The sequence below is a fragment of the Hirundo rustica genome, chromosome 1, assembly GCF_015227805.2.
Source record: "Hirundo rustica isolate bHirRus1 chromosome 1, bHirRus1.pri.v3, whole genome shotgun sequence".
In the NCBI taxonomy this organism is placed as follows: Eukaryota; Metazoa; Chordata; class Aves; order Passeriformes; family Hirundinidae; genus Hirundo; species Hirundo rustica.
The window spans coordinates 39,090,424-39,162,130 of record NC_053450.1 but is presented as its reverse complement, the minus strand read 5'-3'; the positions used below and the strand labels follow the sequence as shown (position 1 = coordinate 39,162,130).

The following is a 71,707-nucleotide window of genomic DNA, read 5'->3' as shown; positions in this document are numbered from 1 at the left end:
CTTGCATTGGGATTGTGTTCAGTTACTTTTATGCATCCAGAATACTCTGTAAGAGGAATTATCATTCTCTGGATTTAAATGTGAATTTGGTGTGTATATTATTTGACTGTGTGTTTAAACATAGACATATATGCACACAATGATACAGAATTTGCAGCTGAATGCCATAATGCAAGGAATCATTTTTGTGATTTATTTGTACCACACTGTAATTCAAGAAATTACAAGTAATTAGGAAAAAAAGGAGACATTTTTAGACTACCCATTAAAAAAAAAAAAAAAAGCCAGGAAACTTCAAAGCAATAATTTATTTTTGAGGACTTTTTAAAAATTATTTTTTAATTTGTTTTACACTTAAATCTATTGAGAAAACTAGTTTTTAGAGAGGAAAGAAATTAGATCTGCTCCATAATAACATATCGCTTCTTAAGAAAAAAAGAAAATTAATTCCTCATTTAATTATAGTCTTCTTTGTATTCAAATATTTTCATGGCCTATAATTTGAAGGCAGTTGTCTAACACTCTTCACAGCCCCATATGTCATCAAATTGAAGGTTAGAAATGACATGCAACAAATTCCCAACTATTTACTGATGAATAAAAACACAGTTTACAGAGTTTACAACAGATAGTAATGAAAAATAATCTTGTGTGAAAGATTATTACTTCCTTTTATGCTTTATCTGCAATGTGTAAATATATGCTAAAATAACTTATTTTCTTTTACTATTTTTTAAGAAAGATGATTGTCAAGCTAGATTTATTGTGAAACTCAATGTGTTATGTGCTTTTTAAAAAGCAATGAACAGAACTGCATGTGTGAAGAAGAAAGGGCAATTTTCACAAAATCTTTTTGTTTGAACAAATATTAAGAATAACATCCTGAAAAATCTTCAGTGTCATACAGAAAAGATGGCCTAAAGAAAGATTAAACATAAGCAATTTATTAATTTGCAAGTTACTAAAGAAGTTTTATTCACTAGTAGCAATATTTTAAAGCTGTCTACTTTCCATAACAATGACGTTATTTAGGCAGTTGAAAATCCTAAAGTAATTAAAAGGAAATATTATTGTTTTCCCTGGTGTAAAAGTGAGGTGGCAAATACAGACTTCCTCTTAGCCCAAGAAGATAAATCTTCTTCTTCCTCATCCCAAATTAATCAATCTAAAATGAATGTGGTTAAGTCATGGCCCGTGGTATTTCTTTAAGTCTCTGTGGATTTTTTTATTAATGTTGTATTTGCAAAGTTGCTCAAGAGACAACAAAAGTAAAAGAACCCATATGGCCAAGAACACGGGGTAAATGCAGTAGTAGAAAATGTTAAATTGCTGGCATTTAAGATCTTCAGAGCCATTTTCTTTCATAATTTCTTTTTCATCACATGAGCCTTCAACAAACTGAGAAATTTCACTCACAAGATTGTGAGGTAAATTAACAATGTGAGCATCACATTGGAGTTTTGGAGGTGCCAAACCAAGCAGACATTTCTAGTTAGGCCTGAAAATATTGTATGTTGCCCCCACTAATGATAACCGAAACCCCCTCATTATATCTACAACCTGCCCTCCATTAAATTCCCAACATTTATGTTTATATGTATTTATTACAACACTTTGTTTAACTATTACAGAAATACAAACTTGCATTGACATTTCCAATGTCATTCTTTGTGACCTGGCTGACCTTCTCGGGCTGCAGACAAAGAGGGACCCTTACTTAAATTGTCCTCTGTGGTTGAGAGAATAGTCAGTAACAGAGGCTTCAGAAACAGAATTGTTGATTCCTCCTGCAGAGGGCATTTTGTCAAAGCATTCTGCTTTGGACTAATGGAAATTCTTGGACTAAATATATGCATGCATAGGACTGGAAAAATACATCTGAAACATGTGTCTCTATAGGAATCCAATTCATCTAAGGCATAAAATTTGAGAACATATTTTCTTTGTGACTCAGATTGAAAATGACCATGAGCATGACGGTCTATTTTATTGCACAGTTTTACCAGGTTTGTAGTAATGGATATTTGCTAATCAGTATTTGGCAAAGAGAAAAAAGAGACCATAAAGAGGAAAGACACATCCTTAAGTGCTTAAGTAAGAATGTGCTTGGGTTTTTCCACTTGAACGTCAAGCCTGATCTTTCTTACAGGGTACCCTATGTCTAAGTAGAAAATGAAAATGGGTACCTGATAAAATAAGAAATAGGGATTTTAAAAAAGTATAAAGTTTCACTTTCGGCTCTTCTTATTTTAAAGCAAATTATTTCAGTATCGATTCTCCAGTCTCACAGAGTTACCTCTCAATAAAATCTGTAAGAACAGCTGCAGACATTGTGAGATTTTAACAATGAATAAATAACACTTCTTCCAGAGCTTGGTGAAATTTATAGGACTTTTTCCCACAGTAACTGACTTGTTCAAATGTTTACTAACTCGTGCTATGTATAAATATTCAGGGTTCTGTGCCTGTAAATGCATACCTAATTGGGGCCAGCTGAAGGCGACTGCAGCTTCCTGCAGTGATATGAACCCTTTTCTGGGAAGACATGCACAAAGTGGGCTCAAAATCTCTGTGGTATTTCAGACCACTTACCTGCCTTCAGTCTCCTTTTCTTGGTCTTTTCACTGGCTGCAAGGGGAATATGCGCCAGCAATTCTGGTTACAATTCTCAGAAAATTCACTAAATAGAATGTGTTAAAAGCTGAAGTTCATTGCTGATGAGCTGTACTGCTAGGACGAATCTTATCAACATTTCTTGGGGTATCATCTGTCTAGGTAACTAAAAAGGATGCCAGCGTTTCTGGGAAAGTAAGCTTTTCTTTCTTGTGCTCTGTTACACTTCAAGAGCTATAACATACTGTGAAATATTTGTGCTTTCCAATGGAAACCGAAGGAAAAGCATGAAGGATTGCAATGTCATTTGATGGGGCGTTCAAACTGAATATAAACTTGATGGAGAGAAAGCATTTATTTTTCAAAACTGAAGCATATCGAGAGGATTCAAAGAATTTATCACAAATGTGTGATGCAGTGGGTGTCTCTTTGTGCCTCAGAGAGTGACAGGTTATCTGTGTGGTCACTCTGGTTTGGATGTGCCAGTAAAGCATATCCACATGATATGCAGGTTTTGCAGAGCCAGCAAGAGACCTCGTGATTTTACAGTTTTTACACTGTTCATCTGCACTAGGACAAAATTTTTTTGTTTGTTTCTGATGATAGTTGCTGAGTACCTGTTCTCCAGGAGGAACTTGATCTGCTTCATGAGAAGGAGGACTAGGTCTTCCTGAGTGCCAGACCTGTATGACAGGGACATCACTCTTTTTTGACACTGCTCCTCATCCTGGATGTCCTCACGTTTACAGCAAGTGAAAAACCTCCATGAAAGATATCTCAGCCTTGTAATGCCAAAGGAAATCTTCACTGGAATGTGAAGGAGGGCAACTGTCTCCTGCAGTAACCTGCAAATACATGACTTTTCATTGTAAATTAGACCAGTGATTTATTTGCTTCTTTATCAGGTCCTGGAGGACCCTATTGCTGTTCTGAAGGACACATGCTCACAGCTGTATCTTCACTACTTCTGGCGTACCCCATGTGCAGGGAGCACTCCATCCCCAACTTTTTTGGCATTTTGTAGCGTTCATCCTTCTCTTTCCCCATAAACATTGGGCAACATCACTGGCTTCTTTTATTTCAGGTTACGAAGGGTTTCCGAATTTGGCTCTGTCTCATGTCTGGTCTTTTGGATCCAGCAGTCTTCTGCACATCTCTTTTAAATAGCATGCTGTGCTTCCATTAAAAAAATGCTGTGCAAATTTCACTCTTCCGCCCTGTCTTTTCTAGTTGCCAGGCTTTCAATTATTAGGGTATTATAAATGCTCTTGTCAAAAACCATAAAGAAGTGCCTCTGGCATATGAATGACTACAAGATGTTTTAGAAGGTGTATATAGATTTTCTCATACATGGGACAGTTTTCTAAAGAAAAGGCAAAAATTACTTGCAGTTCAAAACCATGACAATTTCTCTTAACTTCTAAATGTTCATGGCAAATTATTGCTTTCAATATACAGATATTCAGTATCCTGTGTGCACAAAGCTTATACGGCACAGCACAGTCAGGCAAGATCAGCTGGATTTAGGATCTTGCGCTTCTGTAACAGTGTTATGTGAGCCACGTTTCTTTCTTGATGTACTATTCTATTGTGTCAGTGAAAGGTGAACTTTTCATTCTGGGATCTTCTGAAGGCCGGAGATAGAAGAAGGGAATGAAAAGGGGGACCCTCAGTCTTCTCCAGTGGTGAATGCTCTCCCCGAAAATCATACACCCGAGTGTGAGCAGGAAATTTAGATCGCCATCTGGAAAAAGGTAAAGAAATAAGCACAAGTACCCTTCTGCCTTTCAAGTTTTGCCGACAGGGTTCGAGGGGTAAGGGAAGAGTCCGTGGAATTGCCTCTGAGAGAGGCAGGGCAGAGCTGCCGATGCTCGTCCCTGGCCGGAGGGCTCCCATCAGGACGGCAACTGCGGGGCGTCCGTCCCGCCTGCATCCCTCTGCTCTCAGAGGACCAGCCCTCCTCTTCCTCCAGGGAACCAGTGCTACCGCCGAGGGCTGTGCACTTGTGGTTTGACGAACATCGAAGGTTTTTCCTATTCTTTCCAAATAGCCGACGCGTATTAAAAGTTACATGTTCGGGGGAAAGAAAAAAAAAAAAAAAAAAAAAAAAAAAAAAAAAAAAAAAAAAAAAAAGTTCTTTTACGGTGTTTCATCAATAGGTGAAGTTCCTGGTATGGAAGATGCCAGTTAGTTGAACAGAACTTACTAGCCATGAATGTACCATGAGTGCGTGGGTCGGTAATACAAAGCGCGCCGCGGTGCTGAAAGCAGGGAGCGCTGGCGCGGCAGCTCGGGCACGGAGGCGCTCGGGGCAGGTGGAGGGGAGCAGCAGGAGGAGACGGGGGTGCCGGGGGTGCCGGGGGTGCCGGGGGTACCGGGGATGCCGGGGGTGCCGGGAGCCCCGCAGTGCCCACTGCCGCCCGCGGGCATGGGACACGGGCGGCCGCCCGGTCTGGGGCGTCCCGACCCCGCGAGGAACGGGAGGAGGGAGCAGGTTTAGGGCAGGTTTGTCTTCCTGCAGGACGGTGGTCTCTCCTGCCCTCCCTGACCTCGGGAGCAGCTGATGAGCTGAAGGAAAATTCAGCGAGAAGTGGACTGTATGGGAGATAAGCCAGGGACAAGAGGAAATTGGAAGAGGGCCAAAAATTGTACCAGCGGAGGTTTAGACTGGAGATTAAGGAAAAAAAAAATCTTCTCTCAGTAGTCAAGCATTGGATCAGGCATCACAGAGAAGTGGTGGAAACACCATTCCTGGAGGTATTTAAGATTTGTACATGAGGCCCTTGGGGTTTAGTGGTGGACTTGGCTGTGCTGGGTTAACAGCTGGACTCAATAATCTTATGGATCTTATAGATCTTTTCCAAAAGAAAGGAAAAGATCTATATGTGTGTGATGGAATGCCATTGTGCCAGGGTGTTCTCTGAAGTGTGGTGTTCCTGTTGGTATGTAAAGCTGTTACGGCTATGCCCAAATGCCAGGCTCGCAGGGACCATGACACCTACCTGCCTTGCTCATGTACCACTCTTTCAGACTTTTAATGGATCATTTGGTTCCTCCTTTCTCCTATATTCTGGCCATAGTGCAGTTCACCGTCCCCACAGAGTCATGCCTTCTGTGAACTAACCTAAAAACGTTGACTAGTTTTCATTTGGGGGGAAAATGAAACAGGTTTGCTTTAGCTGGTAGCAAGCTATCTGCTTTAGCGATGCCTGGGACACAAAGGTGCCCACTGAGGAAGGGAGTGAAACAAATAATTCAATGTCCTTAATATCATCAGATGATTTTGCTACTTCATCCTCTATTCTGTATCAGTAACAAATGCATGAAATGAGCGCAGCCTGTAGCACAAACTTCCCAAACAGCCCACCTCCACTCTGGAAAAATCAGCTCTTCACTCAGGTTCCTAGTTGTCCTTCCATATTACTCCTACCTTGTTTACCTATACAAGATAGGCTTAATTTTCTGGTTTATAGCAGCTTAGTTTTCATAAGTGAAAACCAGCTTTTCTAATTAACATAAACCCTTAAAAGGCACCCTGGAAATTTGGATTATAATAAATAAATAATTTTAAAAAATTAGAACTTGAGCTCAAACTTCATGTCTACATCAGTGCATTTCAGGACATGGTTTCCTTTCTAAAGCTGTGAATAAGAAAAGGCATGCAAACCATTTAACCAAGACCACATTCACCAAAGATGCTTTAGAAATGGGAAGTACTAATTCCTAACCTCAGCAGCATTTTTTTTGAGGATAATATCCTCTAAAGTGTAAAAACCTTTCACTCCACTTTGGTCATCATGGGGGAATGAGTGATGAGAGCCAAATTTTAGCAGAAGAAGGTTTTTACCTAAAATACCAGTTTGAACACCTATTGCTAATTTAATAGCCATGGGGAAGACATCTGGTGTTTCAATTGCCTGCTGCACTCAACTCAGAATCCATTACTTTCAGCTTGCCCAATCAGTACAAGTTTATTGGTTATAAGTAATAGCTAATCTATGAAGTGAAAAAAGAAGGAATAATCCAACATATCAACGGCATGGTGATGTTTTGGCATTACGTGTAGTTATAGTATAAGCATTATTCTTAATATGTTTAAACTTGGATATAAATTAGCTATATCCTTCCTGTCTGTTTTGTGATGCATACAAAATGTTCAAATATTTGAGCTGGTATCACAAAGAATATAGGTTGAAATTCCTTTACCACATTTGTAAACAATTAAGTGGACATCTCAGGACAGGAAATCCATCCAAACTTCCTCATTTGCTGGTGGAAATAAATTGCTGCTCCAGAAAGCAATAAGGCAGTGAAATGAGTAGTTTGGGTCTGCCACCTCACCCCCAGATAACTAAAATTAAATGAGACAGATCACTTACTTACAGCTGCAGGATCATTCAGGTGAGCAAATACATTTTAGTTTAAATAAGCAAGTGCTGCACAGTTCAATCTCAAGTTTAAAGTATGCTGCAATTCTATGTAATGTACTTTGAATTCAAACTAGCACCATCAGAAATAGTAATTCTGCTGTTTAGGCTCTGGAGGGACCTTACATGATAGTTTGTGATTAAAAGGAAGATGTTCATGCAAATGCCATCATGTTATTAAGAAGTGAAAAATAGGAAAGATTCAAATAGATTTAATTAGCATTGTTTATTCTGTGGGTTTTTTATAAGGAAAAAACAGGACATCTAGAAAAATACTGTAAATGCAGTAATTTATTAATGAAATCTGTTTCACAGTGATTGGTTAAAAAAAAAAAAAATACCAATTCCCTCTGTTTTTATCTCCCTCTGTATTTTTAGTTCAGTCAGAGAATTTTACTGTCAGGGAAGACAGCTTTTCTGCCTTTCTTAGTATTGTGAAGCAGCATTTTTTTCCAGAGAAATTGTCCTTACTTCCAAGCACAAGCCTGTCCTGCTTGTGCTGAGAATGGTGGCGGCCAACTTCGAACACACTTCCTTTTCCTGAGACACCTACTCTTTCCTTGGTTCCTTTTTTCAGGATGGGAAAAGTTAAGCTGCGGACTAGCAGTCAGCTAGGCGTTTAACAAACTTGTAGGAACAGTTATTGCTTAAATGTAAATGTGTATTATTAGTGAAGTAGCCCTTTTTTTTTTTTTACAGAATATTTCTGCCGAGCATTACATTGTTTGGAGACACTTTGTTATCAAGTACCTTTCTGATACATGTCTCTCAAAATGACTGCAAACTTCTGTGGTCCTCCCCCACCTCCATATTTGTGTGGAAGCAGGAGGTCACTAATATCACAGATATAATTTGTTCTTAATTTGTTCTGCCAATATCTACTCAGGATAAAGTCCCTTTCTGACAAATATGTAGCTAATTCCTTGCTGTCCTTTGCTTAAAAGCATATTCTAGGGAAGCAAACAGAAATGCTCTCCCACGCCCGAGATTTTGTGCACTGATTTGGCAAAGGTGCTAAAAATATTTTTCCATTTGGCTTTCTATTTTGTTGTTTTTCATTGGTCTTGTTGTGACTTACGCTTTTAGGCAAAGTGGTTAGTTCTTTCTATCACAGGCTGAAAAAATATATCTGGAGATAAGTATTCCTCATAAGAAAGAGTCTTTGAAGTTTTTATTTCTTGCAAATGGGCATCATTTACAAGCTATGAGAGTTTGAAAAGGTTTTTTTTTCGTTTTTGCAATCAGTGGAATATTGTTTGGCTGTTAGATTTTAGCAACATTTCAGTGCCAGACAACAAAGCTGGTAAGAAGTGTGGTAGAAGAGCCAAGTGAAGGCAGAGCATGCTGGATCTTTGTGCTGTAGCTCTGGTGAGCACCACAAGCAGAGCTTTACCCTTCTTGTGCCACCCAGGCAGAAGGCAGCAGTAAGACTGAGGGTCTGTGAGAAACTAGCAATGTCCTGGATCCTAGACCAACCCTGAAACCACAGTATACCAGGCTCTGCTGCTCATACACATTTGACTAGACATAAAGGGCAAAAAAAGAGATTTCCTGCTCCTTTTCCTTTCTTGACACTCTTTGGAAACTCCGAGTCTCAGCCAAAGGAAAACCTTCAATTTTTACAGCTAATTCTGATCTTTGACCAAAGCAGATAATATGTTTTATGGGAAAGCTTAAGTGGAGTAGGTTGCAAGGCTATTTATTACAGGCACAGTTTTAAGGGTTTTTACAACTTCCTTGTTGAATTAGAAAAAGATCACAGACCTGTTTGTTTAATCCCCTTTCCCAAATGTCACAATTTAATAAATATGATTTTGGAAGATTTACTCCTTTAATGAATAACAACAAAGAAGATAGAAATCCTGCCCTTTCTTTGTGGCTTTCCTCCTTATTCCTGCAGCCCTGTTAATAGGCAGGCATTCCTTACACAGAATTTTCCTCAGATAACCTAAGTTCCTCTTTTTGCTTTCTCTGTCATTGACCTGGAGTAACAGGGCAGCTCCAACTGTGTCTCAGTTTAAGGCAAACTGCTTTTTATATAATCTGAAGTTCTGACTTTTTTTTTTTTTTTTTGGGGGGGGGGGGGGGGGGGTGTGGAAATAAGAATGATACAAAAGCTTCAAAGAAGATTCCCAGTGACTGAATTGTTTCTGAGACTATTTCAAAGCTGTACATGAAAAATACTAAGGATAATTTTCTAACAACAAAATGAAGAGACCAGAAGCAAAAAGCTGGAAACATAAAAATACTAGGACAAAAAGAAGGCTTGGGAACTTAAGAATTAAAAATGTATAGCCTTTCTTGAATGCAGTATCTAATGTTAAATGCTTCTTTTTCATATTTCCCCAGAAAAACATTTCCTATTAATAGTAAGAAAAACGCAGTGCTGCAAGTGTAGTATTATCAAATTCTTCTAATGGCAGACTTTTGCACTTCCCTTTCATTCAGATATTTTATCAGGTTATTTTAAGAAGTATTCTGAATGCATCTGTGTTGCAGTACTACAGAAGGAATTATTTTAAAGGTATTTTGCATGTGGTGGAATACAAACCACTAAAACTAGTTGTTACCATCAACGCCACTAGATATGATGCCGTCTCCAAGATGGAGATACCTTTCATTTACAGACCACACGTGACAAGAATTTATCCCAACAATGCATCAGTTGCTATTGTGTGTGGTTGAAATAATTTGAATTTTCCATTTTGTGACAAGCTTAGCATGATTCTCAAATTATGGCGCGTGTTCCTTATTGTAGGAATTCTGTGTGTTTCCTCTGCTGATTTATAAAAAAACCTTGTTCCTTAGATAAAAGAATTGGTATTTATTTTTCTGATTCTTGCTTTAGTTATGGCAGTGGCTTCTGACTTTTGTGTAAAAGTATGTTCCTTCCTTGGAAAGCAGATTGTAACAATGCAAATGGAAGGAAATGACTGATTAGAAAGTCATAGTAAAACCTTTGAAAAACAGGAAAGAAGCTGCCATGAAATTGTATAATAAAGAAGTATGTATATTGAATAAACACAACCAGTTTACCAGGTAGCGATCAGATGTGTGTAAGGCAAGGAGAGTCCTGTGTAACATGGCTTAAACATTGAAGAGGAACGATTTCTTTCTGATTTCCTTTCCTGCATGGTCCCACATTGTGGTCTCTCCTGCTTTTGCAGCCGTAGTTAGAACCATGGGTCTCCTCCTAATCTGTGTGGGGACTCTCAGATTTGCCAGTTTAGCAGTCAGGGCACTGATATTCCTTCAGCTTCCAGGGAAATCCAAGCTATAGAGAATGAAGAGCTTTAGACAAAGTAGACATCAGGTCTAGACTGATTTTCTATTTTTAATTTGTTTGCTGTCACACTCTAACTTTCAAACATCTTTTCAAGACTCTCATACTCTCTGGCTTCTTTTCTTGTTCTGTAGAGTATCTAATTCCTTATTTCCTGTTACCTCCTAGCATATCTTCCCAGGCAGACAGGCAACACGACAGACTCTCGAGGCCAGCTCTACTCAGCCCATTCAGCTGCTGAAAAGAAAGTATCCCTTTAAGTGTGTAAATGCACTCAAAATGGATATTGGAACTAATAATGTTTCATTTGTTGACCACGTTTCTGAGAAAGAAGCAGAGGAGGAAGCAACACAGCAACTGCTAGAATGCCCCTTCCACCAACACAGTGCACTCGATGAGTGAACACTGGGGAAGTGTGGAGTTTATGAAAGCATTGAGCAATGCCTCGTGACTTCAAATCACTCCTACCTCAGGCACTGCTGCCAGCTGAGATTAGTTAATGAAGTGGAAGGCAGCCTGACCATTTATTTGGCTTCAGCAACAATTCTGTGCGGTGGTAGAAGGCAATTAGAGGTGTATTAATTCTTTTTTAAATTACACAGTCATTCTTCATTAGCAGTCTGTATCATCCTGAAGAATCTGATGTATTGAACCGAGGCGTTGTACGGACTGCAAAAAGAAACTAGAAAAATCCATAATAGTAATCAATGTAGAATTTTGATCTGTTAATAACTGGGCTCTTTGGATTGATTCAGATCTTTCTTCCTCATGAAATTATATGAAATATTGAAAATCATGAGGCAATATAGAAAGTAATAACATTTCTCTAGGTGCAAAAGTAAAGAGATGAAAATTCTTTTTTCTAGTTACCATGAAAAATTGTATAAGATTGAAGCCTTCTTTTCCTAGGACAGGTAATTATGACAGAGAGCGACAGTACACTTACACATAGTTTATGCAGTTTTCACTATATTTTGTGTTTCTCAGGGTACAAGTCAAAGACAAAGGTAGTGACAGAGAAACAGGGAATTTCTTGACTTCCAGTGCCAAATCTATCTCTCCACAATTGTCCCCTAACCTGTGGGAGCTGTGAACTAAACATCTTTCCAGAGAGAGGCTGAGAAAATGCAACTTACTCATGAAAAAGACTCCAAACATTGCAGGATTTGGAAATACTTTTTTAAAATTATTATTATTATTATTTTTAATTTTAGTACATGGAACTAGCCTCAAATTAGCTTTGAGTATTCTTAGAGTGTCATCTATAAAAGCCATCCTTCTAAAATAACAGAGGGTGATCAAGCCTTTACAAAGACGGGGGGGTTTGGGGAATGTTTTCAAATTTTATGGGACAATGCCAATTCATAAAGCAGAACAGGCTATGAAAATTTCTGGGAAAGTCCAGTTCTTTCTATGATTTGCTGCAAGTTGCATCTCAGCGTCTCTGGGCTTTTATTACATGCTTACATATATAAATGAAGAACGTGAGCATCTGTGAAAACCTGTAATAAAGACTTACAGGGAACACATAATGAATTTGGGTGGAAACATTAAACTCTGAAGTAAAAGAGGAATTAAGTAATGCAGAAAAATGAAATTAATGAGAAATCAGAGTTGCATATCATTGCCTCTAAGGTTTATTCAAAGGTTTAGATTACAAACCAGATCCAGAATAATTCAAACCTTTCTTTCTCAAAATGCTTATAATTTGAATATGATTAACGCTCTTCATAAGATACTCAATACTACAACTTCCTATATATGAAAAATGTGCTCTGAAGAGCTATGCTGTACCAATGGGCATAAAAGAAGAGCGAGAAAATGATATTGGTGCAGCAACACAGGCCTTTCTTCATCAGTTTTGCAGAGAACAAGGAGTGAGAGAAAAAGAGAAAAAATTAAGATAAACTGCATTTCAGTCTCATTTGCAGCTTCTATAGTAACAGAATTTCTCCTGTGAAAATGTTGTTGTCATGGAGGAATTACAAATAAGATGAAAGCCTCAGAGAAAGACCAGACACAGTTCTCAGGAGTTGTTGATAATGGAGATGTTTCTTAAGTGGCACACTATATTTCAAAAAATGAAGATAATTTTCTGTTAAAGAACAGGAACACCATTCAAATGCACTTTCTGAGCTTTAATAGGAAGGTTTTGGTTTACAGTTTTAGAATTGTATTATTGGATCTTGCACACTTTTTTTTTTTTTCTATATGAAAACAAGAAACTACTCCCCCCAAACATCACCACCACCAACCAACCCCAAACCCTGAAACTATTTTCCTGATGTTTTCACAGAAAAGAGTGAGTTACTGATTTCTAGGACTGATAAGAAGATCTAACAGAACACTGTGAGACTTAGAAAGTGTAAGCTTTACAGATTCCTTCTTGAGACAAGCAGATTAGACTGAAAAGAATGGTGCCCTTGGTTGAGGTTGCAGCAATACAGAATAAAGTTTTGTAGGATGGCTGTGCAGAATAGGTGAAATATAGCCTAGAAAATAGGTTATTATTTCCTTTACATTATTCTTAACCTACTCATATCCTGCCTATATGGCTGGTGAACTTAAAACTGCAGATGTAGGTGGTAAGATTGATATACTTTAGTTAAAAAACTGAAAACAAGAAAGACATCCTGAAAAGTGAGCCCTTACAAAGAGCTCCTTGCCTGAAAATATTTTATTCTCAAATATTTAACATTTGAATGCTGGAAAGTCCACCATATATTAATGTCACTAGCATGAAACTACTTCAAGTGGGAGTCTTGTTGCACAAATAATTTTTAAATATGTTTTTCTCACCTCATGAGCCCTGCTCTTAAACTCAGCAGCACCAACAACGAAATTATGCATTAAGATGTTCAGACTGACAATATATTCACAAACATAATGTCATGTCAATTTGCATTGACTCCTGTAATCATACTTAAAAAGGATCATGGATCTAGAGCCAGATTGTAACATTCATGCAGAATGAGGGAATCCCAATACTCAACGTATTTGCCTGCAATTGAGAAAATGATTAGTATTTGCAGGAAGCAATTTAGACTTTGCTGTCTCATTAATAAAAAGAAAAATAATATTTAATTACTCGTCACCGACAGAGTGTTGAACAATAAAAATCAATAAACCTTGCTTTTCAAAGTGCCAAACTTCAGATAGATTTTCCCTTCTCTTAGAGAAAAATTTCCCAGTAATATCTACAGGTACATGAAAGAATTTATTGAATGCATGCATACTTTGGAAACACAGGGATTTCAATAGTGTGTACTCTTATAACTATTTGTATATGGGAGCTTGTGAGTTAAGTACAATGAAATTATGATGCCAAATGTGGTCAATAGATGACTGTTAAATGTTCTCTGTAAAGGGTTTTATAAACTAGACTTTGTAGATTCATTATTCTGCTATGCAGTTTATTTATTTGTTTTTAAATTAAGCCAATTATGAACATTTTATTTTAGCATTTTCTGAAAATTTACATGACGATTGATTTTTATCAATTAAGTAGCAACACATATTTTGTGTAACTAATCTCCAAACTTCTGCTATTGGAGAAATTTTTTGTTCTTTAGGACCTTTAGGTTGTAATTTCATTTTAAGACAGTTGAATAACATGGGTGAGACTTCTCTCCAAATACAAGAAGACATTTCATCCATAATTTTCCAAGAATACATAAGGTATTCCTCCTGTCTTCATTTTCCCATGATTTACAACAGAATTATGTCCCACACTAACAGGTTACTTCACTTAAGTTTCAGCCTGAACACAGTACAGTGCATGCAAAGTTGTTGCTTGGTCACTCAACATAATACCTAATTAATTTTAAATTTTAGTGATTTTTCAAGCGTTTCTCCAAACACTGCCGAACATGAAGACTTAAAAGACAGTTGTGAAGAATTAAATGGCATGCTGACCCATGTAAAATAGCATAAAAGAAGTAATTTTTTTGTCAAGGAATAAATAAGATTTAGAATTCTTTTTTTTACTGAAAATGTTCAATTGGATGGCACTTCAGGTCTTCAGAATACTTTTGGTTTCAATCCTTTTTCTTCCGACCGAAGGCTTCTTCCATGCTCTCAGTGATCTTAACGTAAGACTCGAGGAATAGCACTGCTTTTCTAGGAACGAAACTGATGAGACAAACCTTGAATTAGCCTAATATTTTTTTCCAAAAAAAGGTACTATATAAATAAAGAAATGAATAATACATTATATGTGCTCAGTACTTCTAACATCTGGCAGTAACACATTGGGCACTTCAATGTTGTAAATCAGGAAAACGAATGACAGACCAGAGGTTTTGTTGAAAGCCCAGCCTGCCGTGGTGGCAGAGACTGGAAGCAGACAATGCTAGACCAGACATTGCTCCCAGTGTACCCTCTCAGGAAAACTTTTGAAGTTTCTATACCCAACTGCAACTTAAAACATTTCTTAGAGACAGAAGAGGCCAGAGGAATGCTATTCACCTAGATTATTAAAAATCAAAGCCACTGTTTCTTTAAAATTGGGTACATATAACTGGATTGACTGCAGGAATACTAACTAAAGGACTGTTTTGGTGAAACTTTCCTGCTGATTTTACAGGCATATGGCAAAGGAAAAAAGGTAATGCTAGAAGACAAGTCACATGCTTACATTTTGAAACCAAGTAAGCGTACGGCTGGAGGCATGATCAGATAAAGTTTTTCCTTTTTAATTGCATCCACAATCCTGCTGGCTACATACTCTGGATCATAAACAGGAAACAAACAGGGTTTTCTGTAAAACAAGAAAAATGGGTTGTGGAATTATAAAACTTTACTTTTGAGATAAATACATGCACATAATTAAATAATTTATGCATTTCCCCCCTTCCCCTCCAGTAGTCTTGAAAATGAATCTCCAAACCATTTTGTTCCTGCCACCATCAAAATAAATTGAAAACATTTTGATGTTGTTGTGAATTTAATGACTTTTTTTGTAAGCTGACCACAATGAAGTTGATGCCCACATCGATTTCAGCTTTGGAAACTTCCAAGCTTAGCCATACTATGTGCTGTTCATGTCCAGCAGTCCTTTTCTGCTGTAAATGCTGAGGTGACAGCTGAATAGACCAGGTTTGTCACCAGCCAGGAGAAGGGCTCTGCTCTGCATGCATACGCTTGCATCATTCATTCACGATGATGAATGGTGCAAGCAGAAGCAGAGCACTGAAAAACCAAGAGCACTGGGGCTGCACTCCTGCAATGGCTCATTCAGTGCTTGCAGGCTCTCCCATCACTGCAGCCACACAGCCACGCACCAGATCCCATCACCACAGCTGCTCTCACTCACAAGTACAGTACCTGCCAGCACAGACAGTGGGGCACAGTTAATAAGGACAGCTCAGGGTTATCCTCACAGCCATAACTGTAATTACGCTGCCCAAATTACTTGGGGCAGAGAACATAAACACTCTCCTGACAAATAAGGTTCTCTCAGCCATTAAATACTGCTGTGTATCCCCAACTGTTCCTTGGCTGTGAGGTTATTTCACAGTCCTTGTTATTGACTGTACGCAAGACTTGCATTTCTTTATGTCAAAAGACATAGCTGTCTGTGCCAATAGGGCAAAAATACTGAACTGAAAATCAAATCAACCAATCAAAAACTGAATATGATATATCCGGTGAGTGGCAATTATTTTTTACATAAGAAACAGGACAAATCTAAGTTTTACTTACGTGCTTTTGAAGCCTTTGATGAACCTAGTATTAATAAAACAAGGGCAAATTATTGTGGTTTTAATGCCATGTTTTCCTCCATGATACAGTTCTGAATTTATGGCTTCCATCATTCCAATGACTGCACTCTTACTTGCACAATAATCTAGGAAGTGAAGAAGAGAAATATCCAAAATTTTAAAAGCACCACACTAAAAGCTATATACAGAACTGAATTCTTTGTAATACTATTTAAGCCACAATATTACTTAGTTCTATCATTAGCAGTCTTGTAATTAGTACTTTAAGCATATTGGTGATCCTAACTTTGTAGATTAATGGCTCTTCCCATGAATAATGCATAGTTGCCTAAGGATAAAATGAATCCTTTTCAGAGGAGTATTTTTTTCAGTGCACTATAGAAAGATATAGACGAATTAGCTTATTCAGCATTTTCTGTAAATTTCTAGATACTCATATACCAATCAGGCATTCTTTCAGTTCAGAATGTCTTCAACTTTTATTATCACAGGTTACATTCCAGAAGGAACTATTTCTAGTGGTAAAATAAAAATACCCTACTTATAAATGCTGCTTCAGCCTATTATTTCTGATTTGCTCTGCAACTACAATACCATTTTGCTTGCCCAGAAAGACTGAAACTCATCTGATTTTTATTGTTTGATAAATGTATGGAACTCCATCCCTGGAGATAATCAAAACTTGCCCTCACACAGCCCTGTGCAACGTGACCTAAACTGGGCCTGTTTTTGTCTGGGGATATGGAGCAAGTGACCTTCAGAAATTACTTCTTGCACAAATTATTCTACAGTTTTCCAGTTGTTAGAAACTAATTTAATCTAGTGCCTTACATGTCATTTCCTAAATCTTTTTCTAATGTGTGTGAAAATAGTTCTTAGATAAAATGAAATCAAATTTTGCTAAAAGAATGACTCCAAAGACTGGCATCAGAAGTAGTCTGCTATTCTTCAGGAGTTCACTCACAGTCAATGATGGAACCACACTTAAAAATACATATCTAAGGTGTAAAATGTTATAATGCATGGATGGGCAGGCCCACTCCCACAAACCTTATGGTTATATGAGGAAAGCTGAACGTGACTTATATTATCAATACAGGTAACCCCTAGGTAACAGGTGGCAAATAAACACTATGGTAATGCCATCAATCAGCAGAAGAAACAAGAGATCCTTATTACGCTGAAGTTCAAGTTCTCATAGGGTGACCTCAAAGATACAATCAACATGTAAGAGAGGCTTGAGGAGAGACTGGGCAGCAGACCCAGACTGATGAAACAGGCTAGACTAGCAGACTGCTCCCCTGAGGAAACCACTAAGAATACTGAGCTTTAAATAGCTTAAGCCACACTTCATTCAAATTCATTTTATTGAAAATTCTGCCAGAATGCCTTCTGCACTTGAAAAACCATATTCCAACTGAGTGTGTAGTTCCAGGTATAACCCTTGTGTCTCAGGTCTCTGAACACTCTCCTGCAGAAAAGCTGCCATGAGAAAGCATTAGACAATGCCCTGTATGCCGGGCTCCCTCCCACTGCACGTGTACGAGCTGAATTGTCCTTCCTACGTGGAGTAAACACAGTCTGTAACCAGAGCGTAAAATCTGCAGAGAGCTCCCTGTGCAGCTCAGGCACAGACACCATCACACTGCAGTAGTGTCCCAGCAGCTTTGTCTTAGCCATCACCTTTGGCACCCATGGGTTCTTGTCAGTACAGGCTGCTTAAGCCAAGAATTTATGAGGTGTCCAAGAAAAGTGATCAGTATGTAGAGCTAATTTTTAATGGTAGTTGACAATAATTACCTGATGACCTGTAGAGTCCCAGCAATCCAGCTGCACTGGCTGTGCTAACCAGGTGCCCACGGTTACAGGCCACCATGGCTGGAAGAAAGGCCTTGCAAGTCTAAAAGAATAGAAATATATTTATTTAAAAATCTCTTTTATAAATAGGCATAACAAAAATGTTTCATGCCAAAATCAGGCGACACAACCTGACTTGCTTTCTGGGTTTTCAACGTACAGGAAGCCCAAACAACATTTTATCTCTGTAACAACTTTTACATGAGAGACATTTCCTTGAATGACTGCCCTCTGTCTGATGATCAAACAGCATTAAAATCATCTTACTAAAAGCGGCAAAGTTTGTATTTTCTCTGCTTTCCTGGTTCCTCACAGTATGTCTATTGCCAAAGGTTTGGTACACAAGAGGGAGCTAGAAGTCAACACATTAAGGAGAGTTCAGCTGTTTGTGGGCCCTTTTTGTTACAAGCAGAGCTGCCTGGCAATTCCAGCACTCCAGGACACCGCTGTGGGTGATACTAACTGGGGAGAATGCTAGTGTTTTACAAAGGGGGAGATAAGAAAAAGACACCAGAGCAGTAACAGCCTTTTTCTTCAGTTGCTGAAGAATCCTATTAGACTCCAGATGTGAGTGCCTAGTACATCACTGTCCTCCTGCCCTGGGTTTTTTGAGACCTGTCAGGGGGAACACCTCTCCCAGCCTATTCTCATCAAGTATTTGGAAGAATGATGCAGTGTGGCTGGGGAACACTTAGAGGACTTCTATTTGCAATGATTTTCCATTGAGAACTGCCTTTTAACAAAGGAGTCACAATGCTATATTGTTCCCCAATGCAGGCTGTTCACTCAGGCATATAAACAAAAAGTGCAAGAGGGGGCAATAGTAACACTCTCTGACAAAAAACCCCTCCTAAGTCTACTGAGACCCCAAATGACTGCAAATTCCTTCAGAGATAACCTCAAATTCTTACTAGCCAGATTAGTTTTCTATATACTTCAATCAGATGGTGACTAGGGATGAAACCACAGCCTGAAAACCAACACATGCAGCATAAAATCATGGAATCACTTAGGCTGGAAGAGACCTTTAAAATCATTTGAGTCCAACTCTAAATGCAACACTGCTAAGCCTACCAGTAAATCATGGTTATGTCTCCCTGAATGCTGCAAGTCTCTTAGGCAAAGTTTTCAGACGCCAGGAAACTTCAGGAGCAGGACATGCCATCATGTCAGCACTCCCTTCAACCACAGCTGTTACAGGTAGGGCGTGTTTCATGATACAGCTGCACAAACTTTGATTTACCAGAGTGCCCAGGCAGGTTTGTGTTAACATCACTGAGACATACTGGGGAGACTGTCTTCAGTTACAGGGTGATCATGAAAAGGTAAGATATATTCCCCTAATCAAGGTCTCTATTCCAAGCTGAGTTTCTAAGGTAGATGCCATCATGGTGGTTCTCACACCAAAATGCTTGTCTGTACCTTTCAGTCACTCAGGAGTAAAAAAATCCCATAAAAACTTTACCCAGACTTGAGAAAAGAAGTTGATTCTGATGGTCTTTTCAAAATCTTCATCTGTAAGCTCACAGAACTTTTTCCCAACAAATATGCCAGCATTATTGATTAGAATAGTAACATCCCCAACTTCTTTTCTAACCTGAATTTAAAAAAAAAAAAAAAAAAAAAAAAGCAAGCTTTAGAAAGTATCCTTTCCTCTCGTGCTTCATTTATGAAAATGTTTAGAAATAGTTGCAATAATTGATATGTATGCATAGTATGCAAGAACTGTTGTATTGCATCGGATCAAAGGTCCATCTAAGCCTCCCAGGCCTTGTCTCATGGTGGAAAGCAACGAAAAAAGGAACTGGGCTCTAAGGCCTCCTGTGTGCTCAGCTTTTCACATTCTGCAACTTATAATCTTTTGAGAGGTGTGAGATACCTATATCATTGTCTTTAATATGTCCCAGTGATTCTCCACCCTGCCCTCCTCCCCAGATTTCTCTAACTGCTCCCCGAACTCCAGAAAACACAAAAAATGAAAGTAAATGTTACAAAGCTTTAGTGTGCACTGTGAGCACACTTTAACTGCAATCAGAACATTTCCAGTCCTCTATTTTTGGTGTTGTGAGAACCTGCATTCCTCTGCCAAGCCCACTCAACCCTTTTGCCATATAATTTCTACTGAACTAGGAAGAATTCAGCTCAGATAACTGGGGGGATACCAATCCTCTGAGCACAATAGCATCTACCACAAAATAGATGGATAAAATCATCATTAGCTCAATTTGGGTTTATTTTCAAAAGATTTTGTGCTGTGATTTGGATTTATATCAAAGCAGATGGCTAGGATTTACTTATAGTATGAAGAATCAGTCTCACAGATTTCTCTGCTAAAAGTGGATGATTATCTGGGGTCTCAAAAATCATATTATGACTACAAAAATGTTAAAATCCCACATGTGTTGCTGTCTGGCAATTTGGAAACAGGTGATTGGACCTGGTGCTCCAACACCTGACCTTCCTTTGGCTCTCTCAGGGAACCTTAGCATTCAGTGAAGATTTGTTTGGTATTTCTCCAGCTGTGTCAGGTTTAGGCCTTCTCAATGACAAACAGGACTCAGACACTTGCACCTTTCCACCTGCATAAACGAATGCAAATCTAGACACTGTTCAGTATGGCAGTAATACTCAATTCTTCCTTTGAGCAACACATCTGTACTTTCTCCCCACTTTTTTAACTGCTGTGTCAGTCCATGTGATGATCCTCTTTTTCTTAACATAGCAACATATCTTCACCAAGGGCAGCATTTTATTTACCATGGCATCGGTTGTCCCATTTACTCACTACTTCAAAATGTGTGTGAAGCTTGGCTTGCATTTAGAAAAAGTCAAGCTGATTATTCTACTTTATGTATTCTTTTAGGTGCATGTTAATTCTTCCATTAACATAATTTCTACTAGTTTTCTGTAAGACAGGTTTACAGTGTGTTCATGTCTTCTCAAGTTCCCTTTAAGACTGACATATTTCCTGTGCTTTGCTCTTTGACCATCGGTTGTAGCAAAACACACACTCTGCGTTTCTAGCCACCAGATCCATGTCTGAGTCCCTTCAGAATTCCCAGGTGGACACCACTCATTCCTGTTGTTGTTCACTTGACCAGTTTGTTCTAAAACCTCTTCTCTAGAGACTTCAGTGGTCTCTTTTGTTTCCTAGGAACAAAACTTAGATTATGGGAAAATACTTATGCTTTTCGGCAGTGAGTATACCAAATAAACCCAATTAATTTAACTTTCTTTGCTATTCTGCATCCAAGCTCAAGGCTTTTCATATTACCAATCAAAAATCTGCAGGTATTCCCAAGAGTAGAGGAGGCCCATAGTTGGAAAACTCTCCATCTAAGAAAATTTCTGTCTCCATCAGGACTGAACAATACATGCAAATATTTGTGAATACATTGGTGCTGTTAACAATAATTTGACACCTTAACAGCAATTTTTAAACTCTGAATTGCTCCTTAAGTTTCTGTTGGCAGGTCAGTCTGTACACTTCAGAGCAGCGTTTGCTGATTTGGGCACAGCAAATTCTGCAGGCTGGAGGCCTGTGGCTGATTGGAAATTACTGGGGGGGGGCACAAAACAAATCTTCCAAGACTCTGATAAAATAAGAGCAAACAAATAATTTCAAGATGTTAATTTTTTTTCTCTACAGTGTGAGTGAGCTGTGGCCCACATCTACTTATGATTATGGGTAAAAGAAACCCTTGTTGATTCGCAAGCATGAGAATTGCAGTTCTAGATACTTACAGATCCTGAATCCATCTTACTTTTTGGAAGTACTTTTCCTCAATAGCATTTCTCGAGCAAAAAAGGCCTTTCAAACTTTCATAACCTTGCTCAGAAAGACTTAATCTGCTTTGGTTAAAATTAAAAAAACCACAAAGAGCTAAGCCCCCACCCCCCCCATGTCTCCATCTTTCCACCCACAACTCATAGAAAATTTATATTACATTTCAAATCTATTCTGACAAAATCTATCAACATTCGCATCAAAAATAATTTAGCTAATTTCTCTGATGTGTGCCTTCAGACACAGAATGTCAAAGATGTGACTTAAGCATCATGTATATAAGCACATATGTTGAGAATTCAACATAAGTTTACACTTGGATGAAGTTGCAGAGTGGCTACCTGTATTTTAAGTGAAGTTACACTGAGAAGCATTTTCAGGCAGTTTAAGGAAAAGTAAAAATTAAACATATTAAATCGATGTCAAATTTCTGAACTCTGACAATAATAATAATAATAAGGTAATAGTTTACAAAGCGTAGGTCAGCACAGCAGAAGAGTTTCATTGAAAATGGAGCTCTCCTTTACATTATTTTACACCTGTACTGACCAAAGAAGGAACTGAAGCGGAATCATCAGCTTGACTGGAGACCAGCCACATCCTAATGATGTGTCTGAAAACATTACATCCCACATCACCCTTGAAGAGCTATAGATTCCTTAAACAAATAGGAAAAGGAAAGGATCTCCCTTTTACAATTTCCATTGCTTGTTCTTTTCTTTTAAAATTATTTACTGATATCTTGAAGAAATTGTAAAGCCTAAATAGGTCAATTTATGGAGATAATCTCTGCTGCATGTTTTACCATACTCTTAATCTAAATATTCCCATCTCACAATGAAGAATAGAAATGGATAAAGCTCAACAAAACTGATTAAAACCCAGTCACTTTGTTGTAACCATAGTTTGAGTTCCGTCTAGAAACTACTCAAAAGGAGAGAGAAATTTCCCTACATGATTACTTCCCTAGGGAATAGTACGGTTCCTAAAAAACCAATAAATTCAATACGATATTCTGTTAAAAAGAAGCAAAAATGCAGATCTTACCTTGTCTGCCTGTTCATAGACATCCTCCCTACTGCCGCAGTCACAGTGGTAGACAAACACCCGGCTGGCTCCATTTTGTTGAGCCAATCTGCTTGTTTCTTTGTTACCTTCATCATCGATGTCCCAAAGAACCAAGGTTACCCCCAAAGGAGCCAGTTTTAAGGCAACCTGCCTTCCAATCCCATTTGCAGAGCCAGTAATAAGTACTATTTCACCCGCAAAACTTTTTTTGCGTAGAGTAAATATGCAGAAGGCGTTCTCGATCAGTAAAAAAAAAAGGAATTTCAGGTACTGTAGTACATTCTGGATGCATCTGAAGTTGAACATGATTCCTCAGGTACAAGCACCACTCTTCTGCTGTGCAAACCCAGAAACACAATACATTACAACAGTGGGATATTGACTGAAAGAAAGAAAAGGTTGACCTTCAAACAGCAAGTTCTTTTGCAGTGTTCTTCTGTGAAGATACAAAATACTTTTTTTTTTTTGTGAAAGCTGCCTTATTAGTAGGATTAAAGCAAATGTTTTCCTCTAGATCCTACGGACCTGTTTCATCCAGGGTTCCTCAGCTTCTAATTCTTTTTAAAAACATCGTTTTAGTAACATAGGCTGTAGGCAGGTATGTCGCGGCAGTGGCTGCAGAGCACTTTGTTTTCACAGCAAAGCGATGCTAGCTGAACAATAAAGTACAGAGCACGCTGGTGCGGTATCACCCTTAGGAGGGAAGGTGTCCTCCTCAGCAGGAAACGCGACCTGTTTCGGAATCCAGGCAATTGGAACGCTCCCACACCGCGTGTGCTTCCCAGCGGCCGAAATCACAGCGCGTGTTCCCATTTGCCAACAATTGACCGGCCACTGGGAAAAGCCTGGCCCTGCCACTTAGGAGCCTTGGTTTCCATCCCGCATTAGGCAGCACCACTCCCTTTATAGTGTGACGGGACAGGAGAGGCTCAGGAGAGGCTCAGGAGAAGCAGCGCCCGCACCGTCCCGGTGGATGGGATGGGATGGGACCGGACCCGTCCCGTCCCGTCCCGTCCCCCTGCCCTGCCCCAGCAGCCCCATCTTCGCCCCCTCCCTCGCCCGCTCCCTCGGCACTCACCGCCGGCTCCCGAGTGTCCCGCACCTGCCTGCCGGCCGGGAGCAGCGCTGGCCCTGCCCTGCCCGGCCCGCCCCGAGGGCTTGGCTCCGTGCGGGGGCGGGGGCGGCCCGGGACGTGCGGGGCGCGGGCCGGGGCAGGCGGCGCTGCCCGGCTGGGCGGCTGCGGGACGGCGGCGGGGCCGCCGGGCCCTGCGGCACACGGTACCGAGCCTGGGTGGCTTCCCGAGGGCGCCTGCTGGGCGGCGGGGCCCTCGCCCACGTCGGGACATCCCGCTGCTGCCGCCGCTGCCACGTCGGTGGCCCTCCCGAGCCCGGCCGGCCTCCATCCCGCCCGGCCGCTCCATCCCGCTCGGCCGAGGGCTCGGAGAGCGAGTGCTCTTTCCTCCCTCTACTGCTGCTTCGCTGGAGAGGTACCAAGTTAAACGCTTCTTAATTTATATAATAAATGACTGTTCTCCAGCTTGCCGGGGTGGGAGCAAAAGGGCAGATGATGAGCATAAATGTGCCCGCTAAAACAGTGTATCCCCCGATTATCGTTTCACACCTTTAAAATTACTTTTGTGGGTCCTCAGTTTCTCATACATGCGTTATACAACTCTAAAACTAGTCCTGCACCACTGTGTTGTCAGTATTTTTGAATAGAAGGCTACGCACATACTTAAAGTCCGTAAGAATGTGCTTCTCTTCTGACATCAGCTTGTTCCAATCACCGTGATGTCTTCCACACACTGTTTATGTAAAAAGGCAACGAAGAGAACGTTACTTATTTGGTGTACTTTGCATTTCAAATGAGTTACATTAGAGGTCTTGTTTATTGGCGAGTCATAAAAGGAAAAAATGGAATAAATTCACAGTCTGCTCTGATGTACGCCTCTGTGTTGTATACACCATTCAGACTACATTTTTTGGGGATTCATAAGATATTTTTCTGTTAAGGGAGGATAAAATGATAGCTCACAAAATCTGACATAATTTACACCAAGAAATATGGTGGAAAACTGTGTGCTGTCAGTGTAAAGAGTTGTATGGAAGTTACACGCACAGTTAACTGTTGAATATTCTATTTGGGTCCCAGCAAAAGGGAAATACCCTCCCTGAGGATGAAGGCAGATCTCAAAGCCTCAGTGAGCTGTGGTTCCAAACAAGGTGCTAAGAAATGCAAAATAGGTGGGTAACATAACAGCAAGTGTCCCACACAGTGATCAGTAATTACATTGCAAAAGCAGAAGATTACAGTGAGGGAAAGATGAATGATTCAGCAATGAACTCCTGGTTAGGAAACAAACCAGGGAAGATGCTTGTTTATTATGATGGCATTTCAAGGTGAACAATGTAGGCGAGGAATGCTGTTGCAAGCAGAACTCTGTAAGCTGTAAGTTAACAGGAGGAGCCTGTTTCCAAAGCACGTGCTTATGCAAGTATGAAAACACGACTTCCTTGCTCTTATGCTGAACTGATCTAAGGAGCAGCCAGCTATCATTCTATAAGTGATCAAAATGACAATGATAATTAATAATTTATATACCTAAATTAGACACTTTGGTGTGGTAGTGGAATGTTACAGCTCATCGCTATCTTGAGGTAAAGAGCGGACGTGGTAAGCGTCAAAGGTCTTGGGGAACACAGAGCGATTTAGGATAGTTTGCATTCCACTCACTGCCAGCTAGATTTGATGATTCCTTTAGAGAATTATTTAGCATTTTGAAATTAAATGTTTGTGTGCCTTTTTGTCTCAGTTTTGTCCCAGTGTTTGAAAACATTGAATTTTTGTTGTCAAACAGAAACTTATTCTCCTGACTGATGTATGCAATGTATGAAACTGGTCTCTAGCTCCAAACTTACCTTTCACTGCAATTGACTTTGAATTTGTACCAGAAGCTCCATTTCCTAAGTGATAATAAGAGAGGAATGAAATTGTCCACATTTGACTGCACTGAAAAAAAAAATAAAAAAAAAACCCTGCTGCAGCTAGAGAAGCCAAGGAAACAGTTCTGTGAGTGCTATTTTTATTATTAACCTTCCAGTAACAAACCTTCACGTGTCTGGCATTTTTTTTACTCATAACAAATCTGTTAAACATAGGAAACAAGGTAGATGCACAAATAGATAAATCTATAAGTACATCACTTACAATATCAAGAGCAGGGACAACCACACAACCAAGAATGCTTAAAAATGCCAGTTCACCAGCATGTTTATTCACCTCTGTACATTTGTATACACTCCATGTTATGAGAAGTTGAGAGACGTCATAAGAGGCTGTTGTGGTTTAACCCCAGACATCAACCGAGCCCCATGCAGCTGTATGCTCTCTCCCCACAAGTGGGATCAAGGAGAGAACTGGGAGTGCTAGAAAAACTAGAAAAGTCGTGAGATAAAGACATTTTAATATGGCAAGCAAAAGCTATGAACACCAGCAAAGCAAAACAAGGAATTAACTCACTGCTTCCCATGGACAGGCAGGTGTTTGGCCATCTCCAGGAGAGCAGGGCCTCATCACATGTAGTGGTTACTCGGGAAAACAAATGCCATCACTCCAAAGGCTCCCGTCCTCATTCCTCCCCCCATGGACATGATGCCATATGATCTGGAATAACTCCTTGGTCAGATGGGGTCACCTGTCCTGGCTGTGTCTTCTCCCAGCCTCCCATGCACTCCCGTGGCAGCAGGAGAAGCAGAAAAGGCCTTGGCTCTGTGTAAGCCCTGCTCAGCAACAACAAAAGCATTGCTACCTTATCAACCCCGCGTTCAGCACAAAAATCCAAAACTGAGCCCCAAATCAGCCACTGTGAAGAAAACTAGTCCAGCCAAAACCAGCACAGAGGCATGTCAAATTAAGCCTATCGAGTCTCTCAAGCAAGTCTATTAAAATAATTCACTCTTCTTTTTTTATGTGCATAAAAATCAGTCAAACACATATGCTAAAATCTACCCATGTAGTGAGGGATTTGGCAGACGTTTTCTCATGGTGTAAATCCTCTGGCATACTTGCAATTGTCCAGGGGATAAAGTTGACAATGTTTCAGTGAGTATATGCTTGTTTGATGCATGAAATTGTCACAACTGCTAATGGCCTTGCATAGTAATAGTAAGTATAATTAATTTATTGGCCTTTTGATTGGTAGTAAAGATTAGGGTTAAAGAATTACTCTTGTCCTCAAACCAGTTGGACCTTTTGAATATTCCTGGTGGATTATATATTGACCAATATTCTGTTACTAAAAATGTGAAGTAAGGTGCTGAAGTGAATAGTATTAAAAAGTATCTTTACTGCTGAGCTGCAATGGGTGCTTTAAATATATGTTATTAATTACTGGTAATTATTATATTCCACAGCTTTTAATAAATGGTTATTAAGTATTAACCCATATGTGGATACGTAATTCATGTATTTTCAGCATTAAAACTTAAAACTCTACTGCCAAAAAGAAAAATGTGGATTTAGTAGGATAGGATTACTTTATTAAAGTGCTTGAGAAATAATTATCTTATTGGGAAGCTGAATTAATTGGGTTTGTCTTTTTAAAACTCTAAATGAACCTTTCACATGCTGCAAACAGATGTGACGAACAAATTCTTTGATAAATACAGACAAGTGATATTTTAACATTTCCTGACAAAACTCATTTCTGCAGGATCTAACAGTCCCTTTGGTCTCTGCTGAATTTGTGGAAGAATTTTATTTGACATTCAAAATGGTTTGATATGATATCAGTGCTAACAATTAATGTAGTTGCTCAAATCATGTGTCAATTTTCGTACATATATTTGGAGGAACAAAAAACTCCCAAATATACATAATCCCTCAAAAGGTGAACTGTTTAGCACTTGTAAAGACTGGTGAGGAAAAGAACCTCTCTGTAGGTCACTAGTCTTTGTTGAAATTAGTGAATTGATATAAAAACCCCAAAATGTCCATGTTTATAAGGACCCAGAAAGAAGCACATAGTGTCTGTCTGTGATAGCGAATTAAGTCATGTGATTGACTTTTAAGAGTAATCCAATACTGAATACAAGATGACAAGCGGAAACACCTTACTACACAGTGGATGTGACAACCTTAACTCTCCAGTTTTAATAATTTTAACTTTCAGAATGTCAGTGAGAGCTCCAGTTGTTTCCTGTGTCAAAATATGCTTCTGATCCATAGAGGTCAAAGGCATCAGCCTGAAATCTCACCAGATACCTATGTCTTATGTTAAATGAAATCAAAGTAATAATTTTATTCATTCATCCTCAGCACAAATTTAATGTATGCCTTGGATCTGCACATATTTTAACAGCTTTGGCCAGATCTCAGGAATACAATGGAGCACCCACTAGGCAATGCACTCTGCAGTAAACCTGTCATCCTGCCTCAAGATGAAGTTGATCAGAGATATGCAGGAAGTGGCTGTACACCCTATAAATGAAGAAGAAAAGGAGTTCCAGCTCACAAAGCTTGGATCTTGTATCCTGAATCAATGCATGAGTTGCTTGCTTTCCAAGGAATAGTAGGGAGCACAGAAGACCTCCTTTCCTGTGGTTATTTTTCCTTTAACTGGTTTAATTTTCTTCATATACACAGCCAAACTAATTTAATCTCCACTGCATTAAAAATTAGTAGCTGCTGTATGAGATAGCTGTGGTAATACTGCTGAGGCATGATCCAGGGGATAACTAGAGGCTATTGAAGCTATGGGAGGGTTTGTACTTACAGGCATGTAACAAAAACTTTCAGTACTGTAAAGAAAATCCTTAGCTAATGAACTTCAGCAATCCTACAGCGGGCCTACAGAGCCACTGCAGCTCTAGAAATGTGGAGATGTGCAGGGATCCCTCTGCAGGCCCATGCATGCTGCATCTGTCTTCAAAGATGTTGCTTATCTGCATCCACATCTAACCCTGCAGGTGCTTAATGTTCTGTAATTGTCATGTCAGTCAAAGGGCAGCTCCACCCTGTGACTGAGAAGGTGCTTGGAGTATGTGCCTCCCCACCTCCAGGTCTGTGACCTGGCAGTATCCAGGTGTGGTATCTGTGAGATTACAGTCATATCTGGTGTAAGAGCACCAGCTGCAGGGCAGTGCTTGTCTGCTGCTTCATTCCAGTGAAAACACATAGCGGATGCTACATTCCCTAGGAAGAGGGCACAGAGCACAGAATCTGTCATTATTGTGTTTAAAGACACTTAAGAATTTAAGCTGTAGAGCCTCACATCCCTGGAAATGTGGAACATCTGGAAAAAAGCTGCTGTTGACTCTGCTCTTCACAAGGGAAAAAACAGGTATCTTGGGGACAATTTTAGGCAAATGAGGAGAGGACAAAACAATAAAATTTCCTGTCATATGTAGAAAACTGGCTTTGCTTCCCAGAGTGAAATATCATATTCCCCGAAAGAAGCCAGGGAGGAGAACAATGTCTTCTTTAAGTTAGTCAGACATACAAAGTTATTTTGTATGTAGTCTGACCAGTTCTTCCTGTCAAATGCTATTCCCTTCCTCCCATATAATTGAAAGGCTGAAATAACTCTCTTTAACTCTTTTCAACTTGAAAGACAAGTATTTATAATATTTTACTAGGACAAGTTGTTTATTTGCATGTAGGTATAATGACACTTGAAAGTACTCATAAATAATTTAGATTTTTTCTTGTATCCTGAAATTCTTATTTAAGTGATGGTAGTACTGAGGACTACAAAAATGGGTTACCTGGTCTCTTTTAGCCTGACTAAACAGTATTTACTGTCACTGTGCAGCTGTAGAGCCTAATAGTGATGGGGCAGTAATATAGTGATGGGAAGACTGATAGCAAGGGGAAGGAAAGATGGTATTCCTGCTCAGGAAGTATCCCTTTTCTCCTTTTCTGAGACCACTTTCTGAGATCAGGGACTGGGTTGGTTTAGGGACATTGAACTCCAACAATACAGAGCAGAAGATAAAGGGGATGTGCTGATGGATGTCTAGGCATTTAGGATGACAATCTACTGTTTTATAATAGCTGAAGCTTCCTCGAGGTGTGACTCAGTGTACCCGCTGAACTTGAATAATCTAATAGTCTGAAAATCACTAACCAGGAAGAAGAGCAACCAGGAGACCAGAAGAGCTGGAGTACAGTAATAGTGCCAGCGAACCACAAAAGACCTCAAAGCAGTGCAAGAACTGGAGGGGATGTCTTCAGCAGTGAGGGATATAATTTGGAAAAGGATTTCCTCTAGGAATTTATCTTTATCACTGCTATGCCTATTTATTTTGCCTCAGGTTAAGGTCATTTAGTAATTTAATTGCTCTTCTCATTGAGATGCTGAGAAACTGAATGATGACGGTATTCACATTTACAAAAAGAATGTATGTTACACTGTGTTAATTGGGTTTATATTGTGTTTCATTTTATATCGGATTCTGTAATGTTTTTCTATTGTGTCCCTTGTTCAAACTGTATCATGTGGTTTGTCCCTGCTCAGCAGTGCCCATCCTCCCACACAGGAATGTAACCCAACTCTGTTCCACTCCCTGATTGGGCAGTGGCTTGTCCCTGCCTCTAGCCCCTTCCCTCCTGGGTAAAAGACCTGGGAGTGGGAGGGGCAGTCCTTTGGCATCAGGGCAGGGACAGGGAAGGAGGTGAAGGAGCTCTGGACCAAATAAAGATATAATTCCCCCCCCCCCCCCCCCCCCCCCCCCCCCCCCCCCCCCCGACAAAGAGCAGGCTCTTGCCTTTTGCCATTGGCGGTCGTCTGTTCTCTCTAAAGAACCACCACAAATGTAGAGCAGATTTGTTGTCATGCTGCCACCATTTTGGTCATGCGTCCCCAGTGAACTTAGCCTTTTGAAGGCCTGCAAGATTTGGTGCTGGGACGGTGAAGTTGGTGAGTTTGAAAGGCGTTTGCAGAACCACATTGTTATAAATAAGATCGACCAAATTCAAAGTATCAAAATTTAGAATTTTATTTTGAGACAAAATATCAGTCTCGGAAAGCCACAATTTAAAAGGACAGCGCCGAGCCCGGGATCGGTGCCGGGTGAACACGGATAACAAGCTCTGTCAGCCTGGTATCCCCCCCAAGTTCACAATTTCTGGTCTCCGGCTGTCCCTTTTTATACACAAGATCGCGGAGTGAAGTCCGAAATTCTGACGTTATCCTCTCCGAGGCGTCTTCATTAATTATTCAAGTCCTGGTATCGGAGGTCTGAATAGACCGGTAGGGTGGAACAATGCTGTTGATGATCGGGCCCGGGTGTGTCGTGTATATGTTAATTTCAGCGGAGACGAGTAGAGATATCCATCTGAAGTGATTATCTTGGTCTCCGGACTTGTATCTTCTTCTTCCGTGGTTCTTTGTTTCCTTTCAGGGATTCCCGGCAGCAATAGTTTCAAGGCCCCCTCTCTGGTAATTCCAATCATACTTTCCTCGTGTCCCTCCTGTGCTTCCCAAGCCAGGAAATTTTCTAATTTTTAGTTTCTACATTTTACCTTTACTTTATGTACATTTGAACACATTTCTAACATTCATATTTTATACAGTTCAACATTTACCTTGTATAATTTGATAACACGAATTAACTTTAGCACATTTATCACAATCCCCCCTCTTCCAAATTCACCAATTTAATTCGTGTTCTGGTTATAGTCTTTTTTCTCTGTCAAGATAAAAAAGCCTCTTAACCATTATTCTGTTAACCTTTCCCCTGTCGTTTTGTTCCAATATGTTCTCTCTATGTTTCCTTCCTGTATCTGGGCTTCAAATTTTTCTAACACCTGAGCCGCAGTACTTTTTTCCTCGGTTAAATTCATAATTTTTGAGGTGGCTTTTCCTTTGGCTAATCCTCCTGAAGCTAATTCCGGATCCATAGGAAGGGCTGCTATTTGCATTCCCTGGACCACAGTGTGAATTAGTCTTATTAAGCAAGGTATTAAACAAGGTAAGAACACTAACCCAGCCACTGAGCACAGGATAAAGAACCCCACCTTCTTCCACCAATCTCCTGTTCCAAATATTTGATCCCACCATGATGCTTTTAGGATCGAATTCCATTTCTGCACTGGGACGTGCGCCACTTTTTTAATTTCTGCAGCCAAATCTCTAATAGTTTCTCCATAGTCATTGATTTCGATACAGCATTCTGAGTCATTAAATTTCCCGCACACACCCCCTTCCTCTGCTAGTAAATAGTCCAGAGCTATTCGATTTTGGTATACGAAAGCTCTCATCTGTGAGTGTTGTTTGGCTAACAATTCCAGGGCGTCTGAGGTGTGGTTAGACACTATTTCTACTACAGCCTGTAACCTGATTAGCCGGTTCAATAAGTATACTGGGGTCCTGTAACCCCAACTTCCATCCTGTGCCCAGGTGGCTGGACCATAGTATTCTATGATGCGCTCTGCAGGCCATTCTTCCTCTCCCCATTTCTGATTCCCTCCCACTTGTGGGAGTCCTTTCTTTACCTCTCGCTTTCTCCTGCTGAGGGTTTCATACAAAGGGGCCCCTAGTAAATTGCTACCAGTTCTGGGGAGTGTAAAGAAAGAGGGTCTAATCATACCTAGGGTACAGGACCCTTTCCATTTCCGGGGCAATTCACTGTATGCTCTTTTCCCACAGATCCAATAAATCCCGCTGGGAGCTTTCCATTTAATGTCTATATTTTCCGGTTTGTCCCAAAATTCCACCAGTTCAGTTAAGGAGTAATACGGGTTAGCGTTAGTGAGTTCATGCCAACAGAGTTCAATTTCCTCTACCCAATTACACTTTCCTTGCTTCTCTTTTCCCCAGTACCCATTTGGGGGTTCTGGTTGCCACATTTTGGATCTGTTGTTGGAATTTACAGCTAGAGTGGATAGACAAGGGGTGTATCCCACTACATCACTGTACACATTCCCTTCCCTACTAATACAGATTGTCCCTATTACTCGTTCATCCAGTGTCCACCCTCCTGGCCGGGTTAAAGTGTTTAAGATTTTATTATCCCATTTTAGCAACTGCTCAGGAGTTAAACTCTCACCTTTCCATGGCCATCTTTCGGCGGATTTTAATCCTCCGCAGATCCAACAATTAGTTAGCCCTAACTCGGTAGCAATCTCCTGTACCAAATCCAGGAAAAGATTTTTGCTGGAAGTAGCCAGACTCCAATCATTAGACTGTTTTTCCAATTGATCATATTGTTCACTTAATGTCCTCATTCTTTCCTGCTCCATTCTCTTTTTCTTAGCTGCCAATTCTTGTCGTTTAAATTCCAGGGCTACCTTTTGTATCTTGTTCTCAGGGTCTAACCCTTCCTCGTCCTTGGAAAAGCAAAAAACTTTATCCATTCTTAAACAAACCCTTTCATCGTTCTCCCCCAACATATCGAGTAATATAGGTCCATTAGCTAAAGCAGCTGTTTGCAATTTCTCATTTTGTCCCACCCAATATGTTTTCCCGTTCAAGGCACACATCTTCAGTTTCCTCTTATCATAACATAAAGGGTTAACTTGGAGATATCCCACAAAGGTACTCTCCCTTTTCCCTCCAATCCACACAGTTTTGTTACATTCTTTGCATGTTGTGATCAAAGGAAGACTGCTTACCTCCCTCCTTTTCCTAGCCGTTGCCATCGGGTGATTGGATTTGTTCAATTTAACCCCTTCATTCCACTGGCGATTCTCCCCCCTTTTTGGTGTAAACCGGTCTACTCGTACCCTGGATTCCAAAACTCTGTTCCGGGTAAGGTTTGGAGGGACCGTGGGGAGACTAGTTTCCATCCCCATCCCCTCTTGGGGTTCGTGGAGGCCATTCGTGGGGCACATGGCTTGACTCAGGATCACCAGGGTTACCCATAGACCTATCCCTCTGCTCCACCCTTCGCCCGTTGGGTTGCCACCAGCGGCGGGGTAATCCATCTTCTTGGCAGCAGGGATATTCTTCCGGGTCCCTGCCGGTGCTTCTCTGAGCATATCGCCTCTTGTACTGCTCCCACCTCGTTCTCCTTATTTGATCTCCTCTACAGGGTACTTTCAACGTTCTCCTGCACTCAATTACGAGTGGATCCGCCCTTTTATTCAATCCTCCCCTTAACCCTTTAGTGTAATAGTGGAACCACTCAGGAGAATCCAATTCGAACAATCCCGATTCTGTGGCAACGTATAGGAATAGATTGGTAAGCCTGACCTCCTCCTCGTAACAAGGTACACACAAATTCCAAGGTCTAGCTCCCCGGACACAATGAGTTACCCAAACTTGTTCACAATACCCGCACTTAAAATGAACAAAAGGATAGCAGGGACATCCTGCCTGAGTGCAACTTATCCGATAAGCGCTGGTCATTGGGTGTCTCGGTGAATTCTCAGCTTTAAATCTCCAGGCGCAGAGGTGATTTTCCACTGCGGAGAGCTGCTGTGTTGTTCCACCTTTTTCACTCGGGAGCAATGGGTCCAGCCTTTCTCTGCTGTTCTTACGGCAGTATCTGTTGTGAGGAGGACGAGGAAAGGTCCCTCCCAATGCGATGACAGCGGTGCTTCTTTCCACGCTCTGATCAATACTCGATCACCCGGCTGGATCTTGTGGATAGCAAACCCCAGCGGGGTGCTTTGTGCTATTAACCCACGCTTCCGGAGTTCCTGCAAATTTTTGTTAATCACAACGATATAAGACTGGATCTGACAATCCTCCACCCGGGGATGTCCAACTGGCATTCCATGCTCATAAGGCATTCCGTACAACATCTCGAATGGAGATAATCCTGAACCGGAATGAGGTTGTGTTCTGATGTTTAGGAGGGCTAGAGGGAGGCATTTTATCCAAGTCATCCTAGTTTCTAGCATAAGTTTTGACAATTGTGCCTTCAGAGTTTGATTCATTCTCTCTACTTGACCTGAGCTCTGAGGATGCCATGGGGTATGATATTCCCATCTGATTCCCAGAGCCTCTGCTAAGCTTTTTATGACCTTAGATGTAAAATGGGTTCCCTGATCTGAATCAATGGAATCAGGGATTCCATATCTGGGAATTACTTCCTCCAATAATCTCCGTGCTACTGTTTGAGCTGTAGCCCTAGGGCTAGGGAATGCCTCCACCCAATGTGTTAATTGGTCTACTATCACTAGCAGATATCTATATCTACCTATTTTTGGTAACTCTGTGAAATCCACTTGTATTCTCCCAAAGGGGCGATATGCTAAAGGACGTCCCCCTAATGCATTGTGTTTGACCTTTGATTTATTAATTTTTTGGCAGACCAAGCAACTCTGAACCTCCTGCTTGGCTAACTCGAAGATACCCTTGCATCCAAAAAATTTCAAAAATTGTTCTGCTAAAGCTTGAGTTCCCCAATGAGTTTGTGCATGCAATCTTTTTAATATGATCCTTGCATAAGCCTTTGGGATCAATTCTCGACCGTCGGTCAATTTCCATTTCCCATTTATTAAATTTCCCCCCATTTTCTTGAAATCCTCAATCTCCTTTTCTGTGGGATGAGGAGAAACTTCTCCAAAATTTTCTGTCCTGCTTTCCAGGGTATCCAGGGTTAGGAGAGCTGCTTTCCTGGCTTCCTGATCAGCCAAATTATTCCCACGTATTCTGAACTGTAGTCCAGCCTGGTGACTCTTTACATATACCACTGCAATAGCTTTTGGTTCCCTTACTGCCTTGAGAATTTGCCTTATTAGATCCTCATGTATTAACCCTTTTCCTCTAGTGTTCACCAGTCCTCTTTCCTCCCAGATTTTCCCAAAGGTATGCACTACCCCAAGCGCATACTTTGAGTCAGTGAAAATAGTCCCTATTTTTCCTTTAAGTCCTTTGAGTGCTTGCAACACAGCATACAATTCACATGCCTGAGCTGACCATGAAGTGCCCAAGGGGCCTGACTTTATCACTCCCCCAGTTTTCCCATCTATAATTGCATATCCTGATTTTCTTTTCCCTTCTATAACCCTGGCTGACCCATCTACAAACCATTTTTCCCCTTCTTCGAGCTCCTCGTCCTCCAGATCTTCCCTAATTTTTGTTTGTAATTCTACTAGGTCTATACAGTTGTGTATAGGCTCAGATGAAGCTTCCCCAAACAGGAACCCAGCAGGATTACTTGCTTGTGTTGTCCTTAATTCTAATTCTGGAGCATGAAGGAGAATGGCCTCATACTTCAACAATCTGGCATCTGTGAGCCATTTTTCAGCTTTTTGTTGTAAAATTGTTCTTACATTATGTGGAGTATAAACTGTGATGGGAGCCCCAAAAGTAATCTTTTTGGCTTCTTCTACCAATAAGGCAACTGCTACTATCGCCTGTAAACATGTAGGCCACCCCCTGCTTACAGGGTCCAACAGTTTTGAAAGGTAACCTACAGGCTTCCTATCCCCAGCCCATTCTTGTGTCAATACCCCATGTGCTGTGTGGTTTCCTACATTTACAAATAATTGGAATTTCTTATTGATATCAGGGAGGTTCAATACTGGGGCAGTCACCAAAGCACCCTTTAATTGCTCTAATTCCTTATCATCCTGTTCTGTCCATTTTATCCTCTCTGCAGTTAATTTTTCATACAAAAATTTTGCTTTTTCACTATATCCTTCTATCCACTGCCTACAATAACCTAACAGCCCCAATAGCTGACGTACTTGTCTTTTGGTTTTAGGGGGGGGCAGTTCTATGATTCCAGCTACCCTTGCAGGGTCCAATTTCTTTTTCCCTTTTACTAACCAATGCCCTAAGTATTTCACCCCAGATTCTGTGAACTGTAACTTTTGTTTTGCTACCTTTAATCCCTTTTCCCCTAAAAAGTTTAACAAATCAATAGTGCATTCTCTTACACCTTCCTCTGTTTCACCAGCCACCAATAGATCATCTACATATTGTAAGATCTTGGTCCCTTTCCTAGGGGAGAACTGACTTAGCAACTTTTCCAATGCTTGTCCAAATAAATTTGGGGAGTCCACGAATCCTTGGGGAAGTGAGGCCCACCTTAACTGTTGTTTCCGGTTAGTGTCTGGATCCTCCCATTGGAATGCAAAAAAATCCCTGCTGCCTTCAGCTAAAGGGCAGGTCCAAAATGCATCCTTTAGGTCTATAACACTGTACCAAGTATCTCTCGGGGAGATCTTATTCAGAAGGGTGTAGGGGTTAGCCACTACAGGGAACCGAGTTCTTGTTCTTTCATTTATGGCTCTTAAATCTTGCACTAACCTATAATTCCCATCTCCCTTTTTAACAGCCAGTATTGGGGTATTGTGTCTGGACATACACGGCTCCAATATGCCCTTTTTGATCAAATCCTCTATTATAGGTTTCAGCCCCCGCCTCCCTTCTAAAGGGATTGGGTACTGCCTGATCCTTATGGGATCCTCAGGCTTTTCAATCTCAATTGATATAGGTTCCATAGCCAATTTCCCCGCTTCCTTCCCTGTGTGCCATACCTTGGGATTAATTTTGTCCTCATCTTCACAGGTTAGTTTATATATACTAACCGTAATCTGTGAATTCCTTATGATGAGGTTGATCCCCAGTGCAACCATCAAATCCCTACCCAGCAGGTTGTAATCAGCCTCTTCTACTAGCAACATATCTCCCAAACAAATTTTATTCTCTGATTCTATTTCCACATTCTTAACTATAGGTACCTTGAATGGCTCCCCTTTAGCTCCTATAACTACCATAGAATCTTTACTTACTCGGCATCCCGGGGGCAGCTGTTTGAATGTACTTTTCTCAGCCCCTGAATCTACCAAAAAATCCATTTTTGTTCCCTGGGGTCCTATTTTCAATGTTATCAAGGGCTCTCCTGATGTTATGGACCCCAAAAGATAGAGCCCCTGACTTCCCTAGTCCTCCCGGAACATCTTCTCATCTCTCATCTTCTTTGGACAATCTTTTTTCATATGTCCCTTCTTTTTACAATAGAAACATTCCATTCCTTCCATCCATTTTCCTGAAGTCCCCTTTTGCGGGCGTGTGGCTCCCCTCGGAGGTGCTTTCCTTAAGGGTTTCTCCGAAGCTTGTGGGCGTTCCTGTTTCTGGGCTTCCCTTACTGCAGCTACTAACACCCTAGCCTGTATTTTCTGTTTTTCCTCATCCCTTCTCATGTAGACTTTCTGGGCTTCCCGCAGTAATTCCTGCAATCCCTTCTCCTGCCACCCCTCAATCTTTTCCAGCTTTTTCCTGATGTCCTCCCATGATTTTGCTACAAACTGGGTTTTTAAAAGTACCTCCCCCACGGGAGAATCAGGGTCTGTCCCAGAGTATATCTGGAGGCTTTTTCTCAACCTTTCCAACCATTCTGTGGGAGTCTCATCTTTCCCTTGACATTCCCCAAAGACCTTGCTCAGATTTTGTCCCCGGGGCACGGCCTCTCTAATTCCCTGTATGATGATGTTCCTTATATCAATCATGCTTCTCCTACCCTCCTCAGTTTGAGCATTCCATCGGGGATCTTGGCTTGGCCATTTCTGATCTCCAGGAGTGCTCTGAGGGTTCCTCCGTTCCCATTCCCGTATCCCCGCTTGTCTGATCATTTCCCTTTCCTCCGTATTGAACAAAGATCTGAGAATAGCTGTGAGATCTTCATACGAATAGATGCTAGTTCCTAAGAATTCATCTAGTCTTTCGGAGACCCCTAAAGGGTCATCCATAAGTTTTCCCATCTCCTTCTTAAAGGCTCTCACATCACTGGTATTAATCGGGACGTTTACGTACCCGATAATTCCTGGAGCAGTGGGAATTTCCCTTAAGGGGAAAAGATTTGCTCTTTCACCCTCCCCTTCACTCTCCGTCTCATTCATCCTCTTTAGCTGTCTCCTAGTCCTCCTAGCGGGAGGTGAGTGTTTTGCTTCTGCCCAACCCTGCTGTGTGTTTTCAGGAGAATTAAAGAAAGCCGCCAGATCTAGATCAGGCAACAGGTCATCTCGGGCTGGTGCAGGGGTGTCTGTACTTTGTGTACCTCTTCCCAGTGGCTGAGTGGCTTGTACAGGTTCTAGCGGGGGAGGGAGCCCGACCGGTGGGACCGGAGCCACTGTCTGTGACTCCAACGGAGGGGCAGAGGGGAGAGACGGGGATATAGGGATCCTCCGTCCCAGAGGGGGTCCCAATCTCCCCGGGTTCTGTGGATTGTTCTGCTCAGGGAGGGGAGGGGGTGAGGGTACTATGTAAGGTGGAGGCAAGTTGTCTAAAGGCTCCCACTTATCCCCGGAAACATCGGCAGGGTCCTTTATCCTTATGGGTAGTAATTTTGCATCAATTCTACCCCAGACCCCAGCATATTCCCGTTCTTCCGCAGTTCCCTTTTCTCCGACATAACGTACCAGTGCCTTACATATCCATTCTTCAAATGTTCCAAACACGGGCCAAATTACGTGATCCCGTATTTCTACCCCACCCCATACTTCTATGCAAAAATGCACCATCCGTTTCTTGGATTTTCTCTCCCTTATGGGGCATTCTTCCCAATGTTCTAACATCCATCCCAGCGGGCTCTCAACTGGGATTTCAGGGATTCCTTTACCGGTTCCCCGCTTTGGTTTCCTAAGATTCCTTTTGCTAGCTTTGCTTTTTGTCTGTCCCATGGTGTGAGTTTACCAGATACTAGCCCTTTGTGGGTGATCGCTCCCCCCCCGGGTTTCCTCTGGTGTATGCGAGCTCTCTTTTACTTCCTTCCCGGACCGTCCCTGGTCCAAGGCTGGAAGGTTTACCAGTCCCCGGAACTCTTGTAAGGACGTAACCTTCCCTCCCAGCCTTCCTGTGACCGACCCCCCTTTTCCGAAAACTTCCCGAGTTTTCAGGGCTTAACGTGTGAGGTGCGTTTTTACCCCCGAAACTTTCGCTTCCCCCGCAACCGACCACGCCCCTCGCGGGACTATGGAACTGCGATTTTGGGGTCCCACTCGCTTCGTGATAAAATCACGTCTCACTCACACGCTCGGTCACTCCCCACTCAACCACGCAATACTTACGATCCTTTTCCTGCGTGGATTCTTCGTGCACGTAGATTTTTATGAGTAGATTTCTTCACCGCGGCTCCGGAGGTTCTACTTCCAAAGAAAAACCTCGCCGAGTTCCCCGAGAGCTCTGACCTCGCCTATCTCCCTTTTAAATGTGGCTTTCGCCGTTTTGTTCGTCGTGTGGTTGATCGGTTCCTCCCGGATACCCCAGTTCTGCCAGGCCGCTGAATTCAGCAGTGCGCCTCCTGGTCAGAGACGGGGGTCCCTCGGGGGTCCCGGTATCACTCCAATCACGTCGGGGTCACCAGAATTGTTATAAATAAGATCGACCAAATTCAAAGTATCAAAATTTAGAATTTTATTTTGAGACAAAATATCAGTCTCGGAAAGCCACAATTTAAAAGGACAGCGCCGAGCCCGGGATCGGTGCCGGGTGAACACGGATAACAAGCTCTGTCAGCCTGGTATCCCCCCCAAGTTCACAATTTCTGGTCTCCGGCTGTCCCTTTTTATACACAAGATCGCGGAGTGAAGTCCGAAATTCTGACGTTATCCTCTCCGAGGCGTCTTCATTAATTATTCAAGTCCTGGTATCGGAGGTCTGAATAGACCGGTAGGGTGGAACAATGCTGTTGATGATCGGGCCCGGGTGTGTCGTGTATATGTTAATTTCAGCGGAGACGAGTAGAGATATCCATCTGAAGTGATTATCTTGGTCTCCGGACTTGTATCTTCTTCTTCCGTGGTTCTTTGTTTCCTTTCAGGGATTCCCGGCAGCAATAGTTTCAAGGCCCCCTCTCTGGTAATTCCAATCATACTTTCCTCGTGTCCCTCCTGTGCTTCCCAAGCCAGGAAATTTTCTAATTTTTAGTTTCTACATTTTACCTTTACTTTATGTACATTTGAACACATTTCTAACATTCATATTTTATACAGTTCAACATTTACCTTGTATAATTTGATAACACGAATTAACTTTAGCACATTTATCACACACATGTTCTGAATGGCTGGGAACAGATTTGTTTTATGCAGTGGTGGTGAAACTCCTGGAGTCTAAAGGATCTTTGAAGAATCCACAGGGAGAAGAGAGTACTTCTGAACCTCATCTAGCCTGAGAACCTTGTTTCAGACCTTTTGTCTGAGTTACTATGTAGAAATTCAGTATGACGGATACTTGGGAGTGAAACGCGTCCCCTGTCTTCAGTCTGCTGATCAACAGCTTGGTTAGCAAAGTTTAAGCATGCGACAACTCCCATAGAAGTTCTTTGCTTTGATTAATTTCCACTGCATCTGTTCAGATGGAAGCTGACAGCTTTTCTTCTGGTTGATGGGCAAAGAATCAGTTAATCTTGCTCTGTGAATGACTTTGTCACATTAACTGTGTCAATTGCTGTCATAGCATGACAGCTATGCTGTATTAACAAAAATTTAAATAAAAAAGGTATACTTCCACATATCTTTCTCGATGGAGACGTGTAGTGCAGTTGAAGTTTCAGCCCTTGTCAGCTAGTTATTTGCAGAGAGGAAAATGTAGAGATACGTGAAAGTCCCACTGTAAAACCCATTTATACTGCAGGTCATCATTGAAAAACACTCGTTTATATGTACTAAGAGAGGCTTATGTGGCTTATCTGCTTCAACTGCTTTTATGAGAGAAAATCACCTATCATTTGTGCTGTTGCTGCCATTGTCTCCTGCTCAAGAAAAAAAGCATTGCCTGGATACTTGCTTTAGAATATTTTGCAGGCCATTAAGTCTAAGAGTTAAGATGCAGATTCTCACAGGACTGTAGGAGTGGTTTTCCTAATCTGGTATCCTGTAATTTTATATGGATTGGAATTGTGATGAGCTCAGACCAGACAAAGGCAGTCAGATCTCACTGCAATTGGAGTGCAAGTCAGTGCATACATTTAAACAGTGCAAATATTTTAAAAGTAGGAAAACACATGGTCTCTTGTAAGCAGCCATGTGGGCTTGGGAAGACTGTGTTGAGAAACAGAGTACTGCCAGAGAGGCAAGAGGCAAAGGTCATGTATGTCCTGATAGACATGGACAGCTATGAAAAGCTCATGATCTGTGCATAAGGAAATGCCATCCTTCTCCTTGAGAAAGCAGTACAGCACAGCACAGAGCTTTTAACTAATCTTTTAGCAGAGTGATGTGCTTTTGTGACAACTATTCAACCTTGAGGAATTTCATTCCATGGTTTCAGCAAGGATTACAGTAAATGATCAATTTAGGTAAAGTCACAATCTAATTAAACAAATTCAGTCTAAATCCCTGCTGGGCCAGTAAAGATTTGTCTGTCAAATACCTCTAAGCATTTTCATTTTCTATAGCAACAGTTAATTGGATATGCAACTGCCAGTTTAAATGCTTTAAATGAGGCTGATGGGATTAGTAATTGAATGCTTGGATTAATGATTTACAGCTGGTTTTGCTGCCCTGTTCCTTGCTCACAGCTATGCTCATGATAACTCCCTATCCTTCTCAGGTGGATGGAATAGTGTAACTACAATATAGTTATGATAGATTGAAATACAGGTATGATACAGCTTTGACATAGCCAGTGTATTCCTGTTGACACATGGAACTATTTTTAATACTGCAGGGAGCAAAGAATTGTGATCAAAATGCTAAAAGCAAAAAAATAGCCAAGAACAGCCACCTAACCTCCACAGCTAGCATTTGGAACTGAAGGTCTCAGTCACTCCAAATTAAAGTAGTCTTTCATGATTTGAGTCAGAAAGCAAACCTCAGTGTGGTGGGTGGTGAAATTATATCCAAGACCGTGAGTGGAGACTGACAAAGGATTTCTGCAAGAGGTAATAGGATTTCAAAGGGAGTGGAAGAGATGAAGTCCTCACACTGCCAGAGCATCTGCTGTTGGAGAAAGAGACCAGACTGCAAAGTTTAGTCATGTACAGGAGTCTCATTGGTGATGCTTGAATCTCTCATCTTGTTGGGAACTGAAGAGAAGGGTGGAAGCATTATGACTCTGATAGGGAAGTGGTTACACTGTTCTCTGTGTGATTTTTTTAAATCCCTCTCTATTGCTTTAAAAGACCAGAAATATAGTATGCTCCTTGGGGTGTCACAGGTTTTAGGGACAGCTAACCTGTTCCAGGAATTTCTTCATTCTCGCAGCAACCCAGAGTCAGAAAACTTCACCATTTGTTTGCCTTTTAAGTTGAAAATTCTAGCACAGACTTGTCGGTATAAAAAGGAATTTTGTTTTTTGTGTCCAGCTGATCACTGTAGTGCTTGAGCAAGAAAGCTATAAGGAAAACTTTCTGAGGCACTGAGATGTACTCAAAAATTACAGAGCTGTGCTATGAATTTGTCATTTAGCCTTACATGTAGGCCTCCTCCGTAACGACAGACAGACTCTTATACCCCATAAACTGAAAATTTAGGTTCTTCTTAATTAAGTTCCCTTCAGAATTAAAATGAGCCAGTGCATATTTGGAATCCCTGTTGAACACAGTATAATAATACTTATTTTAGTATATTAAATTAGAACATGTTTCTGTTGTAAAGATTCTATCTTGGGAAACATTATCTGAAAGAGCTAACAACATTAGATGGTATAATTACTTGTATTTATGATATAGTTATAAACAATTATAAAGTAAATTATTGTAACTATTTAGAAATAATTACAAAATAATGATTTTAATAATAATCTTGTAGTTATTTATATTTATTATATATCATAATGTATTTTAATTTACCAGAAATAAACAAACAGGAAATTCAAAGTAATGCTCTGCATATTTCAGCTCATAGAATATGCCAAGTTCAGCTGAATTGTGCAAAGAGATTTATGGCCTTTGCTCATTATCCCAAGATTTAAGATTAGGTTTTCAGGCAGAGCTTCAACTGCAAGCAGTTTCATATTCAGAAATCACTGTATTCATCAGCTTCTGTCTCTCTCCTGTATGTGAACTCCATTTAGTTCAGGAAATACCTTTTTTTGTTGCTTCTTCCTGTAATTAGTTCCTATTAAAAAGCCCAACTCATCCTTGTCTAACTTCAATTAGACTATCTTTTTGCTCTCTTTTGTTCCTCATGCAGAGGCATTAATCTCTTTAACTGGTCTGGACCCTTCCAGCATATATTGTTCATATTCATTTTTTCTTTTTTATACTTACTCAGTATTCAGACCAATGATTCTATTCTGGAACAATGATAAAAGCCAGAAAAAGGAAATGTAGAATCCTGGTTTTGGTCTCAGAATGACATTTCTTTCTTCAGCATACTCTTGGCAATTCATTTTCTTTCTAGACATCAGGCTTTCCTCCTTTCTACTTTTATTTCTGTAAAGCAATACAGCTATTTTAATAATGTTCTGATGAAGTGATAGTTCTAGGAATGTATTGTAAGAGGAAAATTAGTGGAGCCTTTCAGAACTTGGACTGAGAGGGAGATGCCCTTTTTCATCTCCCAGTTCAGTTGATCCAATCTTCAACCTTATTTTTGATTTGTGATTCAGGAAACCTGAATTGATTTACTGGCACATTTTGAGCTGATTTAATTTGAAATGTTAATTACTGGAAATGTTAGAACACTTCAGAGTTAAAGACCGCCTGAGTGATGGCATAACTGAAAGTCATAAAATAAGAAATTCCACATCAACAGAAGAAATTAGATCTTATTCTAATTTCATATCTTTTAAACTGTAATTATTAAGCAAGAAAGTGTGTGACTGGAGATATTTTCAGTCCTAATGGAAGGAATGGGGACTATTTAGTTTTACTATTTCATTCTGGGAATCAAAGTCACATTTCCATTCCATGTACATTGCCTCCTACTTGTTCAGCCTTGGAAGAGGCTTACTTTGCTTTGGATGGCCTTACTCCAGTTCTGGGTTGCATGCATATCCCAGTTGGATGTCTGTACCAAGTGCTTTTGTTTTTCAATATAATTTCACAGAATCAACCAGCTTGGAAAAGACCTCTGAGATCATCGAGTCCAGCCTGTGACCCTGTGACCCAACACCACCATGTTCAACTAGACTATGGCACAGAGTGCCACATCCAGTCTTTCCTTAAAGACCTTCCAGGAGGGTGACTCCCAAACCTTCCTGGGGAGCCCATTCTCATGTCTAATTGCCCTTTCTGTAAAGAAATTCTTCCTAACATCCAACCTGAACCTCCCCTGGTGCACCTTAAGACTATATCCTTGTGTCCTGTTGCTGGCTCCCCTGCAGAAGAGGCTGAACCCCACCTGACTACAACTTCCTTTTAGAGTTGTTGCAATAACGTTTTCCCTGACTCTCCTTTTTTTCAGGCTAAATAACCCCAGCTCCCTCAGATGATCATCAGACGTGCTCCAGACACTTCACCAGCTTCATTGCATTTCTCTGGACACACCCCAGCACCTCAAAGTCCTTCCTGAATTGTTCTGAACTGGACAGAAGACTCGAGGTGTGGCCTCACCAGGGCCAGGTACAGAGGGATAATCACTGCCCTGGTCCTGCTGGCTGCACCATTTCTGATACAGGCCAGGATGCCATTGCCCTTCTTGGCCACATGGGCACACTGCTGGCTCATGTTCAGAAGCTGTCAACCAGAGAGTCCAGGTCTTTTTCTGTCAGGCCACTGTCCAGCTACTCTGTCCCCAGCCTGTAGTACTGCAGGGGGGTAATTGTGGCCAAAGTGCAGGACCCAGCACTTGGACTTGTTAAACCTCATATTGTTGGATTCTGGCCATCTCTCCAGCCTGTCTCTCTGCAGAACCCTCCTACCCTCCATCAGACTGACTCTTGCACCCAACTCAGTATGATGTGTGAACTTGCTGATGGTAGATTCAATCCCCTCCTCCAGATCATCAGTGAAGATATTAAACAAGCCTGGCCCCAGCACTGATCCCTGGGGACCCCACTAATGACTAGATGCCAACTGGATGCAGCACCACCACTCTCTGGGTCTGGCCAACCAGACAGTTCTTAACCCAGTGAAGAATGAACCTGTCCAAGATGTGGGCTGCCAGCTTTTGCAGGAGTATGCCATGGAAGATGATGCCAAAATGATTTTTCCTTCTATATATTGTTCATATATATTCATAGCTCTGTAGACTATTATATAGTCATACAGTTATCTAACTTCAATACTTTTCCTATTAGACAAACAAATTCTTGGGGGCCTGTTCTAATCTCGCTTCTTATGGGAATAAAGGTCAGGACACCTTCCCAAGACACTTTCCCATAAACAACTAGCAAGGAACGTGGGCTTCAGAAGGGATCAGACCAAGTGGGGGAGTTACTTCATCACCTCAGAGTTTCTAATTGGAGACTCTTGTCAATTATGTTAATTTGCTAAATGTATAAAGCTCTGTGTGCCCTATATCACGTGTGTACCTTTGGCACACTTTCAGTGTGTATATCAGGGTGTTGTGCACCTGGAGGTACCTTCATTAAAATCATAATTGCATTTTATCACCTAACCTTGTTTGGCTCTTGATTTTATGGCTCTAAAGGCAATAAAGATGGTGGCAAAGGTGTCATATTGATATAAATTTAAAGGTTTAGTTGATTAAAACACTTCATTCTTCAACATACATACTAGATCTCTTGAGATCTGGGAGTTTTATTCCTAGTTAAATTACTGAGTTTTTGTTCACTGTGAAGGATGGGAAAAAACAACTGGTAAACTATTTACATCATTAGGTACATCAATGCTTGTTTTAGTTTGAAGGCCATCAAGGGCCCCTCTTTGGCTAAATTACAGGTGAGTAATTTTTTTGGGAAAACAAGTGACTAAATGTTGAAGTGAAATATTAAGGATGTTATTTTAGTTCTTCCTGGAGTGTACGTTTAAAGCAAACATGTTGCTGATGGCTGCACCCCATGTGTGGGTTTGTGCTGCAGAAGAGGCTTAGTGTGCACAACCCAAGGTTCTTGTGGATGAAACCACTCAGGTGATGTGCTGTTCTCCAGCCACTATGGGCAGATGCAGTGGAGGAAAGAAGGGGAAGACTTCTCCAGTGGCCGGTGGCATCTTGAAGGACTCTATAGAAAGGTGATAGGGAACACAACTGAATCCTGAAGAGGCCATGGAGCTTCTCCAGGCACCTGTATTTTCTGGATTTAAAAACTTCATATTTTCAATTCTGTACAGCAGGAAGAAGAAAATAGGTGCCCTGTTTTATATTGAAGAAAAAGGAATGCCTTACACTTTAGCAAGCCTTCAGCAGGATTTTGACCACTTCAGACCACATATACTATCCTCTAAGTGCCAAGCCTAAAATCATCATAACTAATTGTATGTGATGAGGCCTTCAAGTGCGTTTGGAAACACATCTTAATTTTTACGAGTCCTAATCACCTAGACAATCCCATTGCTTTGAAATTAAAGAAAAGTCAGACCATTATTTTCCCTTTTTGTAAATAGGTAGTACTGTGCAAGACTGAAATACAGATACTGAATGCAGAGTCACTGAGGGGTTTAGGCAGTGCCATGGTCAAGGCAATTTTCATCAAGTTAGTTGAGGTGGGAAGTGACCAATAACGAGTACTAGTAGGAGGGAGAAAACTGCTCACAGACTAGGAACAGAGGAGGACAGTCAGAATTACGGAAGGAGTTGTACAATGGGATGGGGTCTGGCCTTTGATGCAAGCGCTAGCTGTGTAAACTGCAATCTGCAGTGTTAGTGTTGGCTTTTCAGTTTGTTCTCGGATTTACTTATACTGCCTTTGTTTGAAATAGAGAAGTCTGACCAGCAGTTTCCTATATTTCAATTGTGCCAAAGTGATTTATAGCAGCTGAGGAATCAAACACAAAACTATTCCATGGAAAAACATTTGTTAGCTCCCCTGCAAAATCAGGTATTTTTATACAGTTTTGGGTCATGTTTATTTTGCACAAACTATCTTACCACTTTTTAAATTAGTGTTTATTATTTTAAGGCCAAGTGTACAATCCTATATTGGATGTATATCAAAGATATAACTAATCAAAAATATCACTGTGTTGTAGACTGGAGAAATTATTTTAGTGCTTAAAGTCAAACACACTTGCGATTTTTCTTTTTTTTAATGTCAACTGTTGAACACTATGAATTATAATTTAGGCTTTAAATATTTATTCTGTAAACTGATCAAAATTATTTATTATTCTAGTGTTCTAAGAAACAGAAGACTAAAGACAAAAGTATGTTTCAACTGTTGTGTGTGCACTAAAACTTCGGTAAATACAGAAAAAAAGGCTTGCATTGCTCTGATGGGTTAAAGAAAAATTGAGATGATACTTGTTTGAATGACAAAGAAAAAATAGCACTTCAGAATTTTTGCAGTTAGGATGAAGAATTTATTGTATGTACAGTTAAGCAACTCTAGTGTAGATGTAGTTCCTTTTTAAAGAAAATGAATACAGTAATCAAAATAGTTCTAGCATGGAAATTACAATACAGACTGAAACTTGACTAAACCAGAAATTAGTTATTTGACTTGAACACGGAACCTGAAACAACAAATCGCAGTTTGCATCATTAGCCAAGGACAGTAAAAAACTGTACAGTACAAGCAACACGTTACAATAAGTTATGACAAATAAGGCAGTCTTTCTCATTTAGGACAAAAGGGATAAAGGGAAAGGTATTAAAATCTCATAAAACCACCATATCTCTTTTCCATCTCTGGGACTTCTTTGGAATAAGTTTCCCCATCTTCTTCTGAAGGGAGAATGGAGTCGGCAAAGCGCTTAAGAAACCCACCATAACGTTTCTGGTAATCCAGCCACCACTCTGGCCTGCCCACTCTTCTCATGAAGCCACCGTATCTCTTTTGCAGCTCTTTGGCCTCATCTTCCAATTCAGGGCTGCGCTTTACGCTTCTCATGAAGCCTCCGTATCTTTTGCTGACATCGCCGTCGTTTTCACTTATCTCTCGATAGTGCGCCGCTTCAGGGTTGTCCCCTGTTCCTAGAAGCTCTTTCAGCAGATCAGAGGAGTTGGCAAGGGCATCGTCATCCGAGTCTTTCTTCATAAACCCTCCGTACCTCTTAGCCAGGATTTCTCCTCCATTAGCTTCATCCTCTGGTTCTGCCCGATAGAGCTCGTCCATTTTCTTCATGAAGCCCCCATATCTTTTCATGAAGCCTCCGTACTTCTTTGCAAGCAGATGGTTCTCATCCAGCTCTTTCTTGTCTCCTGGAGGAATGTTGCCATCCTCAGAAAAATCCAGCTTTACCAGTTGCAAGAACTCCTTGCAGGTCTCCCAGGCTTTGGCAGAAGGCAGTTTTCCTTCACATTCTAGGGTACATGCCTGAAAAATGGATGTTGTTTACTGAGAATGATTTGATAGCAACTATCACCTCACTATGAGCTTATCTTAGATTTACTTGTTTATAAAAGAGCATAAGCGAGCCTCTCTTTGTGACTGGCTTGGAAGAAATGCTCTTTGGGAACAGCTGATTTGGTACCTGTCTGTTTTGAAGTTCTTCATGTCGCTCTCTGAAGGACAAGGTAGTCTCCACTCTAAGAGACGGACTACCAGATAATATGAATTGTGGGTCCTCTGTGTCAAGGTTGCCCCTATGCTTGTTTCAAAGGAAGCCACAAGTACATTTCCTGTATCTCCCTTACACTCATGTGAGTTATGATTTACTTTTTTAAAATTTACTACTGGGAAGCTAAAAACCAATTGTGGTTTGCTCCATAATGCAAATGTAGAAGTGTATTCAAACTTCCTAATTAAAAGTATAATTCAGAAATTTTAGAAAAGGAGTTGCATAGCTTGGTCATTGCAGAAAATCCAGCTGTACTGTACTGGTCAGTATCTTCAATACACTGCATAGCTTTAAAGACTGTGTGTTGCCATTAGTTCCTCTTCATGGAACAGATCATTCCAACATGTACCAACAGAAATGCAGAAATACAGGCTCTCTTAGGGCAGGATCAAAGTTCCATTTTTGCTAGCTGGAAAGCAGTGACCATCAAAGAGAGGGGAAAAAAATTCTAAGATGTGTTTTTTCTGACTATTTAAAAATTTTCAGCCTACAGCATAAGAAAAGCTTTCAGTATCTTATGCACATCTCATAACGTCTCTTGTGATGATAACAACATGGATATTAGCTGCTATTATCTCTCTTGTGTCAGGGGAATTTACTTCTTGTGCAGCCACACCCTTCGGTTGTAAAATAAGGTGATTCCAGTGTTTTTTCTTCTTGCCTGTACTTTTCATACCACAATAGGTAAAGAAAAATCATCAATATTTTCAATAAGAGAAACACTCATTCTGACTATAGATGATGTGTTCTAAGGATCCTAACATACTGTAAAGTGTGAAATTAAACTCCAGAGCACAGCTCTCTCTGACAGCTCATTGTCCACTGCACAACCTGTCTCTTGAGCCTCACTTTATCCTGAGAAATTTAAAAATGATTTTTTTTTGTATGATCACAAGAAAATGAAAGGGATTTATATATTTTGCAACACAATAATTATTACTATATATTATAGTCATGCTTGTCTGACTTTGGAATTGCTCTAAATCAAAGCAAGAATAGGTCTCTCCCTTTCTTAGTTTTAATAACCTCCTATTGTCAAATGAACATATTATGTAAGTGTGAGTGACCAGGTACAGTGTGAAAAGTCTTGTATCTAATAAATACAATGTGATACATTCAGTTATTATGTTACTAGATACTAATAACTAGAAACAATATTTTCCAATAATTGTTCATACATGTTTAACAAATACAAAGTATGCTACATTGCTTCTTTACCTTGCTAGCGAATAAACATTATTACAGAATAGGTCTTTGATTCTTTCTTTAATCATTACTGAAGGTGTGCAAGAGAGACTGTCAACATAGACATGCAGAACATATACTCTGAAAAGCTCTCCCTCCATAAGGGGAAACTACCATTTTTTTACCCTAGTTAATATTAAAGCTAAAGTTTGATTGAAAACTAATGCAAGCAAGCAAAAAAAAAAAAAAAAAAAAAAAAAAAAAAAAAAAAGCAGCTAGAGGGAACTATTTTGCCAGCTGTCCAAATAATATTGTCCTTCTGAGCCTGCTATGGTTAAGAGTTCTTGAGCTTCTGGAGTAAGTAGAAGTACTCAGTGGTTCCTAATCCTGTGTAAGGCTAGAGAGCCAAGTCCTTCCTTTTGCATGATCCCAAGTAACCAGTGACATGATAGGAACAAACTTTTAAGATCCTTTAGATGTGCCGAGAGCACGATGCCTCAGTATGTGTGTATTTTAGGCCAGGAACAACCCACGCCACTGGCAAAGTACCTGGCACCCAGAGTTCCCACCTTCTTCAGGAAGGGCTGAGGGACCCCGGCTTTCACTGACAGCAATCTTTAAATTTCAAGTTGAGTTGCCTCTGTGACTATTCTTTTAAATTTTTTCAACATCATAAAAATTACAGATAACCCCCAGGACCCCTCATTCTGGATTTAGCACGAGTTGTCTTAGAAGCCAAAGTCTTTCACAGGCATATTCCTAACGCTGTGCAGCACCGTGCAGAGAAGAGAAGCAGCGAAGGTACTGCTACTCAAACAGGCTCTAAACCCACTTTTTTTTAGTGAGATGTCAGGCAGATCTTTTCAGCTCGACAGCCATCCTGCCCGGAGAGAGTTCATCTTACCGCGGAGCCAGCGGACAAGGGTCGGACCCTCCCTCCCGTTCTGCTCGGCTTCCCCCCGTCCTGTCGGGTGCTGGAATGCCGGGCACCGACCCCTCCTTCCCCTACAGAGATTCCCTCTCGGGTCGGATTTCCCTTCCTCCTTACGTTTCGGCCTTTTCCTTGCTCCCCGCGCGGTGTCGTTTTGTCCCGTCCCCGGAGTCCGCCGCTCGCCGTCGGGAGGGGCTGGGGGGCTCCTCGGGGCGCTCTGGGTTTGTGTCAGCGCTCTCCGCTCGCTCCTCGCCCTCCGCCCAGCGCCCCCAAGCCCGCTACTCCCTCTCCCCCTCCTTCAGGAAAAGGGTCTTACCAAGCCACCCCGGTCACTCCCCCCCCGAGTTTATTTGTCTTATTTCGCTGCTTTTCCCCGCTCCCGCTCTCCTGCCGTCAGAGTGAGCGGGGAGGCGGCCCGGCGGCGGGGTTCGGGGCGCGGGGGCGGCCCCGGTGCCGCTTACCAGGGGGTGGATGCCGGCGCGGGCTCCCAGGCGGTAGGCGCAGGCGGCGCAGTCGCGGCCGCAGTCGGCCCGCGCCCTCGGGAGCAGGCAGGTGCTGAGGGCCAGCAGCGAGCAGCCGAGTCTCAGGAGCAACGCCATGGGGCTGCAAAAACGAGAGGTCAGCCGGCAGCAGCCTCCTCCCGCTCCCACCCCCGGCACGGCCTCCCCCCAGCCTCGGAGCAGGAAAAGACGGCGTGAGAGGAAAGCAACTCCGCTGAACTCACGCTTTTTAGAGCGGGGTGATCGCGCTTGCGAGGGAAGCGGGAGCTTTAACTAAGCAGGCGCTTGGCAGCGGCAAGGCAACACACCTGCCTTCGGAACAGGAGCGGACCCGGAGGATGAAGCGCCCAGAAGATCCCTTCTGGTGAGAGTGTTCGTCCCAAACACTTTATCCCTCCCTGCCTGCAAAAGCCGGCACCACAGGGGGAGAAGAGACGCAACGCCGAGCGGCACGGGCGGCATCCCGGCCCCTCCCGGGAAGCGCTTCCCACCGGGACGCCCCGATCAACCTCCCCGACGCTGGGCACCGGCCTCGGCAGAGCCGCCCTGCCCTCCCCTCGGTCCCGATCGCGGGCAGAGCAGCTCGCTCACTCACACACACACGCTGCCCTCGGGGCTCCCGGGAGTTGCCGAGGAAGAAGCCGCGCCTCGCTGAAGCCTCGGCGTCGGAGCCACTATTATTTATAGCGAGCCCGAGCAGCGTCCGGAGAAGCCCCGGGGGAGGCAGGGCAGGCACAGCCGGGGCCCGCTGGCAGCTCCGGCGAGGGCGGCTCGGGGGGCGCCGAGCCGAGCCCGCTGCCGGGGCCGGGCGCGCCGCTGCGGAGCGTGTGCGGGCGGCGGCGGCGGCACTTTATAATTCGTGACCGCGGGGAGAAGGCGGCCTCCCCCAATCGCCGTCGGGCTCCCGCTGACGCGGCGACTACGACATCCCCCCCCGGCGCCACCGCCCCGCCGACCGTGACTCCAGAGGGGCTCGGGATGAGCGGGTGTGTGTGCCCCTGGCACCGGGGAGGGGGGAGCGGGGAACCGGCCCCGGGAAAGTTGGCGGGGGAAGTTTTCACCGGGGGCGGGCGGGGAATGAGACAGCGGGTGAGTCATGCGGGGGTGGGCGTGAGGGCTGGCGGCAGACTCTCGGAGGTAACCCCGCTCCCGGGGCAGGGGGCGCAGGGTCCCGAAAGAGCCTCGCACAACGCGGAGAGTGGGACTGGGTTTGGGAATTTTTCATATGGAGTCGTATTTTGTTGGTTACTTGTTTGGTTGGGCTTTTTTTTTTTTTTTTTTTTTTTTTTTTTTTTTTTTTTTTTTTTTTTTTTGGTTGGTTGGTTGGTTGGTTTTTAATTCTTTTATCCTTCTTTGTTTCCTCCCTCTCTGCCACTCCGCCGAACCCCCAAGCTACAGGTGCTGAGAATTCTTGCTGCACGTCTTCTGCCTCTCTCCATGTAAAATCTCGGGGGTAAAATAGTTTGGGCGAAGCAGATTTTATTAGACCGAGGGGGAAGACAAGGGTTTTAATTCGAAACTATTGGAATTCACGAGTATGGGTAGATTTGCATTGTTGTCACAATTTTGGTGCCCCGGAAAACACAAATAGGAAAGAACCAAAGAGAAGCAAGCCTCCAAGCATTTCGACAAGGTTCTCAAGCACAGCAGCCAGGGCCGCTCACTGTTGTGCTCCAACTGACATCTTGGGGAACAAGCATAAAGCAATGACTCTGATCTTGTCTCTAGAGGGCTCTGCCCCGGCCATGCTCAGCTGCATTTCTTTGACTGTCAGATGCCAACTTCTACTTCCAGCCCCAAATTATTTCTAGCTGGTCTATATTAACTTGATCTTCTTCCAGCATTGTTCTTCATTTAAAAGAACATTTTCCCTGGTGTGTTTCTGGGGTGGGATTATTCTCTTTAGTCCTCATTTTGCTGAAGTGAACAAGCTGTGCTCTTCATCAGTCTGTCCTAAGATGTCATGTGAATGTTCTGCTCTGCATTTGCTGTGGTTGGAGTTCATAATTTCTGTGCATGAGTGATGGGAACAGAACACAGTATGTCAGTTGAAATTTTATTAGGACAATAATGTGTAATTATGTTCCCTGGAGGAAGAAGACACCTCGATTTATACCTCCCCAGGTCTCATTTGCCTTTCCTGATGCTGCACTACGTTGATGTCACATACTCACTGATATACAGCCAGATCTTTATCCTTTAGAAGTTAGGAGGAAATTCAGTACTATTACCTTATGGAAACCATGATTTTTTGCTGCCTTGTCTTTACATCACGTATCAGACTCAGGTTAAGGATGCTGAAATGAATTTGTGGATTTTCAGAAATACATCCATTCAAGATAAAGGCATTGCTTTTCCCTATAACCAGTGCATGTGAGAAGAGAATCAGGCTCTCTGTTTATGCAGTAATATCAGCCGACTTTGTGAGCCCTCCAGAGAAGATGTAGACATTTTAAAAATCATCCCAATGGGTATATTTATGTTAGCAAGTGAGGGATCTGCATTTGGAACAATGAGCAAATTGCTATGCCACTGAATCAGCAGGATTGCTTTCAAGTCTGTTCCTGAGTTGGTTAGGGAAGCACTGACTAACTCCAGGAGTGACACATTTGATGTCTCTTTTGCTGTAAGGTTGTTCAGTACAAGCAGAGCTTTTTGTGATGGACATCATCAGAGTAGTCCTCTGGGTCACTTACTGACTCTCAGCTCTGCCATTATTTATTGGCTTCCACTCTAATAGTCAGTGTGGTGTGACAGGACAGAGAGACCAATGTTGTCCTGACTGTTCCTCCAGCAGCATACATCCCATGTCCCTGGGCTGAGAGGCTGCTGCTTTCATCATTCTGCACACGAGCATCTGTGCTCAGCCAGCTCACTCAGCTCCTCAGCCTGCTGTAGCCTTCAGTACTCTGTTTAATGTCACCCACTGTGCTTAATCTGCTCATGATGAAAACCAGCCAGTGTTAGAATCTCACTGTGTACAGAGGTGCAGATAATCCCTGTGGGTAAAATACAGAGTATAGCAGGAGAAGATAAAGGATGAAGTAAGAGTAAAGCATATAAAAGGACCAAAAAAAGGCTTGTAAATTCTCTGTAGAAGTGAACTAGTGAAGAGAGTTATTTTACTGTGCATGAGCCTTTTGGCTAATGGTGGGAAACAAGGAAAAATGGGAAGAGATCAAGTACAAAATGCACATCTGCAAGGACATTTCCAACCAGTGACAGAGAGAGCAGAAGTATCTGTGTACAGCCATCACTGTGTGCAAAAGAAATCCAGCTGTGGCTGTTGCAAATACAACAGAAATCCCTGACTCTTTGGTTCATCTGCTTCTCCCTATCTGTTTGCATCTTTAGTTGGTTCCTCTCTATCACTGGTCCTCAATCTAGATGATCCTTATGGAGGTTGTAAAGGGGTCCCCAGGGCCTGGCAGGGTGGAGAGTGGGAAGAAGGTCCCAGCTGGACTCTTGTTTTACTGTTTCCTACAGTGCCTTCTACACAGAGTCCTTTCCTTCCTCCTGAAAGATGCTGATAGTCACAGAGGATGTGATACAAGAAAGGAGTGATGTAGAAGATATTTCCTGAAGAACTTACTTTTCCCAGTGTCAGCAGATGAAAGCTCTGTAATTCCCTGTCTGAGTTCAGTTTTGTACAGGGGAAGTATTCTTTGCACAGAGAGGATGAAACAAAGAGATTTAGCAAATTCTGCCAAAATACGACAGAGTGAAAACTTCTTAAGGAAAATTACTCACTGTAGGCATGGAGGGTAATATTTCCTCTGCAATGGTGAATGGATAAACAAAGGAACAGGGAGGCAGAAAGAGAACACTTTTCACAGCAGTAAAGACAATAGCTTGTTTTTTGCTACTAATGTTATAATTAAAATGTCCTGATATTGATAAATCTTTAGCATTTGTATACTCCAGAATTACCACAGACACCAACTGCTTTGTATCTGCCATCAAAATATACCAGCCAAAAGAAAACTGTTTTTACAACACTAGTGCTTGCAGTGCCAGGGGCCCCATTGCCCTAACTCCTAAACTTAAGGTAGAATGACTTAATTTTACTGATCAGGAACACAATCTGAATGAATTTCTGAAGTGTAGCAAAAAAATGAGCAGCTGAGTTAAAAATTAAATCTCTCTTAGAATTCACAATGGTATCTTTTCTGCAGGACCAGCTTTCCTTTCTAAACTGTACTCATCACAGTAATCAAGCTGCTACAAAGTCATTAAATGAAGATGAATTTATATAAATATGAAATAAACATGCTTTTAGCACCTCAAGCAATCCTCCTCACAATGCAGAGCCTTTTTGATAGAATTGAAGAGTAGGAAATGTAGAGCAGCATGTTGATTATTTTCTTCAGCTCAGAGTAAAAGGTCACAGTATTTCTTAAGATCAAACAGTCGGGTTCCATTTAGCTCAGCCTAAAGAAGCTTAATTTTTAATAGGAAGATATGTAACTGGTATCAGAGCCAAGAAAGGCATTGCAGGTCAGCTCTCTTGTTCCAAATATAATCAAAGTCATTAAAATACATGCGTTAATAATCTGTATATACAAGACATGCATTGTTACTTTTTAAATATCTTTATTAAATTATGTCTAATGTAAGCAGAGAGGAGCTGTAATAAAGCAGAGAGGTAGTCAATTACAGTTGGTATGAGTTTCCTGAAATGTACCTTTACAGGACAGAGATGTTCCAGCGCTTCCCAGATATGGGTATATTCCTCAATCAATGTCTAGGTGTATCATTTAAAATATGAAAAAAATTAGAAAGGTCTCAATGATGCAGACACTCCTGCTCAGAGCTGCTGAAGGCTATCTTGTTATGAAGAACTGGAATTCTAAACTTTCAGTCTCAGATGAAGCTGGCTCTTATTATTAATATTTTTGCCTTTGAACAATTGACACATCTTTTAGAAGGCAAAACCATGAGCAGATCTGGTGGCAATAAGGTGATATTTTCACAGAAAGAGGACTGGCAGCTACTGTCCCCGCCTGGTGGCTGATGCCATGTAGCTTTGTAAAGGGGGAGAGGCTTCCTGCTACTTTATCTGAGTGAAATAAAGAGTTTGACATGCATTCAGTATAAGCATGCAGCAAATACAATTACTAGTGCATTTATTTGCGCTATTGTATCAGACAAAGTAATTGTATCAGACAAAGTAACAGTGGAAGCAAGGAATTTTATACTGTTCTATGGAAATACACGGAGAGTCACTTTATTACATGTTTCCCTGTTTCTCAGAGACAGATGAATATGTGGACTCCAAGATTTCTGAGATCAGGACTGAACTGCAGTAAATAGAATGTGCTGCAGAATGAGTAGAATAAACTATTAAAAAACCAACAACAACCACAAAAAATCCCCACCCCAAATAACCCAACACCTAATGTCATTGTTATAAAAGCATTGCTTTTCTCATTTCCACAGAAGCCGTTGGAGAGGTATTTCCAATGAAATAAGAAGAAAACAGGGTGCTCGGTAGCAGAATAAATTGTGATGTAATCCAGGCACAGTGATTATTATTTAAGACAATAACTACTCCATGTAAGTGGAGCGATTTATCCTGATTTTTTCAATTAAGAAAACTCGTCCATGAATTACAAAGGAAGTATTAGACTCCATCTATGAAAAGGGTTGCAGTATCTAATGCGTATGTGGAAAGATTAGCTGAAATACATAAATGAGAGATTTTGATCACTTCACTCATACTAAGGAAAGCAAACAAATAGAATCTAAATAATGTATTTGGAATGTGAGTTTCAGTTATTTTCTCATTGTTCACATTGAGGCAGCAGAATTTTGGAGCTTTTTCTCCAGTTCCAGCCTTACATTTTCATTGCTAGTATTTTATTGCCCAGTTGGGGAGTGCTGTGTTCACACTTTAGCACAATACCCAAAACAAGTAGTTTTTGCAGACTGGAGCTGTGAGGAGAGCCTGATGTGTTACATGCAGGCGGGGCAAAGGCTGGCTGGGTTCCTCCTCGTGGGGCACAGCATGGTGCTGCAGGGCAGGCAGAGGTGACTTGAAACCCCCATATTTTGGGTGCTTCAGAAATGTAGCTTGAAAGAGTGTTGGTGGTTGCTGTGATTTCCAGCAGCACAACACGGAGGGGTTTGCAGGTGATCACTGAGCTCTCTCCTTCCCACTCCCACCAGGGCCTGAGCAGCAACTCTCCTGCCTCTCTGGGATGGGGAGGGAGCAGCAAAGGGCTGTGTGTGCTCTTCCTCTTCTGCTGGAGGAATCCCCCGGAGGTGACTGGGATAGCAATAAGGGACATACTTCATTTTGTTACACCTCTGCTGGAAGTCCCCTTGTTCATGCTGGGGCTCTGTCTGCCTCAGCCTGCCATGGCTGTGCAAGCAGCATCAAGCCTCTTGTGCTCTTGCAACATAGCTTGGTCTAACACCAGGCTGGATTCCTCAGCTGCAAAAGCAGTTTTTGCTCATTGAAGGTAGAGTCCACTCTAGATTAGCTACTGTCATGGTTGCAATCCCTGTGGAATTGCAAATAATAAACAGATGATGTTTATGCAAAAAATTGACTGGGAAAGGTACAAAAACACAGCGTTCTCACAAGCACCATATCAAAGGTACATAATTTTTCTTTCAAGATGAATGATTTTCAGCTGTTTTACTCAAATTGGGCTCCCATTTATCTTCCAGAAACTGTTTTCCATAGGGAAGGAAATGTTCAATTTATTGAGTTATTTAGCGAGGAAAGGGAAGAAGATGCTGACATAAAAAGAATCCTAAGAGCATTTAAAAATGAAATAATGTAATTATCATCCCATTCCCTCATTTTACACATATTTGACTGTTCTGCTGGCCATTGTTTGTACCTCTTTGTGCTTCTCATTTCTATTAAAAAACCTGGAAATGAAACACTGACCTTTTCCTTCTCAGATTATTTTCCTTTCCTTCCAAGCTGCTTGCTTTATACTTGAAAGTAATTTAATTTCTCCTGCTGCATAATTGAACACTTCAAAAACTAAAAAGCAACCTCAGCCAGCTGAGTCCTTCTTGCTTTTCTTGGTGAAAATATTTCATGAAGGTTGAAGCATTGAATTTGACTGGGGTCTAGGTTTAATCTGAAGATTGAAGATTGAATTTAAGGAGAAGTTGAGAAGGTCCCAAATGGCTTTAGAAGCAGAAGAGTTACCAACTTGAGTGAAAATGTAGGCGCAGTGACGGTGTACAAGAAAGGAAAATGACAGATGTGATGTTTTGATTCTTTTGAGATGACATAAACGTATTGGAGAAGATTGCCTTGTGATTGACTTTGTTCCCAACTTGCGAAGGGGCATCTTGCATTTTGATTGTTATATGTCCGTGTTATTATGATATCTAGTTTTCCCTTTGTCAGTTTGAAAGCTTGAAAAACTATGGTGGCAGCCACTGCTAAAGTGGAGGTACAATACAAGGTATTTTTAATATAAAAATACTTGCAATAACATTTCCACACAGTCAGCCATCACTGTCTATCCTGGCAAAAGCTTTCTGTGCCACCCCAAAGTGGTGAATTCACCTCTTCCCTCTAATGTAAAGTAACTGCTGCCAATTAGGACCTGAAAATGACTAGCTTGGCAGCATTTTGCTAGACAAAGCAATTGATGCCATTTCATTGCCTTTGATGGTGCTAATTAAAATATGAGGTATAGTATTTATACCTCCAAGACAGGACTAAAAAATCAGGTATTTCAGACTTTTAGCTTAGGGATTTGAACTTCTTTTGGAGTATCCCTTGTCTACAGTGGTAACCTAGGGTTTAATCAGCTGATGTATTCAGACAGATGTAAGGTAGAGAGACTGGTGTGTGCTAAGATCTCAGAAAAAAAGACAAAGAATATAAAATAATACAACTCTTATAGTGTTGAAATACTAATGTATTTTAAGCAGTAATAAGTTGTATTTCAGCTTGCTCAAGTGTATCAGCACCTTAAGTGTAGATAATGACTACTGCAAGTCACTGTTGTGAAGTTTTTATGGGATTAGACTAGTTTATGTCATTAAGCATTCCTCAAGCTGATTATGTCTCTGTCTTTTCTGCTGTTTCCTGCTGTGCATTTGCCACTTCTCTGCAGGCAGCAGTGCTGATCAGTGCCTGAGGCAGACACTGCACCTGGTTCTGAGAGCATCCTGGTAACTGCCTTTCCACCTCACCCATATCTTCAGGATGAGGTGGAGTTTTGTCATGGCGCACTGTAACTAGACATAAAGCATTGACTGAAATGAGGACTACTCTCTAAAAATGCAGCAGTGTACTGCTGCTCAGCTGATCAAAAATACCACTGGAAACCAACAGGAGAAGGTAGGAAGCTTTCAAAGAGGTCAGGGAGCTTCTAGGCAAGGCTGACTACTGTCACCAATCTGGTTGTGCAGTTCCTGGCTTCAGCCCTTGGGCATAGAGCTGTGTGTTGTCTCACAGGTGCTTTGTTACCTTTTGGAGAGGGAAGGTATATTGTAGAGCTGACTGTTGTTTTGAGCCTTAGCCCATTGATTTTACTCATTTAGGCAGTGCAGAAACATATAGAATCACCTGAAAGTAGAGGGGTCCCTGGCAGAGGAACATATTTTGTCACTGACAGGACATGCAGGCCAGTTGCTTTCTAAATATGTGTGAGGTGTCAATATTTTTTTTTTTCTTCTCCATGGTACATTTCTGCTTTTGTTAGGAGAATGATGGAGCCTCTGACAGCACTCAGCAGTTGAGCTTCTGGTTTCTTCTGTTAAGACCATAAATGAACTCAGAACAGAGTTGCAGATGGGATGCCCAACATGACTTGCATGTAAGCCTAGTGAAAGGATTTGTGAAGCAAACTAACTATAAGTCAGCAAACCACAGCTATGAATCAGTGAAATGTAACAAAGTTAGACCTCATGAAGAAAAATGTCAGAGAAAATGTCTCAATTATGTAATTTCCAAGTCTTTCAAAATGTAATTTTTGTGGAGGTCTGCTGGACACATACAGTTCCAGTGATTTCTGCTTTATCTTGTCTGCAGTTTCCTTTAGTCATATGGATATTTAATGACCTCCAGGTTCTCTGTGTCCCATGTGGATCTCCGTGTCTCCTGGGAGTGTGGTGTGGTGTGCTATGGCCAGATGAAAATCTCCTTTGAATACTTCTCATTAAAAAAATAGCTGTAGCAATAGAAAACAGAGATGGGAGAAAATGTAAGGCTCAATCATGTTTTTCAATCTTGCCTATTATTTAAGCTTATGGTGAAAATCTTCCACCCATTATGAGGTTTAGTCTGATATCCATATTTGTGTTATCCTGTTCATGGGCTGTTGAAAGGTACTTTGGGGTAGAGAAGTGATTCCATATTCTAAATGTGCACTTGAGTCTAAGAAAATAGTTACTAGTCCTTTAAAGAAAATGTGCTCCCTGTGGAGATAACCAAAGATTGAAATCCAGGGTTGTTGCTTTGAGCCTAGTTTGACTGTTTAACAGTGATGAACTTCACTTACTTCTGAGTCTCAGTGTTTTGAGTTCAAATCTCACCTTCCCTTCTCCTACAAGCTACCTGCCTGCTCTGCTAGGATTCACAGGAGTGTGCCCCTTCTCTTTTACACCTGCAAACTTTTTCATGAAAAAGTTAGGCAACAGAATTCTAATTGAAAGCTTATCATTTAGGGACCCTTTATAGGTCATTATGGTTGGTAAGCTAATAAGGAAAGAAATTAAAGCAAAAGGCTGGGCAATTCAGAGTTAATTTATTTGACATCTATGTCTTAGGTATGATTTATCAGAATATTTCCTAGTACAATACAGTAATTTTATTGCATACCTTCAAAGAAGGAAACTGTAATCTGAGGCATTCCAAATACTCTACAAAACAGGTGAGAATAATGAAGAGAGATGTAAGTTTTAATTCTTTAAAGGATAAGTACATTTTAAATTAATCAGATATGGATTAATTAGTTTTTATTTATGGCACTAAAATGCAAATTGAATGTAAGTGATACGGAGTGATATGAAGTTCAAAGAAAGGTGGTGACTTTACCTTTCGGTAATGTTTTCTGTAAAGAGTTTAATTAAATTATAGCTTGGAGTTTCCTCACAAGGTTACCACTATGAACGTGCAGAATCCAGTAATGTCCACTATTCACACACACATATATTTTTACAGGATGAGAATATTCCTGTAAATCTGTTCATCTGAAAGAGAACCATAATCAAACTGAATCTAGTATTTTCTAATGCATTTTGCAAAGACAGAATTAGTGTCATTCTGTAAAACTCTTCATTTAACTTATGCAGAGGTTTATGTCTATTTTCTATGTGACTGAATGCTATTTAGTTCCAGGACACCGAATAAAAACAGAGGTTTGGTTTAAATCATGTATTCCTTCCTTGATTTCGTGAAAAGAAACTCTTCACTTTGAGTTGTGATTAATGTCTTTTGTGCAGTTACATGAGCTACAAAATCGGAACATACAGAAGTTGTGGGGGAATGGTATCTGAAGCACAGTGATCTAAGTATTAAATAATTGCTACTTTTATGGATCATTGCTTCTCAAACATCATATTAAAACACAGAAATTACAGTACAGAAAAACAACTCATGGCAATAGAACTCCTGCTAGTATTTGAATATTTACTTTCTGGGTTGCTCCCTTTTTTTTTTTTTTTTTTTTTTTTTTTTTTTTTTTTTTTTTTTTTTTTTTTGACTCTAAGGAAAGGGTTACAGGTAATCTACTGGCTATCTTGAGTGGACCCCAAATATCAGCATTTAACTCACTCTTTCATAAAATAATACATGAAACAATGAGAGATTTTCATCACTCCACCTTTCCCTGCGTGTTCAGAGCAATCTCCTTGGCTAATCTTACTTAATTGCTAGCTAATAATTAAGATCCATTGTCACAGTCCCATGAGGAATCTTTCATGGCTGAGGAGTACAAAGTGTCACCCTTTAGAAATTACTGCCAATATCTTGGCTGGTCCAAATCCATGTAGCTACAGTGATGCCATATTTTGTATTCTTGATGAAGTTCGAAACTACTTTTTCTTGTCTGTGTCATGTACTCACGTTAATATTTTTCCAGTCTGCCAGTTTTTATGGCACTGATCTTTTTACTTCTTATGCATCATTTGATTTAATTCCATTGCAGACAATGATTTATAACTGCTTTATTATAAAGGAAAAACACCAGAAAAAAGGAAGAGAGATACAGGATGGTGAGCGCTGACATTAAATCGAGCTAACATCTGATGTACTTTTCAGGAAAACCTTTTAAGGTAATGATCATTCCCCCAAATTAAACTGCATATGAGGTAAGTGGTGGCACCCCTATAGCTTGATTTAGTTGCAGCCAGTTGATTTAATTATGCAGTGTGGAACACTATATCAGTGCAGTATGGATGTTTAGGAAAGGTCACTTTAATTCTTATTTTGATGCTTTGGTGAACAGTTTATTTCTATAAGAATGTACCTATAAACCCATAAACATTTATACATTGAAGAGAGACCTTGAAAAACTTTTTAAATTCTGTTACTACTGGCAAACTTAACAGAACCAACAAAAAAATTCTTTTAAAATTCAGTCCAATTTTGATAATTTTTTAAGTCTGTACTGCTCCCATCCAAGAATCTCAAAGCCTTTGATTTAGTCAATCTCATTCTTGCAGTGGCATTACTCTCCATCTGGTTGAGGGATGGATGTAATTCCCATTGATGCTATGTTACCTGAATTGCTTCCTACCAAATCAGCTATTTAGAATTTTCTCCATATAACATTAATTTCTACTGTGTGTTCCTATATGCTTTGAACTTTATTGATGTCACTTTGTCAATTTTATCTAATGTCCTTAAAAATATGGGGGAGGTGAAGCCTTTACCTGAAGAGTGACTGTGGAGTACTAAACCTTTCAAGGGTGACATTTGCAAAAAATTTGACATTTCTTTGTTATCTCAGGTTTGTACCTTCATGAGTAGTGAGAAGATCAGAACTCTGTGATTCCTATTTCTGTGTCCTCTTGAATGACATTTCCCATTTAACATTCTCATTGCTGCATCTCAGAGAGCATAACAGAATAGACAACAAATTCGTTTGCTGACAGAACACAGTTTATGTGGCCACATTTCTCAGTGTTGATGTGCATAGATTTCAAGGACTTTTACTGTCTTGTAAACACATGTGCTACAGATTCTGTTGAATTTTAATTCAGCTAAATTTCTGTTGCATATTTATTATAAATATATAAACAAGCAAAGCGATTCTTCATATTCAAATAGGTACTTACATTTATTTTAAAGCCATATATAGCCCTGAGCTGCTTGAGTTTTTCTCTGTCATGCTCCAACTTTACTGCTTCTCTTACAGATGACTCCTCATGCTTTGTGTTGATGGGGAAAAATCTTATTTCTTGAAGTTTCAAAAGCAATTCTGTAAACACGTTTGAAAAATATAGGTAATGACAGATAATGATCAGAAAATGTTAACTGTCACTGGAATTGTTTATGAATAAAAGAGAGCTGTGTTCAGGAAAATGTTGGTAGCATCATGGATATGAAATTTTGATTAGACAATGAAGTCTTTTGCTATTCAGGGACAGAAGACAGAAAATATAAACTTTTCATAACACAATTTTTAAACTTTTCCATTTTAGGAGAAGCAGCAGAGAGGCAGCAGGTTGCAAAACAGATGAAGCAAAAAATAAATATATGTGATTACAGATTTCAGGTATAGCATTGCCTAGCATGTCTACATTTGTCAAATCCAAGACAAACTCTGTAAAGTCTGATAAATAATTTGGAGCTGCAGTTTGCAAGGCTCAGTCAGGCTAAGGTTATCTTGGCAGTAAATTATTTCTCATCCATCACTCTCAGCATCTTGGTTTATTGCAAGACAGATTTGATAAGGTAGGATTACTTGCACAAAGGATAGCTTTCCTCCATTTCAGACTGCACATCACAGCCTGTTGTGTTTACTCCGTAAAATGAAAAGCAAATTTTGTATAGTGAATCGGTCAATATGGAGACAAACTTTGGGAAGTATCCTAGACCTTGGCAGCACGTTATCTTGCTAAGTCTTGCCTAACAATAAAAATCTCGGTCACAGAAATATGTTGATTATTCTTATTTTGAAGTTGACTTTCAAGGGATAAAAATCTATGTTTATTCATCATGCATGGGTCTTTAAATAAAACGCAGTCCTGGAAGTCTGCAACATCTGCCTGTCTCATCTAAAGATGTAGGAAAGAAAGCAGCTCTTCAGTCCTGCAGGCATGGAACAGTGCTGGAATAAATGGGCCACTGACAAAGTTACAAAAGCCACAACTTGCTCAGCTTGTTTAGTGGAACAAGCCACTATTGAGCCAACACCAGAGAACCTTCTTGTAAGTCAGAGTGCTGAAATGGCAGAGGATTCTCTCCATGACTTAAGAAGCCCAGGAGGAAATGTTAGCCAAACAATGTTGATCTATGCACAGCAGCTTGCAGGCACAAAGGAAATGCACAAGCACCCACAGATTAAAACATTTTGAATGGTCATTACTATGCTTTTGAGGAGTTCTGTGGCTGAGGAACATCTTCATCATCTCTAATTCATGAAGGATTTAGGTTTTATCCAACTTTTATTCAGTTTTCAAAGATTTTAGTCATTTATAACGAATATGACAGAAATTCCAATCCAGTTCTGTGCTGTGTAGTGTTGCAGACATTGCAATTGCTTTCTCCCTCTGTAATGCAGTCCATGGGTGAAGTGGTGTTTTTTTGTGTGAGCAATCTGTGTCTGCCTGTTGTGTACTGCTCCCTGAAGATGCAGTGCACATGTCCCTGTGTTCTGCAAACGCTTTTTGCCATCATTATCTTTATTCAATATACATAAAGATATTTAACATTGTTTTTTAATGAAAGAGGTATTAAACCAAGGACTGAGTTCTTACATTTTTTATTTGAATCCCATGTACCCAAGAACGAGTTCATACTAGCTGGGTTTTAAAGAGACAGAGCCTTTGCAGCTGTTAAATAAATGGGGCTAAAGCCGTGCTCAATAAGTCCTTTTCATTGTGAAATACAAAATACAAATGTTAGCTTCTCTTTTAAGTCCAGCCCTCATTCTTCTGCCATGAAAAGCAAAGACATCCTATTTTTTGTTGCCAGATGATGAAGAGTGATATTTTTCTAAAATGAGGTATGATAGCAATAAAAGAAGAAAAACACCCAGTGTCCTCTTATCATAGATATCAGGAAGGATTAATTTTAACAATAATAAAAGGTCCCATTTATGACATATAAATCTATCACAAGCATAGAAATTATTTCCAGATAATCATCATATAAATGAATGGTAAAGTATCTTCTTGAATCACTTCTCTCCAGTAAATTCCATGAAAATAGTGCATATTAGTTGTCTTGTTCAAATGAAATTGGACCCAACTTCATTAAAAATCTCAAGTGTTAAATCTGGGATTTGTGAAATGACTTTCCATGCCATTCCCTTTTGCGTCTCGTCATACGGAGTCAAAGCTGTCTATTTAAATTTCCATTTTCAATTTCCTGAATTTTAGAAAGACTCAGATTCTGTTTGAAGTACTTTCCATTCCTGTGTACATCCGTCAAGAGTGGATGCATCAATTCATTGAAAGGACTTTAAGATGCAAGCTATTTAATTTTTTCATTTGTTTTTCTTTCATTCTGAAGGTGAGCACTGCAAAATATCTGGGAACTTGTTTATATTTTCTTCAAGCAGAAAGACAACTGAAACATTTTTGTTTGGTTGTCTCTGCCGTGTGTTCCTACAGCAGATTTCCCTTTGGGCTGTGGCTTTGCACCTAAGTAGTGTGGTATTTCAGTAGCAGTTCTTGTGCAGGTGAGTGGGAATTCCATGAAGTCTGCTGAGCAATTATTATGCACATTTTTCATCATTCTAAATTTTTATTCTTGTAGTGCACTGTTGGTTTTAAGACCAAAATTGGTTATTAAGGCTAGTCCTGCCTTGTCATCATGGGTCAGTCAACTCCATCCAGTTACCCTGCTACAAGACAACACCCTGGCTTTAGAAGAAGCATGTTGTTGCAATGGAATCCAATGGGGTAGAGTGCTCAGATTCTTTTCAAAGTTGTTTTCCAGTAATTAACCCCTTTCCCCATAATTAAGTAGTGATGCCTAATTTTTAATTTAGATTAATTTTGCTCAGGGTTCAGCTCTTGATCCTTGTAATCTTCCTTCTGCATATTACGCAGCGTTTCCTGTCTGATGTTTTCTTTCCAGGGCAGTATTTATGCACTGTAATCAGATCTTTTCTAAATGTACTTTTTCAAATGAGTTATTAAGATCTGTCTTGTCTGGTCTGTCACAGTGAAGGATTTTGTCCGACTCTCAAATAGTTCTTGTAGTCTCTCTGTTTTCCTAATGCCTTTAGAGAACATCGATCCCAGAAGTGGACACATCATTCCAGCACTGATCTTTATCAATGTTGTTATCTTAAAGAAGGAAATCAGACCTTTTTGACATAACTCTTTTGTAACATTGACAAATGTTAGCTACTTTTTTATTGGTAAATGCTACTTAGTTTTCTATTGAATCTGCAATTATTTCAGCTCATACCTGAAGAAATAGTCTCCCTGTCTCTAGCACAAACAGGAACATCAGCAAATATTTATGATAAATCAAATAACCAATGTTTTTGTTTTTCCCCTTCCAACATCCTTGGGAATTGCAAATGCTTGACAGTTTACAGATGTAAGCTTCCCTTAAAAGGGGATTCACTTCCTCCTTCAACACTTCACCTCTCCCAAAATGTCTTACAATCAAGAGTGTCAAAGCCTCTATCTTAAGACAGGAGGAGGGATTGCTTTTTGTGAAAGAGGATCTAAATTGAGTGAAGACTTGGAAGATAATCTGCAAGTTTAGAAAACAAGCACAAAGACAGGAATTAGATATGAACCCTCTCTGATGCAAGGAGATGCCCCTGAAAAAAGAAAAGGCTTCTATCCATGCCATGATCTATTTCTTCATCCCAAGCTTGTTCCAAAATTCACTCTCAAACTCTACAAGCCAGTTGTAGGTATTCTGAGTAAGACTGAATAATATTTGATGAGAATTGCATTGATTTCTGCAGAGCCACACATGCAGCACGGTATTGCTCAACGTGACTCAAAATTAGAAAATTTGGCCCCAAAGAAAATGACTCATGCTCATCTCCCTTTGCAGTTATTTTAATACTGAAGCAATTAGAACAGAGCCTGACTATTCATCTTGTTTCTTTCTCCCCAGCCCATTGAAAGCTCTCTTTTATGCCAATCCACTGGCACCATGTCCAGGTAGCTGATGGCTATCTTGTTAACAAGACTATTAATGATTTTATTCCAAGTAGTTAATATTCTACACAATCATTTTACACTATTATCAGACTGAAAGACCCTAAGCACAGTTTTTGCTACTTAAATAATAAAAAAAAAAATCTTTATAGCTGTTATTGTGAGCTGAAAAAATGCAGAAAGCTTATCAATGCTTCTTTATATTGAGCAAAACTCTCTCAGGAAATGAACTTCTCTGCTCTGAGCACTATATCTGTCTCATAGCCTGGGACATGCAGAGTCTTGTGTGCTCCCTAGCCACTCTTTTGACGGAAAGGAAACAATCCTGGAGAATGGTTTTGAGAACAGCTCTCAAAGTGCAAGATCTTTGAAGGAGGGTAGCCAGAAAACACTTGAAGTTTGTGGAGATTCATGATGAGATAACTCCTATTTTGTGACAATCTTTATAATTACTCTTTTTGTAGTACATTTGTAGAAAATAACTTGATTGCCTCCCTACCTCTGCAATCCTGTAGTCAGAATTTCAAGACTGCTGAGCCCTTGAAATCAATAGGAGCTGAAGATAAGATGTGGTTGTGAAATGTAGGTTTTCTGAACTAGAAGTGTGTTTAACCTGAGTACTGGTGACAAATTGATGAAAAAAAAAAAAAAAAGTAAAAAAAAGAGCGGGAGTGTGGATAGATACTGATGCCTTTTTCTCTTCATTAAAGTGAAGCACAAGAATTCACGATCATAAATTAAGCTAAATTTTTAATTTTTTTTTTCCTGTTGAAAAAAATCTGTTTTCCTTCTCTTGTCCTAATAAAATGAGCCATCCTGGCTTAGACCAGCAGCCCATTTAGTTCAAAATCCAGTATCTCACTGTGTCCATAAGCACTCAGCTGCATCACTGTCTATGAAAGTGCAAGAGCAGGCCAAGCATTTGTCATGCTTCCCTCTTATATTTTCTTAGCATTTAGTTATTTCAGCATGGGCACCTCCTGAGCTAGATTTGTTCCTAGATTGTGTGCCCCATAGCAAATGACTCCTCGCACATGAGCAGCTCCCCTGGTAACTTCATCAGTTTTTAGTGTTCTCAGGAGCTCTGCAGATCTGCTACTCCGTATGTGAGGGACCACCAGCTTCCCCTAATCCAACTCCTTTATCAAGATGATTCCTGGTAGCTACACTTGTAGTTCTGGTATGAGAAGAGGCAGTGAACAGTTGAATCCTATCCACTCTTTCCAGATCACTGATGATTCTGCAGCTTTCTTTTTCATCTTCATCAATATTTCCTTTCCCAGATGGAAACACAGGGTTTTACAAAGCAGTTCCTCACAGAGAAACTGGTCTTGAACCCTTCCTGCCCTGCCCTGAAAGTTTTCCTGTTCTGTATATTTCTTAAGGAGGAGGAGATCAGAACTGTGTTGTCTTCATGATATGGATGGATAATATATTTATATAGTGGAGTTTTCCTCCTATAAAATTTATAGGGATATTTTCTTTAGTTTTGGCTTTCCTACTTGCCTAAAGATATCATGAGTGTGAATGTTGGGAGGAGATATTATAGCTGTTTTAGGATTCCAGGGGGGAAAGCTGTGCATGTATCTAACAACATATACTTAGGCAACTGTTTATCCACTTTCTGAAGTACTTGCTTATATGCTTAGAAGCTGAAGACATCTTTTATTTCTTTTCGGCTGAGATATTTTTAAGGCCTGCTGAGCACATTTTATGTGTACAAGAAAGCATCACTCAGGCCCAGTAATGTTCCCTCTGCTCTATGCTGCTGTCACCATCACCCTTGTTGCTTCCAGCCACGTTGAGATGTGTACGAGCAGTGCTCCTTCTCCATACATTGGCTTAGTTCTTTGGAACACATCTATCCAATAAAAATTAATGCAAACTTGCTTTTCTTGTCAGCTCAGATGTACACTTGTTTCGCAAAGACATTCTAGGGTAAAAGTAAAATGCATACCAAAATGTGCAGATTAGATTTTTGCTATATTAATTAACTATAGAAAATAGATGGGTTGGTTTTCTTTGCATTATTGTAGCTGCACTTGATAGAAAATGTAGCACCACGGCACAAATAACAGTGTAGTTACATGATTTAGATTTACACTGGATACTAGTTCTGCATGAGCTTTATAGAAATAAGCTTTTACCTTACTGTTCTCTGGTAGACAAAGTGAATAATTGGAAATGTAATTCCAAGCTTCACTGGCAGTAAGAACAGTGCTTGTTTTGTAAGCAGGATAATGTAGAGACATGTCAAAGCATTACTGATTCTTCAATATCTCTGGCAGTATGATGCTCTGAACATATTTCTCAAGAGGATAATGAACAGATGCTGTTCACATCAGTTTGCTTGCCTTTTTTTTTTTTTTTAATTTTTTTATTTACTTTGTCCTCACAACAGAATCTCTTTGCTGCTGTTTGTCAGCAGCAGCTGTTCTGCTTTACATTGGTGCTCCATTCCACTTGATGGGTTCTGAAAGACATGGTAGTGATCAATTTTTCTTTTTTTTTTCACTATAGAAAGATGTAGGCTCAAATCCAGGTTTGATTCTATTTTATAGTTCCACTCTGAGAACATGAGATCTCTCTTTCTCTTGCTCCAACTTCCAAAGAATTTGGTGTAAATGTAAAAGGCCCTCTAAAGAACATAACTGCTACAATTTCTAAAACTTAAATGAATTTATATTTAGCCTGCTTTGTATTTCCATGAGCTAACTCAATAAAGCTGTACCAGTGAAATAATCCTAGGGGACTTTTTATAAGTGTTATTCCCGAGAGATAGGATGAAGAAATTTTTAAGTAGAAATAGCCTATATTATATTCTTATCTGCAGAGTTTTGGTTGTGTTGGAATTACTTTAGTACATAAATTCACAGAGTTTTAACTCATGGCAAACTACAGGTATTTCTCCTGATTTGCAGCAGTGTTCCCTGAAGGCCTCCCCTCCTGCTTTTTTCCAGGTTCCTCTGTATTACAGCAGGGACTACTTGCCTAGAGTCATGTAGAATTTAGCTGAATTTGAGAACAGTTATGCACTTAAAAAAATCAAATAACGTTTAGCAAAATATCTCCTCTGAATGAGTTAAAAACAGCAGCCCCTCAAAAAACTAAAACCTACTGAGTTCTTAGGTTAATTTCAATAAAACCCTGCTGATGTTCTTTACAACCTTATTGGCTGAATCCTTTTAAGGATTATTAGTAGTCTGAATTTCAGCAAAGAAAAAGTTGTTTTCTGTGGTGATGGTCAATGATTGTTAAGTTTATCTATGTCTGTCCTACATTTCCTACTAGCTAATATCTTATCTGAAAAGTCATGTTGCTTGGGTGCCTTAACTAAATAGAATGAAAAATTAGTTCACAGCTTTTCTTTGATGTTTTGCCAAAAACCAATGAAGAAATCTTAGTTAGAATGCTGATGTCATTCCATATTGAATTATTCTTTTGATGAAAAGTATCAGCACTAAAGTGATGCTTATTTTATCACTTTGTATGCCCCATGCACATAAAATCATAGATAGTTCTGCAGGAGCCTTTTGCCTTAATTTAGTATAAAAGCAGGAAATTTTTTTATACTTTTCTTGCTGCT

General features: G+C 40.6%; 2 protein-coding genes and 1 long non-coding RNA gene across 6 annotated transcripts; 1 reads left to right on the top strand and 2 right to left on the bottom strand.

Moving 5' to 3' along the window:
- Nucleotides 1-14,008: 14,008 nt before the first annotated feature.
- Nucleotides 14,009-23,899, bottom strand: LOC120755424 (epidermal retinol dehydrogenase 2-like). 4 transcript variants are annotated; one of them, XM_040070341.2, is made up of 8 exons: nt 23,837-23,881; nt 23,284-23,659; nt 22,738-23,094; nt 19,369-19,500; nt 17,847-17,946; nt 16,027-16,171; nt 14,960-15,082; nt 14,009-14,454 (listed from the first exon to the last, which is right to left on the bottom strand). In XM_040070341.2, exons 3-8 carry the CDS (start codon nt 23,062-23,064, stop codon nt 14,361-14,363), a joined length of 921 nt encoding a protein of 306 aa, XP_039926275.1. In that variant the 5' UTR covers nt 23,065-23,094; nt 23,284-23,659; nt 23,837-23,881; the 3' UTR covers nt 14,009-14,360. The 4 variants fall into 4 exon arrangements, with proteins under 4 accessions (XP_039926275.1, XP_039926255.1, XP_039926265.1 ...); XM_040070321.1 differs by lacking the exon at nt 23,284-23,659 and having other exon boundaries at nt 22,738-23,091; nt 23,837-23,899; XM_040070331.1 differs by lacking the exon at nt 23,284-23,659 and having other exon boundaries at nt 23,837-23,895.
- A 204-nt stretch (nt 23,900-24,103) lies between these two features.
- On the top strand, nt 24,104-46,076 carry LOC120757762 (uncharacterized). Its single transcript, XR_005702647.2, has 4 exons — nt 24,104-24,245; nt 28,119-28,285; nt 28,591-28,725; nt 45,008-46,076. It is a non-coding gene; the product is annotated as an uncharacterized LOC120757762 (long non-coding RNA).
- A 1,925-nt stretch (nt 46,077-48,001) lies between these two features.
- Nucleotides 48,002-52,626, bottom strand: PENK (proenkephalin). Its single transcript, XM_040064844.2, has 3 exons — nt 52,436-52,626; nt 51,802-51,943; nt 48,002-48,980 (listed from the first exon to the last, which is right to left on the bottom strand). The coding sequence occupies exons 2-3, from the start codon at nt 51,937-51,939 to the stop codon at nt 48,315-48,317; spliced, it is 804 nt and encodes a 267-aa protein (XP_039920778.1). The 5' UTR covers nt 51,940-51,943; nt 52,436-52,626; the 3' UTR covers nt 48,002-48,314.
- Between the last annotated feature and the right edge of the window lie 19,081 nt (nt 52,627-71,707).

Excerpts from the sequence above, each read along its gene's own strand:
- LOC120755424 (XM_040070321.1), bottom strand. The coding sequence starts at position 23,064 with ATGTTCAACTTCAGATGCATCCAGAATGTACTACAGTACCTGAAATTC. Across the intron at positions 19,501-22,737 it reads TCTATGAACAGGCAGACAAG|GTTAGAAAAGAAGTTGGGGA; the intron begins GTAAGATCTGCA and ends TTTTAAATTCAG. Across the intron at positions 14,455-14,959 it reads CGCTTACTTGGTTTCAAAAT|TTTCGTTCCTAGAAAAGCAG; the intron begins GTAAGCATGTGA and ends TTGTCTCATCAG.
- PENK (XM_040064844.2), bottom strand. The coding sequence starts at position 51,939 with ATGGCGTTGCTCCTGAGACTCGGCTGCTCGCTGCTGGCCCTCAGCACC. Across the intron at positions 48,981-51,801 it reads GCGCCGGCATCCACCCCCTG|GCATGTACCCTAGAATGTGA; the intron begins GTAAGCGGCACC and ends TCCATTTTTCAG.